The sequence below is a fragment of the Pristis pectinata genome, chromosome 37 (genome assembly GCF_009764475.1).
Source record: "Pristis pectinata isolate sPriPec2 chromosome 37, sPriPec2.1.pri, whole genome shotgun sequence".
In the NCBI taxonomy this organism is placed as follows: Eukaryota; Metazoa; Chordata; class Chondrichthyes; order Rhinopristiformes; family Pristidae; genus Pristis; species Pristis pectinata.
Window position 1 is genome coordinate 446,533 of NC_067440.1, and position 72,089 is coordinate 518,621.

Sequence of the window (72,089 nt, forward strand, 5' to 3'; positions counted from 1 at the left end):
TCCAAGTAGTAACTGGTGAAAAATAACTTTATCTTATGTATTTCATCTTGCTGAGTAGTTCGGTAACATATATTAGATTCTACAATTTAACCCTCAACAGGTAAATGGAAATGTATCACAAATTAACAAATTGGCCAAAGCAGCGTTTTGAATGGAGAAGGCACCAATTCTTTCTTTTGCCAGTTTGTACACTTAAACTATGCAGTAACTTGCGCAAATCACCTTTATGTTATGTTTTGCAGGCTGCTGGGCAGTTTGGTAACATTTATTTAATGGTAGAAATTAACGCTGAACAGTTAAACTCAAATGTATCATAGAACTTCCAAATTATCTGAATCTGCGTTTTGAAAGGAGAATGCATCAATTCCTTCATTTGCCACTTTCTAAACTTAGACAATGTAGGACTTTGTGGAAAACAACCTTACCTTATGTTATTCATCTTGCTGAGTAATTTGCTAACATTTATTTGATTGTACAACTTAACTCTGAACAGTTCAATGCAAATGTATCACAAATATCCCAAATTGGCTGAAAGCGTTTTGAAATAGAGATTGCATCAGTTCTTTCATTTGGCAGCATCTGCACTTAATCTATGCAGTAACTGGCGGAGAACAACTTTATGTTATGTATTTCATCTTGCTGAGTAGTTTGGTAAGATGTATTTGATTCTACAAGTTAACCCTGATCAGGTAAATGCAAATGAATTATCAATATTCCAGATTGGCGAAAACAGCGTTTTCAAAGCAGAAAACATCAATTCTCTCTTTGGCCAGAATCGAAACATACACTATGTAGTAACTTGCGTTAAACACCTTGATGTTATGTATTTCATGATGCTATTTTGGTAACATTTATTTGACTGTGTTCTTAACGCAAACGTATCACAGAACATCCAAATTCTCTGAAACAGCGTTTTGAATGGTGAACGCATCAAATTAATCATTTGCCACAGTCTGCACTTAACATCTGTAGTAACTTGTGGAAAACATCTTCATGTTGTGTAATTCATGATCTTGAGTAGTTTGGTATCATTTACTTGATTGTACAACGTAAAGCTGAACAGCTGAACGCAAATATATCCCAATACTGTCAAATTCTCTGAAACAGCGTTTTGCATGAAGAAAGCATCAATTGTCTCATTTTCTACTTTCTGCACATAACCTATGTAGTAAGTTGCGGAAAACTAATTTATCTTACGTATTCCATCTTGCTGAGTAATTCGGTAAAATTTATTTCATTGCACAACGTAAACCTGAACAGTTGAACGCAAACGTATAACAAAAATACCAAATACTCTAGTACAGCTTTTTGAATGGTGAAAAAGCATCAATTATTTCCTTTGTTACTTTCTGCACATAACCTACGTAGGAAGTTGCGGAAAACAACTTTATGTTATGTATTTCATGAAGCTGGGTAGTTTGGTAACATGTAATTGATTCTACAACTTAACCATCAACAGTTAAACGCAAATGTATCAGATCTATTCCAAATTGTCTGTAACAGCGGTTTGAATGGAGAAAGCATCAACTATTTCGTTTGCCAGTTTCTGCAGTTGAACTATGTAGTATGTAGTGGAAGACAACTTTACCTTACGTATTTCAACTTGCTAAGTTGTTTGATAATATTTATTTGATTGTTCAACTTAACCCTGAACGTCAATGTATCCCAAATAGAGCAACTTGGCTGAAACAGCGTTTGCTTATGGAATGCATCAGTTCTTTCATTTGCCACTTTCTAAACTTAATCTAAGTAGTAACTGGTGAAAAACTACTTTATCTTATGTATTTCATCGTCAGTAGTTGGGTAACATTTATTGGATTCTACAGGTCAATGTAAATGTATCAGAACTTATCAAATTGGCTAAAGCAGCATTTTGAATAAAGAAAGCATCAATTCCTTCAATTACCAATTTCCACCATTAACCTTGCAGTAAATTGTGGAAAACCTTATGTTCTGTTACGTATTGCATGTATATGCCATGCTTTAATTATGTTATGTATTTCATGAAGCTGAGTAGTTTGGTACCATTTACTTTATAGTACAAGGTAAACCTGAACAGTTAAACGCAAATGTATCACAAGACTTCAAAAATCTCTGAAACAGCGTTTTGAATGGAGAAAGCATCAATTCTTTCATTTGTAACTTTCTACACTTAACCTACGTAGTAAGTTCAGGAAAACAACTTTATGTTATGTATTTCATGATGCTGAGTAGATTGGCTACTCTTATTTGATTCTACAACTTAACCATGAACAGTTAAAGAAAATGAATCACAAATCTCCCAAGTTAAACTGAAACAACGCTTTGAAAGGAGAATGCATCAATGCCATCATTTGCCTGTTTCTATACGTAATCATAGTAGTAACTGCCGGAAAAGAACTTTATGTTATGTATTTCATGATGCTGAGTAGTTTGCGAACATTTATTTCATTGGACAACTTAACCGTGAACAGTTCCACGCAAATTGTATCAGAAAGGCTCCAAAATGGCTGAAAGCGTTTTGAAAGGAGAAAGCATCAATTATATCCTTTGCCAGTTACTGCAGTTGAACTATGTAGTATGTAGTGCCAGACAACCTTACCTTATGTATTTCAACTTGCTGAGTAGTTTGCGAACATTTATATGATTGTACAACGTAAACCTGAACAGTTCAACTCAAATGTACCACAAATAGTTTATATTGGCAGAAACAGCCTTTTGCATTAGGGAATGCATCAGTTCTTTCATTTGCCAGTTTCTACACTTATTCCAAGTAGTAACTGGTGAAAAATAACTTTATCTTATGTATTTCATCTTGCTGAGTAGTTCGGTAACATATATTAGATTCTACAATTTAACCCTCAACAGGTAAATGGAAATGTATCACAAATTAACAAATTGGCCAAAGCAGCGTTTTGAATGGAGAAGGCACCAATTCTTTCTTTTGCCAGTTTGTACACTTAAACTATGCAGTAACTTGCGCAAATCACCTTTATGTTATGTTTTGCAGGCTGCTGGGCAGTTTGGTAACATTTATTTAATGGTAGAAATTAACGCTGAACAGTTAAACTCAAATGTATCATAGAACTTCCAAATTATCTGAATCTGCGTTTTGAAAGGAGAATGCATCAATTCCTTCATTTGCCACTTTCTAAACTTAGACAATGTAGGACTTTGTGGAAAACAACCTTACCTTATGTTATTCATCTTGCTGAGTAATTTGCTAACATTGATTTGATTGTACAACTTAACTCTGAACAGTTCAATGCAAATGTATCACAAATATCCCAAATTGGCTGAAAGCGTTTTGAAATAGAGATTGCATCAGTTCTTTCATTTGGCAGCATCTGCACTTAATCTATGCAGTAACTGGCGGAGAACAACTTTATGTTATGTATTTCATCTTGCTGAGTAGTTTGGTAAGATGTATTTGATTCTACAAGTTAACCCTGATCAGGTAAATGCAAATGAATTATCAATATTCCAGATTGGCGAAAACAGCGTTTTCAAAGCAGAAAACATCAATTCTCTCTTTGGCCAGAATCGAAACATACACTATGTAGTAACTTGCGTTAAACACCTTGATGTTATGTATTTCATGATGCTATTTTGGTAACATTTATTTGACTGTGTTCTTAACGCAAACGTATCACAGAACATCCAAATTCTCTGAAACAGCGTTTTGAATGGTGAACGCATCAAATTAATCATTTGCCACAGTCTGCACTTAACATCTGTAGTAACTTGTGGAAAACATCTTCATGTTGTGTAATTCATGATCTTGAGTAGTTTGGTATCATTTACTTGATTGTACAACGTAAAGCTGAACAGCTGAACGCAAATATATCCCAATACTGTCAAATTCTCTGAAACAGCGTTTTGCATGAAGAAAGCATCAATTGTCTCATTTTCTACTTTCTGCACATAACCTATGTAGTAAGTTGCGGAAAACTAATTTATCTTACGTATTCCATCTTGCTGAGTAATTCGGTAAAATTTATTTCATTGCACAACGTAAACCTGAACAGTTGAACGCAAACGTATAACAAAAATACCAAATACTCTAGTACAGCTTTTTGAATGGTGAAAAAGCATCAATTATTTCCTTTGTTACTTTCTGCACATAACCTACGTAGGAAGTTGCGGAAAACAACTTTATGTTATGTATTTCATGAAGCTGGGTAGTTTGGTAACATGTAATTGATTCTACAACTTAACCATCAACAGTTAAACGCAAATGTATCAGATCCATTCCAAATTGTCTGTAACAGCGGTTTGAATGGAGAAAGCATCAACTATTTCGTTTGCCAGTTTCTGCAGTTGAACTATGTAGTATGTAGTGGAAGACAACTTTACCTTACGTATTTCAACTTGCTAAGTTGTTTGATAATATTTATTTGATTGTTCAACTTAACCCTGAACAGTTCAACGTCAATGTATCACAAATAGAGCAACTTGGCTGAAACAGCGTTTGCTTATGGAATGCATCAGTTCTTTCATTTGCCAGTTTCTAAACTTAATCTAAGTAGTAACTGGTGAAAAACTACTTTATCTTATGTATTTCATCGTCAGTAGTTGGGTAACATTTATTGGATTCTACAGGTCAATGTAAATGTATCAGAACTTATCAAATTGGCTAAAGCAGCCTTTTGAATAAAGAAAGCATCAATTCCTTCAATTACCAATTTCCACCATTAACCTTGCAGTAAATTGTGGAAAACCTTATGTTCCGTTACGTATTGCATGTATATGCCATGCTTTAATTATGTTATGTATTTCATGAAGCTGAGTAGTTTGGTACCATTTACTTTATAGTACAAGGTAAACCTGAACAGTTAAACGCAAATGTATCACAAGACTTCAAAAATCTCTGAAACAGCGTTTTGAATGGAGAAAGCATCAATTCTTTCATTTGTAACTTTCTACACTTAACCTACGTAGTAAGTTCAGGAAAACAACTTTATGTTATGTATTTCATGATGCTGAGTAGATTGGCTACTTTTATTTGATTCTACAACTTAACCATGAACAGTTAAAGAAAATGAATCACAAATCTCCCAAGTTAAACTGAAACAACGCTTTGAAAGGAGAATGCATCAATGCCATCATTTGCCTGTTTCTATACGTAATCATAGTAGTAACTGCCGGAAAAGAACTTTATGTTATGTATTTCATGATGCTGAGTAGTTTGCGAACATTTATTTCATTGGACAACTTAACCGTGAACAGTTCCACGCAAATTGTATCAGAAAGGCTCCAAAATGGCTGAAAGCGTTTTGAAAGGAGAAAGCATCAATTACATCCTTTGCCAGTTACTGCAGTTGAACTATGTAGTATGTAGTGCCAGACAACCTTACCTTATGTATTTCAACTTGCTGAGTAGTTTGCGAACATTTATATGATTGTACAACGTAAACCTGAACAGTTCAACTCAAATGTACCACAAATAGTTTATATTGGCAGAAACAGCGTTTTGCATTAGGGAATGCATCAGTTCTTTCATTTGCCAGTTTCTACACTTATTCCAAGTAGTAACTGGTGAAAAATAACTTTATCTTATGTATTTCATCTTGCTGAGTAGTTCGGTAACATATATTAGATTCTACAATTTAACCCTCAACAGGTAAATGGAAATGTATCACAAATTAACAAATTGGCCAAAGCAGCGTTTTGAATGGAGAAGGCACCAATTCTTTCTTTTGCCAGTTTGTACACTTAAACTATGCAGTAACTTGCGCAAATCACCTTTATGTTATGTTTTGCAGGCTGCTGGGCAGTTTGGTAACATTTATTTAATGGTAGAAATTAACGCTGAACAGTTAAACTCAAATGTATCATAGAACTTCCAAATTATCTGAATCTGCGTTTTGAAAGGAGAATGCATCAATTCCTTCATTTGCCACTTTCTAAACTTAGACAATGTAGGACTTTGTGGAAAACAACCTTACCTTATGTTATTCATCTTGCTGAGTAATTTGCTAACATTGATTTGATTGTACAACTTAACTCTGAACAGTTCAATGCAAATGTATCACAAATATCCCAAATTGGCTGAAAGCGTTTTGAAATAGAGATTGCATCAGTTCTTTCATTTGGCAGCATCTGCACTTAATCTATGCAGTAACTGGCGGAGAACAACTTTATGTTATGTATTTCATCTTGCTGAGTAGTTTGGTAAGATGTATTTGATTCTACAAGTTAACCCTGATCAGGTAAATGCAAATGAATTATCAATATTCCAGATTGGCGAAAACAGCGTTTTCAAAGCAGAAAACATCAATTCTCTCTTTGGCCAGAATCGAAACATACACTATGTAGTAACTTGCGTTAAACACCTTGATGTTATGTATTTCATGATGCTATTTTGGTAACATTTATTTGACTGTGTTCTTAACGCAAACGTATCACAGAACATCCAAATTCTCTGAAACAGCGTTTTGAATGGTGAACGCATCAAATTAATCATTTGCCACAGTCTGCACTTAACATCTGTAGTAACTTGTGGAAAACATCTTCATGTTGTGTAATTCATGATCTTGAGTAGTTTGGTATCATTTACTTGATTGTACAACGTAAAGCTGAACAGCTGAACGCAAATATATCCCAATACTGTCAAATTCTCTGAAACAGCGTTTTGCATGAAGAAAGCATCAATTGTCTCATTTTCTACTTTCTGCACATAACCTATGTAGTAAGTTGCGGAAAACTAATTTATCTTACGTATTCCATCTTGCTGAGTAATTCGGTAAAATTTATTTCATTGCACAACGTAAACCTGAACAGTTGAACGCAAACGTATAACAAAAATACCAAATACTCTAGTACAGCTTTTTGAATGGTGAAAAAGCATCAATTATTTCCTTTGTTACTTTCTGCACATAACCTACGTAGGAAGTTGCGGAAAACAACTTTATGTTATGTATTTCATGAAGCTGGGTAGTTTGGTAACATGTAATTGATTCTACAACTTAACCATCAACAGTTAAACGCAAATGTATCAGATCTATTCCAAATTGTCTGTAACAGCGGTTTGAATGGAGAAAGCATCAACTATTTCGTTTGCCAGTTTCTGCAGTTGAACTATGTAGTATGTAGTGGAAGGCAACTTTACCTTACGTATTTCAACTTGCTAAGTTGTTTGATAATATTTATTTGATTGTTCAACTTAACCCTGAACCGTTCAACGTCAATGTATCACAAATAGAGCAACATGGCTGAAACAGCGTTTGCTTATGGAATGCATCAGTTCTTTCATATGCCAGTTTCTAAGCTTAATCTAAGTAGTAACTGGTGAAAAACTACTTTATCTTATGTATTTCATCGTCAGTAGTTGGGTAACATTTATTGGATTCTACAGGTCAATGTAAATGTATCAGAACTTATCAAATTGGCTAAAGCAGCATTTTGAATAAAGAAAGCATCAATTCCTTCAATTACCAATTTCCACCATTAACCTTGCAGTAAATTGTGGAAAACCTTATGTTCTGTTACGTATTGCATGTATATGCCATGCTTTAATTATGTTATGTATTTCATGAATGCTGAGTAGTTTGGTACCATTTACTTTATAGTACAAGGTAAACCTGAACAGTTAAACGCAAATGTATCACAAGACTTCAAAAATCTCTGAAACAGCGTTTTGAATGGAGAAAGCATCAATTCTTTCATTTGTAACTTTCTACACTTAACCTACGTAGTAAGTTCAGGAAAACAACTTTATGTTATGTATTTCATGATGCTGAGTAGATTGGCTACTTTTATTTGATTCTACAACTTAACCATGAACAGTTAAAGAAAACGAATCACAAATCTCCCAAGTTAAACTGAAACAACGCTTTGAAAGGAGAATGCATCAATGCCATCATTTGCCTGTTTCTATACGTAATCATAGTAGTAACTGCCGGAAAAGAACTTTATGTTATGTATTTCATGATGCTGAGTAGTTTGCGAACATTTATTTCATTGGACAACTTAACCGTGAACAGTTCCACGCAAATTGTATCAGAAAGGCTCCAAAATGGCTGAAAGCGTTTTGAAAGGAGAAAGCATCAATTACATCCTTTGCCAGTTACTGCAGTTGAACTATGTAGTATGTAGTGCCAGACAACCTTACCTTATGTATTTCAACTTGCTGAGTAGTTTGCGAACATTTATATGATTGTACAACGTAAACCTGAACAGTTCAACTCAAATGTACCACAAATAGTTTATATTGGCAGAAACAGCCGTTTTGCATTAGGGAATGCATCAGTTCTTTCATTTGCCAGTTTCTACACTTATTCCAAGTAGTAACTGGTGAAAAATAACTTTATCTTATGTATTTCATCTTGCTGAGTAGTTCGGTAACATATATTAGATTCTACAATTTAACCCTCAACAGGTAAATGGAAATGTATCACAAATTAACAAATTGGCCAAAGCAGCGTTTTGAATGGAGAAGGCACCAATTCTTTCTTTTGCCAGTTTGTACACTTAAACTATGCAGTAACTTGCGCAAATCACCTTTATGTTATGTTTTGCAGGCTGCTGGGCAGTTTGGTAACATTTATTTAATGGTAGAAATTAACGCTGAACAGTTAAACTCAAATGTATCATAGAACTTCCAAATTATCTGAATCTGCGTTTTGAAAGGAGAATGCATCAATTCCTTCATTTGCCACTTTCTAAACTTAGACAATGTAGGACTTTGTGGAAAACAACCTTACCTTATGTTATTCATCTTGCTGAGTAATTTGCTAACATTGATTTGATTGTACAACTTAACTCTGAACAGTTCAATGCAAATGTATCACAAATATCCCAAATTGGCTGAAAGCGTTTTGAAATAGAGATTGCATCAGTTCTTTCATTTGGCAGCATCTGCACTTAATCTATGCAGTAACTGGCGGAGAACAACTTTATGTTATGTATTTCATCTTGCTGAGTAGTTTGGTAAGATGTATTTGATTCTACAAGTTAACCCTGATCAGGTAAATGCAAATGAATTATCAATATTCCAGATTGGCGAAAACAGCGTTTTCAAAGCAGAAAACATCAATTCTCTCTTTGGCCAGAATCGAAACATACACTATGTAGTAACTTGCGTTAAACACCTTGATGTTATGTATTTCATGATGCTATTTTGGTAACATTTATTTGACTGTGTTCTTAACGCAAACGTATCACAGAACATCCAAATTCTCTGAAACAGCGTTTTGAATGGTGAACGCATCAAATTAATCATTTGCCACAGTCTGCACTTAACATCTGTAGTAACTTGTGGAAAACATCTTCATGTTGTGTAATTCATGATCTTGAGTAGTTTGGTATCATTTACTTGATTGTACAACGTAAAGCTGAACAGCTGAACGCAAATATATCCCAATACTGTCAAATTCTCTGAAACAGCGTTTTGTATGAAGAAAGCATCAATTGTCTCATTTTCTACTTTCTGCACATAACCTATGTAGTAAGTTGCGGAAAACTAATTTATCTTACGTATTCCATCTTGCTGAGTAATTCGGTAAAATTTATTTCATTGCACAACGTAAACCTGAACAGTTGAACGCAAACGTATAACAAAAATACCAAATACTCTAGTACAGCTTTTTGAATGGTGAAAAAGCATCAATTATTTCCTTTGTTACTTTCTGCACATAACCTACGTAGGAAGTTGCGGAAAACAACTTTATGTTATGTATTTCATGAAGCTGGGTAGTTTGGTAACATGTAATTGATTCTACAACTTAACCATCAACAGTTAAACGCAAATGTATCAGATCCATTCCAAATTGTCTGTAACAGCGTTTTGAATGGAGAAAGCATCAATTCTTTCTTTGTAACTTTCTACACTTAACCTACGGAGTAAGTTCAGGAAAACAACTTTATGTTATGTATTACATGATGCTGAGCAGATTGGCTACTTTTCTTTGATTCTACAACTTAACCATGAACAGTTAAAGAAAATGAATCACAAATCTCCCAAGTTAAACTGAAACAACGCTTTGAAAGGAGAATGCATCAATGCCATCATTTGCCTGTTTCTATACGTAATCATAGTAGTAACTGCCGGAAAAGAACTTTATGTTATGTATTTCATGATGCTGAGTAGTTTGCGAACATTTATTTCATTGGACAACTTAACCGTGAACAGTTCCACGCAAATTGTATCAGAAAGGCTCCAAAATGGCTGAAAGCTTTTTGAAAGGAGAAAGCATCAATTATATCCTTTGCCAGTTACTGCAGTTGAACTATGTAGTATGTAGTGCCAGACAACCTTACCTTATGTATTTCAACTTGCTGAGTAGTTTGCGAACATTTATATGATTGTACAACGTAAACCTGAACAGTTCAACTCAAATGTACCACAAATAGTTTATATTGGCAGAAACAGCCTTTTGCATTAGGGAATGCATCAGTTCTTTCATTTGCCAGTTTCTACACTTATTCCAAGTAGTAACTGGTGAAAAATAACTTTATCTTATGTATTTCGGTAACATATATTAGATTCTACAATTTAACCCTCAACAGGTAAATGGAAATGTATCACAAATTAACAAATTGGCCAAAGCAGCGTTTTGAATGGAGAAGGCACCAATTCTTTCTTTTGCCAGTTTGTACACTTAAACTATGCAGTAACTTGCGCAAATCACCTTTATGTTATGTTTTGCAGGCTGCTGGGCAGTTTGGTAACATTTATTTAATGGTAGAAATTAACGCTGAACAGTTAAACTCAAATGTATCATAGAACTTCCAAATTATCTGAATCTGCGTTTTGAAAGGAGAATGCATCAATTCCTTCATTTGCCACTTTCTAAACTTAGACAATGTAGGACTTTGTGGAAAACAACCTTACCTTATGTTATTCATCTTGCTGAGTAATTTGCTAACATTGATTTGATTGTACAACTTAACTCTGAACAGTTCAATGCAAATGTATCACAAATATCCCAAATTGGCTGAAAGCGTTTTGAAATAGAGATTGCATCAGTTCTTTCATTTGGCAGCATCTGCACTTAATCTATGCAGTAACTGGCGGAGAACAACTTTATGTTATGTATTTCATCTTGCTGAGTAGTTTGGTAAGATGTATTTGATTCTACAAGTTAACCCTGATCAGGTAAATGCAAATGAATTATCAATATTCCAGATTGGCGAAAACAGCGTTTTCAAAGCAGAAAACATCAATTCTCTCTTTGGCCAGAATCGAAACATACACTATGTAGTAACTTGCGTTAAACACCTTGATGTTATGTATTTCATGATGCTATTTTGGTAACATTTATTTGACTGTGTTCTTAACGCAAACGTATCACAGAACATCCAAATTCTCTGAAACAGCGTTTTGAATGGTGAACGCATCAAATTAATCATTTGCCACAGTCTGCACTTAACATCTGTAGTAACTTGTGGAAAACATCTTCATGTTGTGTAATTCATGATCTTGAGTAGTTTGGTATCATTTACTTGATTGTACAACGTAAAGCTGAACAGCTGAACGCAAATATATCCCAATACTGTCAAATTCTCTGAAACAGCGTTTTGCATGAAGAAAGCATCAATTGTCTCATTTTCTACTTTCTGCACATAACCTATGTAGTAAGTTGCGGAAAACTAATTTATCTTACGTATTCCATCTTGCTGAGTAATTCGGTAAAATTTATTTCATTGCACAACGTAAACCTGAACAGTTGAACGCAAACGTATAACAAAAATACCAAATACTCTAGTACAGCTTTTTGAATGGTGAAAAAGCATCAATTATTTCCTTTGTTACTTTCTGCACATAACCTACGTAGGAAGTTGCGGAAAACAACTTTATGTTATGTATTTCATGAAGCTGGGTAGTTTGGTAACATGTAATTGATTCTACAACTTAACCATCAACAGTTAAACGCAAATGTATCAGATCTATTCCAAATTGTCTGTAACAGCGGTTTGAATGGAGAAAGCATCAACTATTTCGTTTGCCAGTTTCTGCAGTTGAACTATGTAGTATGTAGTGGAAGACAACTTTACCTTACGTATTTCAACTTGCTAAGTTGTTTGATAATATTTATTTGATTGTTCAACTTAACCCTGAACAGTTCAACGTCAATGTATCACAAATAGAGCAACTTGGCTGAAACAGCGTTTGCTTATGGAATGCATCAGTTCTTTCATTTGCCAGTTTCTAAACTTAATCTAAGTAGTAACTGGTGAAAAACTACTTTATCTTATGTATTTCATCGTCAGTAGTTGGGTAACATTTATTGGATTCTACAGGTCAATGTAAATGTATCAGAACTTATCAAATTGGCTAAAGCAGCATTTTGAATAAAGAAAGCATCAATTCCTTCAATTACCAATTTCCACCATTAACCTTGCAGTAAATTGTGGAAAACCTTATGTTCTGTTACGTATTGCATGTATATGCCATGCTTTAATTATGTTATGTATTTCATGATGCTGAGTAGTTTGGTACCATTTACTTTATAGTACAAGGTAAACCTGAACAGTTAAACGCAAATGTATCACAAGACTTCAAAAATCTCTGAAACAGCGTTTTGAATGGACAAAGCATTAATTCTTTCATTTGTAACTTTCTACACTTAACCTACGTAGTAAGTTCAGGAAAACAACTTTATGTTATGTATTTCATGATGCTGAGTAGATTGGCTACTCTTATTTGATTCTACAACTTAACCATGAACAGTTAAAGAAAACGAATCACAAATCTCCCAAGTTAAACTGAAACAACGCTTTGAAAGGAGAATGCATCAATGCCATCATTTGCCTGTTTCTATACGTAATCATAGTAGTAACTGCCGGAAAAGAACTTTATGTTATGTATTTCATGATGCTGAGTAGTTTGCGAACATTTATTTCATTGGACAACTTAACCGTGAACAGTTCCACGCAAATTGTATCAGAAAGGCTCCAAAATGGCTGAAAGCGTTTTGAAAGGAGAAAGCATCAATTACATCCTTTGCCAGTTACTGCAGTTGAACTATGTAGTATGTAGTGCCAGACAACCTTACCTTATGTATTTCAACTTGCTGAGTAGTTTGCGAACATTTATATGATTGTACAACGTAAACCTGAACAGTTCAACTCAAATGTACCACAAATAGTTTATATTGGCAGAAACAGCGTTTTGCATTAGGGAATGCATCAGTTCTTTCATTTGCCAGTTTCTACACTTATTCCAAGTAGTAACTGGTGAAAAATAACTTTATCTTATGTATTTCATCTTGCTGAGTAGTTCGGTAACATATATTAGATTCTACAATTTAACCCTCAACAGGTAAATGGAAATGTATCACAAATTAACAAATGGACCAAAGCAGCGTTTTGAATGGAGAAGGCACCAATTCTTTCTTTTGCCAGTTTGTACACTTAAACTATGCAGTAACTTGCGCAAATCACCTTTATGTTATGTTTTGCAGGCTGCTGGGCAGTTTGGTAACATTTATTTAATGGTAGAAATTAACGCTGAACAGTTAAACTCAAATGTATCATAGAACTTCCAAATTATCTGAATCTGCGTTTTGAAAGGAGAATGCATCAATTCCTTCATTTGCCACTTTCTAAACTTAGACAATGTAGGACTTTGTGGAAAACAACCTTACCTTATGTTATTCATCTTGCTGAGTAATTTGCTAACATTGATTTGATTGTACAACTTAACTCTGAACAGTTCAATGCAAATGTATCACAAATATCCCAAATTGGCTGAAAGCGTTTTGAAATAGAGATTGCATCAGTTCTTTCATTTGGCAGCATCTGCACTTAATCTATGCAGTAACTGGCGGAGAACAACTTTATGTTATGTATTTCATCTTGCTGAGTAGTTTGGTAAGATGTATTTGATTCTACAAGTTAACCCTGATCAGGTAAATGCAAATGAATTATCAATATTCCAGATTGGCGAAAACAGCGTTTTCAAAGCAGAAAACATCAATTCTCTCTTTGGCCAGAATCGAAACATACACTATGTAGTAACTTGCGTTAAACACCTTGATGTTATGTATTTCATGATGCTATTTTGGTAACATTTATTTGACTGTGTTCTTAACGCAAACGTATCACAGAACATCCAAATTCTCTGAAACAGCGTTTTGAATGGTGAACGCATCAAATTAATCATTTGCCACAGTCTGCACTTAACATCTGTAGTAACTTGTGGAAAACATCTTCATGTTGTGTAATTCATGATCTTGAGTAGTTTGGTATCATTTACTTGATTGTACAACGTAAAGCTGAACAGCTGAACGCAAATATATCCCAATACTGTCAAATTCTCTGAAACAGCGTTTTGCATGAAGAAAGCATCAATTGTCTCATTTTCTACTTTCTGCACATAACCTATGTAGTAAGTTGCGGAAAACTAATTTATCTTACGTATTCCATCTTGCTGAGTAATTCGGTAAAATTTATTTCATTGCACAACGTAAACCTGAACAGTTGAACGCAAACGTATAACAAAAATACCAAATACTCTAGTACAGCTTTTTGAATGGTGAAAAAGCATCAATTATTTCCTTTGTTACTTTCTGCACATAACCTACGTAGGAAGTTGCGGAAAACAACTTTATGTTATGTATTTCATGAAGCTGGGTAGTTTGGTAACATGTAATTGATTCTACAACTTAACCATCAACAGTTAAACGCAAATGTATCAGATCTATTCCAAATTGTCTGTAACAGCGGTTTGAATGGAGAAAGCATCAACTATTTCGTTTGCCAGTTTCTGCAGTTGAACTATGTAGTATGTAGTGGAAGACAACTTTACCTTACGTATTTCAACTTGCTAAGTTGTTTGATAATATTTATTTGATTGTTCAACTTAACCCTGAACAGTTCAACGTCAATGTATCACAAATAGAGCAACTTGGCTGAAACAGCGTTTGCTTATGGAATGCATCAGTTCTTTCATTTGCCAGTTTCTACACTTATTCCAAGTAGTAACTGGTGAAAAACTACTTTATCTTATGTATTTCATCGTCAGTAGTTGGGTAACATTTATTGGATACTACAGGTCAATGGAAATGTATCACAAATTAATAAATTGGCCAAAACAGCGTTTTGAATGGAGAAGGCACCAATTCTTTCTTTTGCCAGTTTGTACACTTAAACTATGCAGTAACTTGCGCAAATCACCTTTATGTTATGTTTTGCAGGCTGCTGGGCAGTTTGGTAACATTTATTTAATGGTAGAAATTAACGCTGAACAGTTAAACTCAAATGTATCATAGAACTTCCAAATTATCTGAATCTGCGTTTTGAAAGGAGAATGCATCAATTCCTTCATTTGCCACTTTCTAAACTTAGACAATGTAGGACTTTGTGGAAAACAACCTTACCTTATGTTATTCATCTTGCTGAGTAATTTGCTAACATTGATTTGATTGTACAACTTAACTCTGAACAGTTCAATGCAAATGTATCACAAATATCCCAAATTGGCTGAAAGCGTTTTGAAATAGAGATTGCATCAGTTCTTTCATTTGGCAGCATCTGCACTTAATCTATGCAGTAACTGGCGGAGAACAACTTTATGTTATGTATTTCATCTTGCTGAGTAGTTTGGTAAGATGTATTTGATTCTACAAGTTAACCCTGATCAGGTAAATGCAAATGAATTATCAATATTCCAGATTGGCGAAAACAGCGTTTTCAAAGCAGAAAACATCAATTCTCTCTTTGGCCAGAATCGAAACATACACTATGTAGTAACTTGCGTTAAACACCTTGATGTTATGTATTTCATGATGCTATTTTGGTAACATTTATTTGACTGTGTTCTTAACGCAAACGTATCACAGAACATCCAAATTCTCTGAAACAGCGTTTTGAATGGTGAACGCATCAAATTAATCATTTGCCACAGTCTGCACTTAACATCTGTAGTAACTTGTGGAAAACATCTTCATGTTGTGTAATTCATGATCTTGAGTAGTTTGGTATCATTTACTTGATTGTACAACGTAAAGCTGAACAGCTGAACGCAAATATATCCCAATACTGTCAAATTCTCTGAAACAGCGTTTTGCATGAAGAAAGCATCAATTGTCTCATTTTCTACTTTCTGCACATAACCTATGTAGTAAGTTGCGGAAAACTAATTTATCTTACGTATTCCATCTTGCTGAGTAATTCGGTAAAATTTATTTCATTGCACAACGTAAACCTGAACAGTTGAACGCAAACGTATAACAAAAATACCAAATACTCTAGTACAGCTTTTTGAATGGTGAAAAAGCATCAATTATTTCCTTTGTTACTTTCTGCACATAACCTACGTAGGAAGTTGCGGAAAACAACTTTATGTTATGTATTTCATGAAGCTGGGTAGATTGGTAACATGTAATTGATTCTACAACTTAACCATCAACAGTTAAACGCAAATGTATCAGATCTATTCCAAATTGTCTGTAACAGCGGTTTGAATGGAGAAAGCATCAACTATTTCGTTTGCCAGTTTCTGCAGTTGAACTATGTAGTATGTAGTGGAAGACAACTTTACCTTACGTATTTCAACTTGCTAAGTTGTTTGATAATATTTATTTGATTGTTCAACTTAACCCTGAACAGTTCAACGTCAATGTATCACAAATAGAGCAACTTGGCTGAAACAGCGTTTGCTTATGGAATGCATCAGTTCTTTCATTTGCCAGTTTCTAAACTTAATCTAAGTAGTAACTGGTGAAAAACTACTTTATCTTATGTATTTCATCGTCAGTAGTTGGGTAACATTTATTGGATTCTACAGGTCAATGTAAATGTATCAGAACTTATCAAATTGGCTAAAGCAGCATTTTGAATAAAGAAAGCATCAATTCCTTCAATTACCAATTTCCACCATTAACCTTGCAGTAAATTGTGGAAAACCTTATGTTATGTTACGTATTGCATGTATATGCCATGCTTTAATTATGTTATGTATTTCATGATGCTGAGTAGTTTGGTAACATTTACTTTATAGTACAAGGTAAACCTGAACAGTTAAACGCAAATGTATCACAAGACTTCAAAAATCTCTGAAACAGCGTTTTGAATGGAGAAAGCATCAATTCTTTCATTTGTAACTTTCTACACTTAACCTACGTAGTAAGTTCAGGAAAACAACTTTATGTTATGTATTTCATGATGCTGAGTAGATTGGCTACTTTTATTTGATTCTACAACTTAACCATGAACAGTTAAAGAAAATGAATCACAAATCTCCCAAGTTAAACTGAAACAGCGCTTTGAAAGGAGAATGCATCAATGCCATCATTTGCCTGGTTCTATACGTAATCATAGTAGTAACTGCCGGGTAAGAACTTTATGTTATGTATTTCATGATGCTGAGTAGTTTGCGAACATTTATTTCATTGGACAACTTAACCGTGAACAGTTCCTCGCAAATTGTATCAGAAAGGCTCCAAAATGGCTGAAAGCGTTTTGAAAGGAGAAAGCCAGTTACTGCAGTATCCTTTGCCAGTTACTGCAGTTGAACTACGTAGTATGTAGTGCCAGAGAACCTTACCTTATGTATTTCAACTTGCTGAGTAGTTTGCGAACATTTATATGGTTGTACAACGTAAACCTAAACAGTGCAACTCAAATGTACCACAAATAGTTTATATTGGCTGAAACAGCGTTTTGAATTAGGGAATGCATCAGTTCTTTCATTTGCCAGTTTCTACACTTATTCCAAGTGTCACAAACCAGCAACAAAAGAAACACACTGAGCATGATTCAGTGTTAAAAACTATTTTATTAATCACTACGTATGATAATACGTAAAATAAAAGTAAAAATGTTAGTATGTTAGAATTCAAAAATGTTAAACCTCGAACGTTAACCCCAAAACTAAACTCTTCGTGTGTGTGTGTGACAAAGTCCAAAACTCCCAGTTCCTGAATGGTTCTTAAAGTTCAGTTCCGCAAGCCATAAGGTGAAACATGAGCAAGGGCTTCTTCAACAACCACCGTTGTCTGAAGATAAGATGTAGATGTAGAAAAACATAGAGAGAGTACATACGAAATCCAAATGTTCCACGATGGAACCCAAACGACACTTCAGTGTTTACTCGGTAGTGACTTCCTCACCCCGAAAAGCATCCGAACCGTGGTCGTCCACACACAAATACCTGTTTCCTTCTACAGATCAGCAACAAAGTGAACTCCACCGGATTACTTCCAACTTCCATACATGGATTTCAGTGGTAAACACAGTTATTGTTTCTCATCCATCGATAGAGAAAAACAAGCAGGCTGGTGTCTCTCTCCCTTCTCTCTCTCTCTCCTTCTTCTTCTTCTGACTTCTTCAACAACGTCATTACGTCCTTTATCTTCTATTGACGTAAGCACGCCCCACACACACAAACACACACACTCTCTAAAAGGGACTTTCACTGAGTCCGTAACACCTCGCACCTAAAAAAAAATTTTCAACAGAAAAATTTTAACCGCGCATAGTTAGTAATGTTAATAATGATCATGCTACACAACTACAGACTATCAGATTAGTACAGATACATGTTTCCCATTTAACATAGGGCAAGACAATCAGCAATCACATTATCTTTGCCTTTAATGTGAGTTATCATGAGATCAAACTCTTGCAAAATTAAACTCCAGTTTAACAGCCTTCTGTTCTTGTTTTTGACTCGGCTCAGAAGCACCAGTGGGTTATGATCTGTATACACAGTCAATGGTTTCTGAGCGGTGCCAACATATACATTGAAATGTTGCAAGGCTAAAACAAGCGACAGTAATTCTTTCTCTATGGTGGAATAATTCTTTTGATGCTCATTAAATTTCTTTGAAAAGTAAGCTACAGGATGGTCAATATCATCAAGGTCACCCTTCTGCAACAACACAGCTCCTGCAGCTTCATCACTGGCATCTACTGCTAATGAAAATGGCTTTTCAAAGTCAGGTGTTCTGAGCACAGGATGGTAGCATAAAATGGCTTTCAGCTTCTTAAATGCTTCTTGACAAGAATCTGTCCAAACAAACTTTACTCCCTTCTTCTGAAGATTAGTTAGGGGAAGAGCAATATCAGCAAAATTTTTACAAAATTTTCGATAATATCCAACCATTCCCAAAAATCTTCTAACAGTCCTCGTACCTGTGGGAATAGGGAACTCAGATATTGCTTGAACCTTTGCCTGAACAGGAGCTTGCTTGCCTTGACCTACAACATAACCAAGATACGTCACAGTGGCATGGCCAAATTCACTTTTAGCCAAGTTAACTGTAAGGTTAGCCTTGGAAAGTCTTTCAAACAACCTTTCTAACGCAGAGATGTGATCTTCCCAAGTATCATTCCCAGTCACTAAGTCGTCAATGTAGGCATCTGTATGTTTTAACCCATGAATCACTGAATTAATCATTCTTTGAAATGTTGCCGGAGCATTTTTCATTCCAAATGGTAAAACATTGTATTCATACAATCCAGAAGGGGTTACAAAGGCTGAAATTTCCCTTCCTCTATCTGTTAATGGAACACACCAGTACCCTTTTAATAGGTCAATCTTTGTAAGAAATTTTGCCTTTCCCACTCTGTCTATGCAATCATCCACCCTAGGAATAGGTTAAGCATCTGACTTTGTTACAGCATTCACTTTCCTGTAATCTGTGCAAAATCTAACAGTTCCATCAGGTTTAGGTACAATAACACAGGGCGAACTCCAATTTGAAGTAGAATGTCTAATAATATCATTTTCCAACATGTATTTTATTTCCTGATCAACAAGTTTACTTTTTTCCACATTCATTCGATATGGGTGTTGTTTGATTGGTTTTGCATCCCCAACATCAACATCATGGGTAATTATCGATGTTCTGTTTGGAACATCTGGGAACAGATTTTTAAATTCTAAAATTAATTCTCTCATCTGTTGTTTTTGTGAAACTTGTAAATGGTCCAACTTCGTTTCAAGGTTCTCCAGGACATTTTGGCTTTTTAGTTTCGATGGAACAATATTTGGTCTAAATTGGCCTTCCTCAACATCAACCTTTAACATCATCCACCAAGGCCACAACTGAATCCCTCTCATAATAAGGTTTTAGCATGTTTACATGACAGAGTTGTGTTTTCTTGCGTCTATCTGGTGTTTTGATTATATATGTTAGATCAGTCACTTGAGATTCAATAACATAGGGTCCAGAAAAACGAGCTTGCAAGGGATTATATTGGCTAGGGAAAAATACCAACACCTTTTGCCCCACTGCGAATGTCCTAGGCCGAGCACGTCTATCAAAATATGTCTTCATTCTTATCTGGCTTGTTTTCAGATTCTCTCTCGCTAGCTGGCAGACTCTCTCCAACCGAGTTTTAAATTTTTGGACATAGTCCAACAGACTCAAGTGAACTTCCTCATTAACCCATTGCTCTCTTAACAACTCCAAAGGTCCTCTCACCCTATGTCCAAACACAAGCTCAAACGGACTAAATCCTATTGACTCCTGGATCGATTCTCTAATGGCAAACAAAAGTAAATGGATACCTTCGTCCCAATCCTTGGTGTTTTCAAAGCAATAAGTCTTCAGCATATTTTTGAGAGTAGAATGAAATCTCTCCAGAGCTCCTTGAGATTCTGGGTGATATGCAGATGATACAATCTGCTTTGCTCCCAGCTCATAGACTATTTGTTGAAAAATTTTTGACATAAAATTACTACCTTGATCAGATTGGATTTCTTTTGGCAAACCAAACAAGGTACAAAAAAATTTACAAGAGCCTTTGACACCGTCTTGGCCTTAATATTTCTAAGGGGCATTGCCTCTGGAAATCTAGAAGTGGCACACATGATGGTTAACAAATACTGATTTCCAGTCTTAGACTTTGGTAATGGACCAACACAGTCCACAATCACCTTCGAAAAGGGTTCACCAAAAGCAGGAATTGGTTTCAAAGGAGCCACAGGGGGTTTTTGATTTGGTTTACCTACCATCTGACATGTGTGGCAGGTTCGACAAAACATCACCACATCTTTTCTCAAACCAGGCCAATAGAATTGTTTCAAGATCTTCCCTACAGTTTTATTCACACCAAAATGACCACCCAAAGGCATACTATGGGCCAGGTTTAAAATCTCATCCCTATAAACTTTTGGAACAACAACCTGATGAATAACTTCCCATTCCTCAGTAACAGGAACATGAGGAGGTCTCCATTTCCTCATTAACACTCCATTTTTGACATAGTATCCAGTTGGCACTTTTTCAATCTCCTCACATGAGAGTGCTTTTTCTTTCAATTCTGTCAACTCAGGGTCCTTTGTCTGTTCCACCATAAAATCCTTCCTCGACAAAGACAAATCTTTAAATTCAGGCTCACTGTAAGGATGTTGATCCTCCAGTGAAGACAGAAAAGTCTCAGATAAGGCATCAAAATTTTCTTCCTGTTTCGGACTGTTACAAGGAACTACATCAGACTGCACCGGACTGTCTGTCTTGGCTAATTCTTTAGCTCTAGCTCGAGTCATCGCACATGATGGGTAAACATCTGGATCATCCTCAGACTCATCAATCCTTGGTTTGGTTGTTAACCGTACCACAGGATCACTTTCTCCATTTGCAAGGTCATTTCCCAGTAACAAAGAAACTCCTTCCACTGGCAAACTAGGTCTTATCCCTGTCTCGACTGGTCCTTCTACGAACTTTGACTTTAAAATCACCCTGTGAAAAGGGACAGACATGGTCTCACCTATAACGCCTCGTACTAGATTTACTTCACCAGTGTCACTTTCTTCACCAAAATTTAAAACACTGTCCAGCAAGAGAGATTGACTAGCCCCAGTATCTCTAAGAATTTTCACTGGCACCTGGGGTGACTCATCATTCAGTGAAACAAAACCCTCTGATACATACGAACGGAATTCTTTTCTCACCTCCTCCAACTTTTCTGCTTTTCCCTCTTGCAAGGACTGATCTTTAACAGCATCTCCTAAACCTTTTTGATTTTTAATTGCCTGAAAGCAAGCATTGGGCCCAGCTTCCTTCTTTTTCTTCAAAAGGGCACAATTAGATATCACGTGGCCAGGTTTCCTACAGTAATAACAAGTACGCTCAACAGGTTTCTCCAGCCCTGGCTTCTTTTCATCTTTTCCTTTTTGATTACCTCCCAATTTAATCTCTGGTTTACCTGGATTGTCTTTGTAACTCTTTTGAAAGGTTTTAGGTTGTCCCCATTTGGATTTATGGGTTAAAGCATAAACATCTGCCAACCTAACAGTTTCTTGTAAAGTTTCCACTGCCTTTACATTTAAATATGTTGTTAATTCAGCTGGAACACATCTTTTAAAGTCTTCCACGAGTATCAATTCTGTCAATTTATCATAATTCCCATCTACATTTTTAGCCAGGCACCATCGTTCAAAACATATTCTCTTTCCATTGGCAAATTCCATATAAGTCTGATCTCCATATTTCCTCAAGTCTCTGAATTTTTGTCTATAAGCCTCAGGAACCAATTCATAGGCCTTTCTCATAGACTGCTTTACTTCTGTAAGGTTTAGCCTTGTAGCAATCTTTATCAAATCATCCTTTTTCGCCACCTCCAATCCCTTTTGGGTTGGTGACTCCAAAAATGCCTTAATATCCATTGCTGCTGGTTTCCACACACACAAGCCAATTAAAAAGAATTTATCAGACCTCCCTCAAAAATCTTTGGATTGAATCCCGAACAAATCTCGTCAATCTGGGGTACAATCCCAGACGACACTCGTTAACCTTGGGAACGATCCCGGACGAGCCCCCAATTTTGTCACAAACCAGCAACAAAAGAAACACACTGAGCATGATTCAGTGTTAAAAACTATTTTATTAATCACTACTTATGATAATACGTAAAATAAAAGTAAAAATGTTAGTATGTTAGAATTCAAAAATGTTAAACCTCGAACGTTAACCCCAAAACTAAACTCTTCGTGTGTGTGTGTGACAAAGTCCAAAACTCCCAGTTCCTGAATGGTTCTTAAAGTTCAGTTCCGCAAGCCATAAGGTGAAACAGGAGCAAGGGCTTCTTCAACAACCACCGTTGTCTGAAGATAAGATGTAGATGTAGAAAAACATAGAGAGAGTACATACGAAATCCAAATGTTCCACGATGGAACCCAAACGACACTTCAGTGTTTACTCGGTAGTGACTTCCTCACCCCGAAAAGCATCCGAACCGTGGTCGTCCACACACAAATACCTGTTTCCTTCTACACGTCAGCAACAAAGTGAACTCCACCGGATTACCTCCAACTTCCATACATGGATTTCAGTGGTAAACACAGTTATTGTTTCTCATCCATCGATAGAGAAAAACAAGCAGGCTGGTGTCTCTCTCCCTTCTCTCTCTCTCTCCTTCTTCTTCTTCTGACTTCTTCAACAACGTCATTACGTCCTTTATCTTCTATTGACGTAAGCACGCCCCACACACACAAACACACACACTCTCTAAAAGGGACTTTCACTGAGTCCGTAACACAAGTAGTAACAGGTGAAAAATAACTTTATCTTATGTATTTCATCTTGCTGAGTAGTTCGGTAACATATATTAGATTCTACAATTTAACCCTCAACAGGTAAATGCAAATTTATCACAAATTAACAAATTGGCGAAGCAGCGTTTTGAATGGAGAAGGCACCAATTCTTTCATTTACCAGTCTGTACACTTAAACTATGCAGTAACTTGCGCAAAGCACCTTTATGTTATGTTTTGCAGGCTGCTGGGCAGTTTGGTAACATTTATTTAATGGTAGAAATTAACGCTGAACAGTTAAACTCAAATGCATCATAGAACTTCCAAATTATCTGAATCTGCGTTTTGAAAGCAGAATGCATCAATTCCTTCATTTGCCACTTTCTAAACTTAGACAATGTAGGAATTTGTGGAAAACAACCTTATCTTATGTTATTCATCTTGCTGAGTATTTTGCTAACATTTATTTTATTGTACAACTTAACTCTGAACAGTTCAATGCAAATGTATCACAAATATCCCAAACTGGCTGAAAGCGTTTTGAAATAGAGATTGCATCAGTTCTTTCATTTGGCAGCATCTGCACTTAATCTATGCAGTAACTGGCGGAGAACAACTTTATGTTATGTATTTCATCTTGCTGAGTAGTTTGGTAAGATGTATTTGATTCTACAAGTTAACCCTGATCAGGTAAATGCAAATGAATTATCAATATTCCAGATTGGCGAAAACAGCGTTTTCAAAGCAGAAAACATCAATTCTCGCTTTGGCCAGAATCGAAACATACACTATGTAGTAACTTGCGTTAAACACCTTGATGTTATGTATTTCATGATGCTATTTTGGTAACATTTATTTGACTGTGTTCTTAACGCAAACGTATCACAGAACATCCAAATTCTCTGAAACAGCGTTTTGAATGGTGAACGCATCAAATTAATCATTTGCCACAGTCTGCACTTAACATCTGTAGTAACTTGTGGAAAACATCTTCATGTTGTGTAATTCATGATCTTGAGTAGTTTGGTATCATTTACTTGATTGTACAACGTAAAGCTGAACAGCTGAACGCAAATATATCCCAATACTGTCAAATTCTCTGAAACAGCGTTTTGCATGAAGAAAGCATCAATTGTCTCATTTTCTACGTTCTGCACATAACCTATGTAGTAAGTTGCGGAAAACTAATTTATCTTACGTATTCCATCTTGCTGAGTAATTCGGTAAAATTTATTTCATTGCACAACGTAAACCTGAACAGTTGAACGCAAACGTATAACAAAAATACCAAATACTCTAGTACAGCTTTTTGAATGGTGAAAAAGCATCAATATTTCCTTTGTTACTTTCTGCACATAACCTACGTAGGAAGTTGCGGAAAACAACTTTATGTTATGTATTTCATGAAGCTGGGTAGTTTGGTAACATGTAATTGATTCTACAACTTAACCATCAACAGTTAAACGCAAATGTATCAGATCTATTCCAAATTGTCTGTAACAGCGGTTTGAATGGAGAAAGCATCAACTATTTCGTTTGCCAGTTTCTGCAGTTGAACTATGTAGTATGTAGTGGAAGACAACTTTACCTTACGTATTTCAACTTGCTAAGTTGTTTGATAATATTTATTTGATTGTTCAACTTAACCCTGAACAGTTCAATGTAAATGTATCACAACTTATCAAATTGGCTAAAGCAGCATTTTGAATAAAGAAAGCATCAATTCCTTCAATTACCAATTTCCACCTTTAAACTTGTAGTAAATTGTGGAAAACATTATGTTATGTTACGTATTGCATGTATATGTCATGCTTTAATTCTGTTATGTATTTCATGATGCTGAGTAGTTTGTTAACATTTACTTTATTGTACAAGGTAAACCTGAACAGTCAAACGCAAATGTATCACAAAACTTCAAAAATCTCTGAAACAGCGTTTTGAATGAAGAAAGCGTCAATTCTTTCATTTGTAACTTTCTACACTTAACCTACGTAGTAACTGCCGGGAAAGAACTTTATGTTATGTATTTCATGATGCTGAGTAGTTTGCGAACATTTATTTCATTGGACAACTTAGCCGTGAACAGTTCCACGCAAATTGTATCAGAAAGGCTCCAAAATGGCTGAAAGCGTTTTGAAAGGAGAAAGCATCAATGATATCCTTTGCCAGTTACTGCAGTTGAACTATGTAGTATGTAGTGCCAGACAACCTTACCTTATGTATTTCAACTTGCTGAGTAGTTTGCGAACATTTATATGATTGTACAACGTAAACCTGAACAGGTCAACTCAAATGTACCACAAATAGTTTATATTGGCAGAAACAGCGTTTTGCATTAGAGAATGCATCAGTTCTTTCATTTGCCAGTTTCTACACTTATTCCAAGTAGTAACTGGTGAAAAATAACTTTATCTTATGTATTTCATCTTGCTGAGTAGTTCGGTAACATATATTAGATTCTACAATTTAACCCTCAACAGGTAAATGCAAATTTATCACAAATTAACAAATTGGCGAAGCAGCGTTTTGAATGGAGAAGGCACCAATTCTTTCATTTACCAGTTTGTACACTTAAACTATGCAGTAACCTGCGCAAATCACCTTTATGTTATGTTTTGCAGGCTGCTGGGCAGTTTGGTAACATTTATTTAATGGTAGAAATTAACGCTGAACAGTTAAACTCAAATGTATCATAGAACTTCCAAATTATCTGAATCTGCGTTTTGAAAGGAGAATGCATCAATTCCTTCATTTGCCACTTTCTAAAGTAGGAATTTGTGGAAAACAACCTTATCTTATGTTATTCATCTTGCTGAGTAATTTGCTAAATTTATTTGATTTTACAACTGAACTCTGAACAGTTCAATGCAAATGTATCACAAATATTCCAAATTGACTGAAAGATCGTTTTGAAATAGAGATTTCATCAGTTGTTTCATTTGCCAGTATCTGCTCTTATTCTATGCAGTAACTGGTGGCGAACAACTTTATGTTATGTAATTCATCTTGCTGAGTAGTTTGGTAAGATGTATTTGATTCTAGAAGTTAACCCTGATCAGGTAAATGCAAATGAATTACCAATGTTCCAGATAGCGAAAACAGCATTTTCAAAGCAGAAAACATCAATTCTCTCTTTGGCCAGAATCGAAACATACACTATGTAGTTCCTTGCGTTAAACACCTTTATGTTATGTATTTCATGATGCTAGGTATTTTGGCAACATTTATTTGACTGTGTTCCGAACGCAAACGTGTCAGAGAACTTCCAAAGTCTCTGAAACAGCGTTTTGAATGGTGAAAGCATCCAATTTTTCATTTGCCACAGTCTGCACTTAACATCTATAGTAACTTGTGGAAAACATCTTCATGTTGTGTATTTCATGATCTTGAGAAGTTTGGTAACATTTACTTGATTGTACAACGTGAACCTGAAGAGCTGAACGCAAATATATCCCAATTTTTCCAATTACTCTGAAAAGGCGTTTTGCATGAAATGTCTCATTTTCTACTTTCCGCACTTAACCTATGTAGTAAGTTGTGGAAAACTAATTTATCTTATGTATTCCATATTGCTGAGTAATTCAGTATAATTTATGTCATTGCACAACGTAAACCGGAAGAGTTAAACGCAAACGTATAACAAAAATACCAAATACTCTAATACAGCTTTTTGAATGGAGAAAGCATCAATTCTTTCCTTTGTTTCTTTCTGCACTTAACCTACGTAGGAAGCTGCGGAAAACAACTTTATGTTATGTATTTCATGATGCTGTGTAGTTTGGTAACAAATAACTGATTCCACTACTTAACCATCAACAGTTAAACGCAAATGTATCAGATATATTCCAAATTGTCTGTAACAGCGTTTTGAATGGAAAAAGCATCAATTATTTCGTTTGCCAGTTTCTGCAGTTGAACTATGTAGTATTTAAAGAAGACATCTTTTCCTTATGTATTTCAACTTGCTAAGTTGTTTGATGACATTTATTTGATTGTTCAACTTAACCCTGAGCAGTTGAACGCAAATGTATCACAAATATTCCAAATTTGCTGAAACAGCGTTATGAAATAGAGATTGCATCAGTTCTTTCATTTGCCTGTATCTGCACTTTTTCTATGCAGTAACTGGTGGATAACAACTTTATGTTACGTATTGCAGTTTGCTGAGTAGTTTGGTAAGATGTATTTGATTCTACATGTTAACCCTGAACAGGTAAATGCAAATGAATTGCCAATATTCCAGATTGGCTAAAACAGCGTTTTCAATGCATAAAACATCAATTCTGTCTTTGGCCAGAATCGACACATACACTATGTAGTAACTTGCGTTAAACACCTTTATGTTATGTATTTCATGATGCTGATTATTTTGGTAACATTTATATGACTGTATTCTTAACGCAAACGTATCACAGAACTTCCAAATTCTCTGAAACTGCGTTTGGAATGTTGTAAGCATCAAATCTTTCGTTTGCCACAGTCTGCACTTAACATCTGTAGTAACTTGTGGAAAACATCTTCATGTTGTGTATTTCATGATCTTGAGTAGTTTGGTAACATTTACTTGATTGTACAACGTAAACCTGAAGAGCTGAACGCAAACATATCCCAATACTTCGAAATTCTCTGAAACAACGTTTTGCATGAAGAAAGCATCAATTGTCTCATTTTCTACTTTCTGCACTTATACCTATGTAGTAAGGTATGGAAAACTAATTTATCTTATGTATTCCATCTTGCTGAGTTATTCGGTAAAATTTATTTCATTGCACAACGTTAACCTGAACAGTTAAACGCAAACTTATTAACAAAAATACCAAATACTCTAATACAGCTTTTTGAATGGAGAAAGCATCAATTCTTTCCTTTGTTACTTTCTGCACTTAACCGACGTAGGAAGTAGCGGAAAACAACTTTATGTCATGTATTTCATGAAGCTGGGCAGTTTGGTAACATTTAATTGATTCTACAACTTAACCATCAACAGTTAAAGGCAAATGTATCAGATATATTCCAAATTGTCTGTAACAGCGTTTTGAATGTAGAATGCATCAATTCCTTCATTTGCCACTTTCTAACCTTAACCAATGTAGAAAGTTGTTGAAAACAACCTTATCTTATGTTATGCTACTTGCTGAGTAATTTGCTAACATTTATTGGATTGTAGAATTTAACGCTGAACAGTTCAAGGCAAATGTATCACTAATATTGGAAATTGGCTGAAACAGCGTTTTGAAATAGAGATTGCATCAGTTGTTTCATTTGCTAGTATCTGAACTTAATCTATGCAGTAACTGGTGGATAACAACTTTATGTTATGTATTTCATCTTGCTGAGTAGTCTGGTAAGATTTATTTGATTCTACAAGTTAACCCTGTACAGGTAAATGCAAGAGAACGAACCTCGGACATCATGCAGCATTCCACGACTAGGGAACGAGCTGAGAAACAGTTCAACTGCTCACTAACAAGCCTGCAAAACAAACAGTGCATTTCGTGTACGTGAGCCGATGTTTGCCTGCGCCATTTGATGCACGTTGTCACATCACATCTTTAAAAAACGACCCTTTCACCACCTTTGTTTTGTTAAGAAAGAGAAATATACAGACGCAGCACTTTTTTCAAACTAGTGCAAGGTTCATTCTTGCAGGTGAGGAATGAATCCGACGCTCTCACCCTGCACCAGACATTGACAATTCGAGAATCAATCTTTCTTCTGTCTATCGGTGGGGCCAAGCCTATTGTTCCCTGAAAATGGCAACGCATTGTCGATAGGACATTGAAGAAGGCAGAGAGAATGTTTCGTCTCATTGGTCTGGGAAGAGAAAGTAAGGTTTTGGACTTGATATGGCAATTTTACAACACACCAGTCAGACCTCATTTGCAGTGTTGTGTGCAGTTCTGGTCACTGTAACAGGTATGCACCTGCACTGCCGACAGTCCCAAACAGATTCACCAGTGTGTTGCAATGATCGGAAGTCTTTAGTTATGGGGAGATATTTGATGGTTGGCTTGTTTTTCATGGGGGCGGGGGGTGCTGAGTGGTGATGTGGCAGTTGAATATAAAATTATAGAAGTCATTGGTTGGGGTTGATTGTCAAAAGCATTTCCGATGGTAGGGGCATTAAAACAAGAGCGTCTGGTTTGAAGGTGAGAGGTATGAGTGGTAAAGATGATGTACGAATATTCATACAGTCCACTTCAATAGCCAAGGCATAAAGGAATGCATTGTTAATGCGGGAAAATGGGATTAGTGTGCAAAAAGTGAGGAATGGACACGGTGGACCGAAGTGCCGCTTGTGCTGTAGGGAATCTTTGACATGGCTCTATGACGCACTGGAAACTATGGTCATGCATGCTGATGGATGCAAAGAATATACAGCGAAATATGTCACTTCTGATATGGCTGCACCCTGCTCAATGCGGTTCAATGCAGTCATTGATTTTGTTGTCAATAATGTAATAACCTGGAGAAATAAAACGCGTGACTCAGCATCTTCCAGCTGATCCATTTATAGTATCTATATAATTCTATTGTTCGGGGTCACTCATGCTGAATAATGAACAGACACTGCGTAGTACGATCTGAATCCCCGTTTACAAACGGGCCACTGTCACTCTGGTCCTGCCACGATCAGATGCAACGTGAGTGTTGGAAAGCTGACACGGGGACAATTGAACGCAAAGAATAAAAACATCATCTTCAGTCACAAACCTTGTACTGAAGCCATCAGTTCTCCTCTCAACAGAGCACAAAAATGTTAAACACAAAAATGTTTCAGGTTTAACCACATGATAACGGACAAGGAATAGAATTATGGAGAAGGTAACCCTGACGGAGAAGCTTGCGTAGGCTATTACGCATCTGAGGGCGTTTGTGTCACATGACACAGCAGTTGCTATAATCGAGAGCAACACAAGAAAAACTAGAGAAACTCGTCGGTCAGCTAACATCTTTGGAGGGAAATGGACAGTCAACGTTGCGGGTCGAGATCCTTCATCTGCACCATTTATCAGGTGCTGCCTGACTTTTTGAATACCTCGAGCTTTTTGTCTCTTGCTCCAGATTCCAGCATCTGCACTCTCTTGTGCCTCCGTCTTGATGGTGAATGGTTGTTGACATAAAATCTTAAACCGGGCTAAATGCTCCCAACATTGACTAGTTGAGGTCAGATATCCAGCATCTGCTCTATTTTATCTTTGGGAGTTGTAGTGCAGGCCGTTTCGTGGCCACACGTTCGAATGGGACAGTGTCGATTTCTGTCCCTTTGTTTTCGTGCATGAAGTTAGGGCCATTCTCTTGTTAAATTGGAAATGCTATTCCCAAACAATCTGAGGAAAACAGTTCCAGAGAGTGAACTGATGAAGGGGTGGTAGCGGTGGGCAGGATTCCCATACGTTGGATATCATTCGAAATACATTTATTTCAGAAACTATGACATTTAAATAAAGCACACACTGAGATATGAATTGTAGTGTGAGGTGTAAATCCGTCTTGATAAACGTCCGTGTATAGTCCAACTGGGGGAAGGAAAATCTTGGAACTTCTTTTGTAATATTAGCCTGGCCATTTGACTTTTACTGAGAGAACTTCTTCTCCACAGTGATCACAACTCCTTAGGTTTTATGGTAGTTATTAATGAGGATAACTATGGACCTTGCCAGAAATAACTAAATTCGAAGAGGGAAAATTAAAGCATGATTAGCGATGAGGAGTTTATTGGCAGCAGCGGTTATCGGTCAAGTGCACATCTGAAATGTGGGAGTTATTTAAAGATCAACTGATCGGACTTTGAGACCGCCATGGACCTGTAAGAAGGAAGGACAAGGATGGCAAGTTAAGGGGTCGTGAGATGACGAGAGAGGTATTAATGTTAGTAATGGTATTGGTTTATTATTGTCACTTGTACCGAGGTACAGTGAAAACATGTTCTTGCATACCGATCGTACAAATCAATTCATTACACAGTGCAGTTACATTGGGTTAGTACAGAGAACATTGAGGTATTACAGAGTACATTGATGTAGTACAGGTAAAAACAATAACAGTACAGAATAAAATGTCACAGCTACAGAAGAAGTGCAGTGCAATAAGGTGCAAGGTCACAAAAATGTAGCCCGTGAGGTCAGAGTCCATCTCATCGTATAAAGGAACCATTCAATTGTCTTATCACAGTCGGGTAGAAGCTGTCCTTGAGCCTGATGTTACGTGCCCTCAGGCTCCTGTATCTTCGATCCGATGAAAGAGGAGAAAAGAGCGAATGAAACGGATGGCTGGGGTCTTCGATCATGCTGGCTGCTTCACCAAGGCAGCGAAAGGTAAAGATAGAGCTCAAAGAGGGGAGGCTGGTGTCTGTGACGTGCTGGGCTGTGTCTACAACTCTCTTCAGTTTCTTGCGGTCCTGAACAAAGCAGTTGCCGAACCAAGCCGTGATACATCCATATAGGATACTTTCTATCATGCATCGATAGAAGTTGCTGAGAGTCAAAGGGGACAAACCGAATTTCTTTAGCCCACTGAGGATGTATTGGTATTGGTATTGGTTTATTATTGTCACTTATACCAAGCTACAGTGAAAAAACTTCTCATGCATACTGATCGTACAGGTCAATTTCTTACACAGTGCAGTTAAATTGATTTAGTACAGAGTGCATTAATGTAGAACAGGTAAAAACAACTGAAGAAAGTAAAGTGTCACAGTTGCAGGGAAAGTGCTGTGCAATACGGTACAAGGTCACAACAAGGCAGATCGTGAGGTCACAGTCCATTTCATTGTATTAGGAGACACTTCAATAGTCTCATCACAGTGGGGTAGAAGCTGTCCTTAAGTCTGGTGGTACGTGTCCTCAGGCTCCTGATCTTCTACCCGATGGAAGAGGAGAGAAGAGAGAATGCCCCGGGAATGGGGCCTTTGATTATGCTGGCTGCTTCACCAAGACAACGAGAGGTAAAGACAGAGTCCAAGGAGGGGAGGCTGGATTCCGCGATACGCTGGGCTGTGTCCACAACTCTCTGCAGTTTCTTGCGCTCCTGGGCAGAGCAGTTGCTGTACCAAGCCGTGATACATCCAGATAGGATGCTTTCTATCATCGGTAAAAGTTGGTGAGAGTCAAAGGGGACAAACCAAATTTCTTTAGCCTCCTCAGGACGACGAGGCTCTAGTGAGCTTTCTTGGCCGTGTCATCAACGTGATTTGACCAGGACAGGCTGTTGGTGATATTAACTCCCAATTACCTGAATCTCTAAACCCTCTCGACCTCAGCACCATTGATGTAGACAGGTGCATGTACACAGCCTTCTTTCCTGAAGTCAGTGACAAGCTCACCGTTTTGTTGACATTGAGGGAAGAGTTTTTGTCATGACACCATTTCACTTAGCTCTCTATCTCCTTCCTGTCCTCAGACTCATCGCTGTTTGAGATACAGCTTACAATGGTGGTATCGTCTGCAAACTTGTAGATGGAGTTAGAGAAGAATCTGGCCACACAGTCATGAGAAAAGGGAATAGAAGCTACAATCAGACAGGACACTCAGACCCTCAGGGAAGAACTTAATCAGGGGATTAGCAAGGCCAAAATGGGCCATGAAATGTCATTGGCGATTAGGATGAAAGAAAATCCCAATGCATTTATACTTACATTAAAAACAAGAGAACGTAGCGAGAGGGTTGGGCAACTCAAGAATGGAATTTATGCTTTGAGTCAGAGGATGTGGGCGAGGAACTAACCAAGTACGTTACGTTTGTATTCACGAAAGGAAAGGACATGAGGGATAGTGAGAGCAGGGATATGTGCCAGGGACTTTAGAGATCAAGAAAGTTGTGGCGCCTCGTCTTTGGAAGTGCATCAAGGTGGATAAGTCCCCAGAGCCTGATGGGATATGTTCCAGATTATTGAAAGATGAAAGAGAGTAGATTGATGGGGCCAAGGCGAGCATGTTTGCATCTGCATTAGCAATAAGCGAGGTCCGGCAGGACTGGAGAATTGCCAATGTTTTTCCTTAATTTAGTAAGGTACATATGAATAGTTCAGAAAAGTATAGGCCAGTGAGCCTCACGTCAAGGATTGCAGATCTTTTGGACAGAGGGATAGGTCTTTTGTTCATTTGATAAAGAAAATATGGCCTGATTAGAGGCAGTTAACAAAGATTTGTGCGGGGCAGGTCAAGTCTGACGAACGTGATTGAAATTTTGAGGAGGTGCCGAAGGTAACTGATGGGGATAGGGCAGTGGATGTTGTCCACATGGACTTTAACAAGCATTTGACAAAATCACTCATAATTGGCTGATCCAGATAAAAAGGCATTGTGTCCTTGGAGAATGGATAGTTTGGATTCCGAATTTGCCTGCCTGTAGAAGACAGGTAGTTTTGGTGAAAGGATGTTTTTTTTCTGCCTGAAGGTCCGTATTCTGCATGGATTAGTGCTCGGACCTCTCTTGTTTGTGGTATATTTAGATAAAAATACAGATTGGTAGGTTGGTAAGTTTGCCAATTTCACGAAGGACTGTTGACAGTTTGCGTTGTTAAAGGATGCAGTTGTAGATAGATCAGGTATAGATATGGGTGGGGAAATGGCAGATGAAGTTTAGACTGAGTAAATGCGAGGTGTTGCACCTTGAGAGGTCAAATGTAAGCGGAAAGTAAACAGATTATTTGCGGGACTCTGAGTGGCATTGATGTATAGAGCGGCTTTTTGGTCCGAGTACATAACTCCTTGAAAGCCGCCATGCAATTGGATCGGGTGGGAAGGAAGGAATATGGCACCCTTGCCTTTATTGGTCGGGGCATTATGTGTAAGAGGAACGAAGTCATGTCGTACCTGTATGAAACATTGATTCGGCCGCAGTTAAAACATTATGGGCAATTCTGGTCGCCTCATTACATGAATGATGTGGAGGTTCAGGAAAGGTGTAGATGATACCAGGATGATGCCTGGATAACAGGGCGTATGCGATAAGGAGAGGTTGAGCAAATTTGGTTTGTTCTCTCTGGAGTTGCGGAGCCTGAGCGGAGACCTGATAGAAGTTGGTAAAATAATGAGAGTCATGTATGTTCTGACAGTCAAAGCCTCTTTCCCCGGGGAGAACTGTCAAGCATCGGAGCGCTTTCATTGAGGCCGCAAAAGCGGGGGCGTTTAAGGGAGATGTGCGGAGCATCTTCTTTGCACAGAGAAAGGCAAGTGCCTGGAGCTGCCTGCTAGGGATTCTGGTATTGGTACTTGTATTGGTTTATCATTGTCAGTTGTAACGAGGTAAAGTGAAAACATGTCTTGCATAGCGATCGTACAGGTCAATTCATTACACAGTGCAGTTACATTGAATTAGTACAGAGTGCACTGATGTAGTACTGGTAAAAAAATAACAGTACAGAGCAAAGTGACATAGGTACAGAAAAAGTGCAGTGCAATAAGGTGCAAAGTCACAACAAGGTAGATGGTGAGGTCATAGTCCAACTCATTGTAAAAGGGAACCTTTCTATCGTCTCATCACAGTGGGGTAGAAGCTGTCCTTAAGTCTGGTGGTACGGGCAGTCAGGCACCTGTATATTTCTCCCCGATGGAAGAGGAGAGAAGAGAGAATGACCCGGGTGGGTGGGGTCTTTGATTATGCTGGCTGCTTCACCAAGACAACGAGAGGTAAAGACAAGAGTCCAAGGAGGGGAGGCTGGCGTCCGTGATGCGCTGGGCTGTGTCCACAACTCTCTGCAGTTTCTTGCAGTCTTGGGCAGCGCAGTTGCTGTACCAAGCCGTAAAACAGCCAGACAGGATGATTTCTATGGTGCATCGGTAAAAGTTGGTGAGAGTTAAAGGGGACAAACCAAATTTCTTTCGCCTCCTGATGAAGTAGAGGCGCTGGTGAGCTATCCTGGTAGTGGCATCTACGTGATTTGTCCAGGACAGGCTGTTGGTAATGTTCACTTCCCAGGAACTTGAAGCTCTGAACCCTCTCGCGCTCAGCACCATTGATGTAGAGAGGTGTATGTACACCACTCCCTTTCCTGAAGTCAATGACCTGCTCTTTCATTTTGTTGATATTGAGGGAAATGTTGTTCTCATGACACCATTCCACTAAGCTCTCTATCTCTTTCCCGTACTCCGAATCGTCACTGTTGAGATACGGCGTACAACTGTGGTATTATCTGCAAACTTGCAGATGGATTGACATCAGAATCTTGCCACACACTCGTTAGTGTATAGGGAGTAGAGTAGAGTGCTAAGGATGCAGACTTGTGTGGCATCAGTGTTGAGAATAATTGCTGCCTGCCTGTTGGTTAGAAAGTCAAAGATCCAGTTAGAGAGGGAGGTGTTGAGTCCTGTGTCTCGGAGTTTGGTGGCAAACTTGCTTGGGATTATTGTATTCAATGCAGAGCTGTAGTCAATGAAAAAATAGTCTGACGTAGGTGTGTTTACTGTCCAGATGCTGCAGAGCTGAATGTAGGGCTAGGGAGATGGCATCCGCTGTTGGCCTGTTTCGGCGATTGGCGAATTGAAGTGGGTCCAAGTTGTCTGGGAGGCTGGAGTTGATGCGTGCCATGACCAGCCTCTCAAAGCACTTCATGACGGTGGATGTCAGAGCCACCCGTCGGTAGGTATTAAGACATGTTACCTTGCTTTGCTTCGGTACTGGGATGATAGTGGTCTTCTCAAAATAGGTGGGAACCTGAGATTGAAGCAGGGAGACGTTAAGTATGTCTGCAAATACTTCTCAGCTCGTCGTATCGATTCGGTCAGTGAAAATTGCGAAGTGAACACGTTGTTTTTTTTAGTTTTTAATATAAATGTTATGTACTCTAATGTTTTAATTGTTTGAACGTTTGAATTAGACGTTCAAGAATTCACATACTTATATTTATAACTATTTAGTATGTAATGCATAATGAATGTGTTTTAATAATGGTACCCTGTTCAAGAAATATTTAAGCACGCTTACAAAGCACACATTCGCTAGATTCAGCCCCTGTATTAACTCCTTTAAAAGGCTGTCAGGATGTCGCGGCGCTGTGGCCTGTATGGTTTACCACCTGAGGTGGAGTCACTGTGGAATCCTCTCTGGGCCGTGATACCCAGCTCTGGTTTCGAGCAGTCGTAAGATAATCGGGGCCATCAATCAGTGGAAGTTTACTGGGGGCATGTGGGGAACGCAGGGGACAAGTCTGGGTTACATTCGATTGGCCCGAAACGATTCCCAACTTCTCAGGTCTCTCAACATGAATTAGGTTCTTCCTCTCCAGTGTCCAAACAGTAAATCTCTTCCCAAACCGAAGGCACCAGAATAGTACTGCTCCACTCAAGTTGTTATGCTTTATGTATGAACTGAAACCATTAATGAAAATGTTGTAAATTGGGAAGGTGTATCAGATGCATCAGGTACGAGAGAGTGAAAACTAAACGAAACACCCTCTTGAACTGCATTCCACTTACGTCCCAAACTTACCATTATTCTAATGTACCAATATTATGATTATTTCTAGTTGTTACCTTGGTCAGCGCCATTTGACGTTGGGCTAAATACATGACCTGATTTATGGGTCTTCCCTGAAGAGCAGATTAACAGAATCAGATCAACGAGAGAAGATCTGCTTTACAAAGTATAGCACTGTGTGTCATTTATTTTTCTTCTATGTTTCTTTAAAAGAACAGTTTTATATGCAGCCGGTTCCCCACCACAAACTCTGTCCTTTTCCGCTCGGGGTTCATCTCTTACCGCAAAAAATTGTTTGTGACCCATTGCATTAATATTCCCGTTCATTGGATACGTCTATTCTCGTTTTCCATTGGATTTGGAATTGATTTATTTTTGTCACTTGCACGGAAGTACAGTGAAACACTTGTATTGCATACCGGTCGGACGGATCAATCCATTACACAATGCATGGTGGAAGTACAAATGAAACAATAAAGTATGCAGAGTAAAGTGTAACAGCTACAGAGAAAGGACAGTACAGGAAGAAAATAAGATGCAAGGTCATAACTGGGTAGATCCTGAGATCACGACTTCATCTTATCGTACGACGGAACCGTTCAATATACTATCGGGATAGAAACTGCCCTTGAGCCTGGTGGTACGTGATTTCAGGTGTTTGCATCTTCTGCCTCTTGTATATACTTGCTGCTTCGGTAAAGTAGCCAGCATAATCAAATACCGCACCCAACCGAGACATTGTCTTTTATCCACCGCCTTTCAAGTCTTCTGATCATAATCTGATCATAGTCCCGACTTCTGTAAGGTGAAACTCACAAGCACAAGAACAGAGACTCCCCTCTTTTCTAGATTGTGAGGTCACGAGTCGATCTTATCGGACCAGGGATCTGTTAAATGATCTTACAAAGTTTCAACTTGCAGGAGTCGGGACTTCAAGCGAGATTTGGAGTGGGAGATCTGAAAAGAGGGGAGTCTCTGTGCTTGTGCTTGTGAGTTTCACCTTGCAGAAGTCGGGACTTTGAGTGAGATTATGATCAGAAGACTTGAAAAGAGGAGAGTTTCTGCACTTGTGCTTGGGAGATTGACCTTGCAGGAGACTAAAAGTGGCACATCTGCATGTTGTTAATCGTTGATTGGCTCATTGGCTATTTAGCAGCAGACAGTCAGAAAAAGGTAAGGTCAAGCGGAGTGGCCATAGTTGGAGTGAGGAGCTAAGGCTTTGGCTCAAGAGGCTTCGCCGAGAAGAAGAGGACACTGAGGAATTGGCGACTTGCGGCGAGAGAGGAGAATTGAAAAACAGATAGTCTCCTTGCTTGCTTGTGAGTTTCACTTGCAGGAATTTGAGAGCAACGTCAGTTAATTTTTTAGTTAACAGCTGATTGGCTGATTTGGTAATTATCCGCAGCTAATCGGGTCAAGATGAGAGGCCATTTTGAGTCGGTCTGCTCTCTGGTCAAAGTGCTGTTGGTTGTCCAAGTGTGGGCTTTGGTGAATACCGAGGTTCAGTGCGGAGGATGAGCAACACCGAGGGGTGAGGGTAGGTCCTTATTCATTTTTTCTGTCTCTTTGTTTTCCTTCAAAGCGTTATTATCATGGCAGGTGAGCTCAGTATCATGTGTTGCTCCTCCTGCGCAATGTGGCAACTCAGGGAGACTGCTAGTGTCTCTGATAACTTCGTGTGCAGCACAGGTGTCCAGCTGTAGCTCCTGACAGACCGCATGACGGCAATAGAGATGGGCATCAATTCACTTTGCAGCATCCGCGATGCTGAGGACACTGTAAACAGCAAGCTGAGTGAGCTGGTCACACCTCACAAAGGCAGAGCAGCAGCACGAAGGTAGTGCAGGAGTCCTTTGCGGCCATCTCCCTCCATAACATATGCACCACTTTGGATACTGTTGGGGGAGATGGCTCATCAGGGGAACGCAACTGTGACCAGGAATATGTCATCGTGTGCGGCTGTGGCTGCAAAGGAAGGCAGGAAAAATTGTGGCAGACTGATAGTGGTAGGGGATTCCATGGTAAGGGGAATAAACAGGAGCTTCTGTGGGCGCAAACGCGACTCCCGGTTGGCGTGTATCCAGCCAGGTTCAAGGGTCAAAAATGTCTCGGGGAGGCAACAGGGTAACCTGGAAGAGGAGAGTGAACAGCCAGGTATCTTCGTGCATGTAGGTACCAAGGACGGAGGGAAAAAAAGCGGGATGAGGTCCCACAAGCTGAATTTAGGGAGCTGGGAGATAGATTAAAAAGTAATAATGTCAGGATTACTTCCTGTGCCATGTGCTACTTAGCAGCAGTCAGGATGAATGGCTTGAACAATGGTGAAGGATATTGGGTTTTAGACTCCTGGGGGAGGTGGAGCCCGTTATGGGGAGGTGGAACCAGTACTAAGTGGACGGTATACACCTGAGCAGGACTGCGATCAAAGCCCTTGGGGGATAGTTTGTTCGTGGTGTTGGGGAGGGTTTAAACTTATATGGCAGGGAAATACGAATCCATGCAGGAAAAAGGAGAAACAAAACAGAGACAAGAACTAAAGTTAGAAAACACAAAAGTAAGAGTGGGCTGTGCAGAAAAGTATCTGAAGCACTTCATCTGAATGCCCGTAGTTTTCGAAACAAGGTCAGTGAGCTTGTGGTACAAATCAGTACAAAGGGGTATAATTCAGAGGCCATCACAGAATTGTGGTTGAAAAATGGACATGAGTGGGAATTAAGTATCCAAGGGTATCAGATAATACGGGAGGATAGGCAGGCAGTTAAGGGAGGTGGGTCAGCGCTCTTCATTAAGAATCAGAGCAGGACGATAGTGAGAGACGGTAAAAGATCGAAGGAGCAGAGTGCTGAGTCAATCTGGGCAGAGATTAGAAATAGTAAAGGGAAAAAAATCACTGGACGTAGTTGAATAATGTCATATCTGGCACAGACAATAAACAATGAAATATTTGATGCATTTAAGAAATGAAATGGCAGTTTCCACGGGGGACTTTAACTTCCACAAAGATTGGGCGAATCAAGTTGGTCCAGACAGTCTTGACGATGATTTCACAGAATGACACCCTGATAGCTTTTTTCAACAGCATGATCGTGAACCTACAAGGGAAAAATGTTATCTTTGATCTGGTCCTGTGCAATGAGATCGTTAAAATTAAGAATCTTGTCGTTAGGGATCCTATTGGTAAGAGCGATCAGAGTACAATTAGATTTCTCATACAAATGGAGGGTGCAATCTTTCGATCTGAAGCCAATGTGCCATAACTAGACAAGGGAGACTACAACGGGATGAGGGAGGAGTTGGTTCGCGGAGACTGGGAACTCGGGCTATATGGTGGGACTGTTGTGGAACAAGGGAAGACTTTCGAAGAGGTTTTTCATGGTGCTCAACAAAATTATATTTCAGTTAAAGGCAAGGAGAGTAAGGGTGGGAAGAGCATACCTTAATTAACTAAGGAAATAAAAGAAGGCATCAATCTAAAAGCTCATGCATACAGAGCAGCCAAGAGTAGTGAGAAACTTTAAAAATCAACAAAGAACCACTCAGCAAGCAATGCGGAAAGGGAAGATAGATTATGAATAGTAACCAGCACAAAATACAAAAACAGTAAAGGTTTTCAGAATTATATAAGGGAAAAGAAGCAAAAGTGAACGCAAGTCCCTTGCAAGTTGAGAAGGAGAAATGATAATGTGGAAATGGCTGAGACCTTGAACAAATATTTTGTGTCGGTCTTCACGGTGGAGGACACGTCTGACATCGCGAATAGAGATGTTATGGATCTGTTACGGACTCAGTGAAAGTCCCTTTAAGATAGAGAGTGTGTGTGTATGTGTGTGTGGGGCGTGCTTACGTCAATAGAAGATAAAGGACGTAATGACGTTGTTGAAGAAGTCAGAAGAAGAAGAAGGAGAGAGAGAGAAGGGAGAGAGACACCAGCCTGCTTGTTTTCTCTATCGATGGATGAGAAACAATAACTGTGTTTGCCACTGAAATCCATGTATGGAAGTTGGAAGTAATCCGGTGGAGTTCACTTTGTTGCTGACCTGTAGAAGGAAACAGGTATTTGTGTGTGGACGACCACGGTTCGGATGCTTTTCGGGGTGAGGAAGTCACTACCGAGTAAACACTGAAGTGTCGTTTGGGTTCCATCGTGGAACATTTGGATTTCGTATGTACTCTCTCTATGTTTTTCTACATCTACATCTTATCTTCAGACAACGGTGGTTGTTGAAGAAGCCCTTGCTCATGTTTCACCTTATGGCTTGCGGAACTGAACTTTAAGAACCATTCAGGAACTGGGAGTTTTGGACTTTGTCACACACACACACACGAAGAGATTAGTTTTGGGGTTAACGTTCGAGGTTTAACATTTTTGAATTCTAACATACTAACATTTTTACTTTTATTTTACGTATTATCATAAGTAGTGATTAATAAAATAGTTTTTAACACTAAATCATGCTCAGTGTGTTTCTTTTGTTGCTGGTTCGTGACAAAATTGGGGGGTCGTCCGGGATAGTTCCCAAGGTTAACGAGTGTCGTCTGGGATTGTTCCCCAGATTGACAAGATTTGTTCGGGATTCAATCCAAAGATTTTTGAGGGAGGTCTGATAAATTCTTTTTAATTGGCTTGTGTGTGTGGAAATCAGCAGCAATGGACATTAAGGCATGTTTGGAGTCACCAACCCAAAAGGGATTGGAGGTGGCGAAAAAGGATGATTTGATAAAGATTGCTACAAGGCTAAACCTTACAGAAGTAAAGCAGTCTATGAGAAAGGCAGATATTCAGAGACTGATAGCTGGCCATTATGTGGAAAAGAAGGTGTTTGAGAAGGAAGTGTTAAAACAGTTTTCTGGCAGTGAAATAGCAATTTCTGAGGCACAGGTGCAGCTGGCAAAGATAGAAGCTAAACGAGAGCAAACCCAGTTAAAGATAGAAGCTGAACGAGAACAAACCCAGTTAAAGATAGAGGCTGAACGAGAACAAAAGAAATTAGAAGCTGAACGAGAGCGAGAGAAATTAGAGGCCGAACAAAAGCTAACTCAGATGAAGATAGAGGCTGATCTAGCAATGAAGCAGATGCAATTGAAGAGGATGGAGCTGGATAGTGAGGAAAAGGAGAAACAGAGGCAGCATGAGTTACAAATGAAGCGTAGGAGTTTGGAATCTGATTCTGAAGATGGTTTTTCAGCCAGCAGGGAGGTTCGATTAGTCCCTCCTTTTGAAGAAGATCAGGTTGATCAGTATTTCCAACATTTTGAAAAGGTTGCTGTGAGTTCAAACTGGCCAAGGAAAGGATGGGCTCTTATGGTACAGAGTGTGATTAAAGGTAAAGCTCAAAAAGCTTATTCTGCTTTGTCTGCTGAGGATGCAGCTGATTATACCAAGGTAAAACAAGCTATATTGAAGGCCTATGAATTGGTCCCTGAGGCTTATAGACAAAAATTCAGAGACTTGAGGAAATCTGCAGATCAGACTTATATGGAATTTGCCAATGGAAAGAGAATATGTTTTGAACGATGGTGCCTGGCTAAAAATGTAGATGGGGATTATGATAAATTGACAGAATTGATACTAGTGGAAGACTTTAAAAGATGTGTTCCAGCTGAATTAACAACATATTTAAATGAAAAGGCAGTGGAAACTTTACAAGAAACTGCTAGGTTGGCAGTTGATTATGCTTTAACCCATAAATCCAAATGGGGACAACCTAAAACCTTTCAAAAGAGTTACAAAAACAATCCAGGTAAACCAGAGATTTAATTGGGAGGTAATCAAAAAGGAAAAGATGAAAAGAAGCCAGGGCTGGAGAAACCTGTTGAGCGTACTTGTTATTACTGTAGGAAACCTGGCCACGTGATATCTAATTGTGCCCATTTGAAGAAAAAGAAGGAAACTGGGCCCAATGCTTGCTTTCAGGCAATTAAAAATCAAAAAGGTTTAGGAGATGCTGTTAAAGACCAGTCCTTGCAAGAGGAAAAAGCGGAAAAGTTGGAGGAGGTGAGAAAAGAATTCCGTTCGTATGTATCAGAGGGTTTTGTTTCACTGAATGATGAGTCACCCCAGGTGCCAGTGAAAATTCTTAGAGATACTGGGGCTAGTCAATCTCTCTTGCTGGACAGTGTTTTAAATTTTGGTGACGAAAGTGACACTGGTGAAGTAAATCTAGTACGAGGTGTTACAGGTGAGACCATGTCTGTCCCTTTTCACAGGGTGATTTTAAAGTCAAAGTTCGTAGAAGGACCAGTCGAGATAGGGATAAGACCTAGTTTGCCAGTGGAAAGAGTTTCTTTGTTATTGGGAAATGACCTTGCAGATGGAGAAAGTGATCCTGTGGTACGGTTAACAACCAAACCAAGGATTGATGAGTCTGAGGATGATCCAGATGTTTACCCATCATGTGTGGTGACTCGAGCTAGAGCTAGAGAATTAGCCAAGACAGACAGTCCGGTGCAGTCTGATGTGGTTCCTTGTGACAGTCCTAAACAGGAAGAAAATTTTGATGCCTTATCTGAGACTTTTCTGTCTTCACTGGAGGATCAACATCCTTATAGTGAGCCTGAATTTAAAGATTTGTCTTTGTCAAGGAAGGATTTAATGGTGGAACAGACAAAGGACCCTGAGTTGACAGAATTGAAAGAAAAAGCTCTCTCATGTGAGGAGATTGAAAAGGTGCCAACTGGATACTATGTCAAAAAAAGGAGTGTTAATGAGGAAATGGAGACCTCCTCATGTTCCTGTTAATGAGGAATGGGAAGTTATTCATCAGGTTGTTGTTCCAAAAGTTTATAGGGATGAGATTTTAAACCTGGCCCATAGTATGCCTTTGGGTGGTCATTTTGGTGTGAATAAAACTGTAGGGAAGATCTTGAAACAATTCTATTGGCCTGGTTTGAGAAAAGATGTGGTGATAATTTGTCGAACCTGCCACACATGTCAGATGGTAGGTAAACCAAATCAAAAACCCCCTGTGGCTCCTTTGAAACCAATTCCTGCTTTTGGTGAACCCTTTTCGAAGGTGATTGTGGACTGTGTTGGTCCATTACCAAAGTCTAAGACTGGAAATCAGTATTTGTTAACCATCATGTGTGCCACTTCTAGATTTCCAGAGGCAATACCCCTTAGAAATATTAAGGCCAAGACGGTGTCAAAGGCTCTTGTAAATTTTTTTGTACCTTGTTTGGTTTGCCAAAAGAAATCCAATCTGATCAAGGTAGTAATTTTATGTCAAAAATTTTTCAACAAATAGTCTATGAGCTGGGAGCAAAGCAGATTGTATCATCTGCATATCACCCAGAATCTCAAGGAGCTCTGGAGAGATTTCATTCTACTCTCAAAAATATGCTGAAGACTTATTGCTTTGAAAACACCAAGGATTGGGACGAAGGTATCCATTTACTTTTGTTTGCCATTAGAGAATCGATCCAGGAGTCAATAGGATTTAGTCCGTTTGAGCTTGTGTTTGGACATAGGGTGAGAGGACCTTTGGAGTTGTTAAGAGAGCAATGGGTTAATGAGGAAGTTCACTTGAGTCTGTTGGACTATGTCCAAAAATTTAAAACTCGGTTGGAGAGAGTCTGCCAGCTAGCGAGAGAGAATCTGAAAACAAGCCAGATAAGAATGAAGACATATTTTGATAGACGTGCTCGGCCTAGGACATTCGCAGTGGGGCAAAAGGTGTTGGTATTTTTCCCTAGCCAATATAATCCCTTGCAAGCTCGTTTTTCTGGACCCTATGTTATTGAATCTCAAGTGACTGATCTAACATATATAATCAAAACAACAGATAGACGCAAGAAAACACAACTCTGTCATGTAAACATGCTAAAACCTTATTATGAGAGGGATTCAGTTGTGGCCTTGGTGGATGATGTTAAAGGTTGATGTTGAGGAAGGCCAATTTAGACCAAATATTGTTCCATCGAAACTAAAAAACCAAAATATCCTGAAGAACCTTGAACCGAAGTTGGACCATTTAAAAGTTTCACAAAAACAACAGATGAGAGAATTAATTTTAAAATTTAAAAATCTGTTCCCAGATGTTCCAAACAGAACATCGATAATTACCCATGATGTTGATGTTGGGGATGCAAAACCAATCAAACAACACCCATATCGAATGAATGTGGAAAAAAGTAAACTTGTTGATCAGGAAATAAAATACATGTTGGAAAATGATATTATTAGACATTCTACTTCAAATTGGAGTTCGCCCTGTGTTATTGTACCTAAACCTGATGGAACTGTTAGATTATGCACAGATTACAGGAAAGTGAATGCTGTAACAAAGTCAGATGCTTAACCTATTCCTAGGGTGGATGATTGCATAGACAGAGTGGGAAAGGCAAAATTTCTTACAAAGATTGACCTATTAAAAGGGTACTGGTGTGTTCCATTAACAGATAGAGGAAGGGAAATTTCAGCCTTTGTAACCCCTTCTGGATTGTATGAATACAATGTTTTACCATTTGGAATGAAACATGCTCCGGCAACATTTCAAAGAATGATTAATTCAGTGATTCATGGGTTAAAACATACAGATGCCTACATTGACGACTTAGTGACTGGGAATGATACTTGGGAAGATCACATCTCTGCGTTAGAAAGGTTGTTTGAAAGACTTTCTGAGGCTAACCTTACAGTTAACTTGGCTAAAAGTGAATTTGGCCGTGCCACTGTGACGTATCTTGGGTATGTTGTAGATCAAGGCAAGCAAGCTCCTGTTCAGGCAAAAGTTCAAGCGATATCTGAGTTCCCTATTCCCACAGGTACGAGGACTGTTAGAAGATTTTTGGGAATGGTTGGAAATTATCGAAAATTTTGTAAAAAATTTGCTGATATTGCTCTTTCCCTAACTAATCTTCTGAAGAAGGGAGTAAAGTTTGTTTGGACAGATTCTTGTCAAGAAGCATTTAAGAAGCTGAAAGCCATTTTATGCTACCATCCTGTGCTCAGAACACCTGACTTTGAAAAGCCATTTTCATTAGCAGTAGATGCCAGTGATGAAGCTGCAGGAGCTGTGTTGTTGCAGAAGGGTGACCTTGATGATATTGACCATCCTGTAGCTTACTTTTCAAAGAAATTTAATGAGCATCAATAGAATTATTCCACCATAGAGAAAGAATTACTGTCGCTTGTTTTAGCCTTGCAACATTTCAGTGTATATGTTTGCACCGCTCAGAAACCATTGACTGTGTATACAGATCATAACCCACTGGTGCTTCTGAGCCGAGTCAAAAACAAGAACAGAAGGCTGTTAAACTGGAGTTTAATTTTGCAAGAGTTTGATCTCATGATAACTCACATTAAAGGCAAAGATAATGTGATTGCTGATTGTCTTACCCGATGTTAAATGGGAAACGTATCTGTACTAATCTGATAGTCTGTAGTTGTGTAGCATGATAATTATTAACATTACTAACTATGCGCGTTTAAAATTTTCTTGGAACATTTTTTTTTTAGGTGGGAGGTGTTACGGACTCAGTGAAAGTCCCTTTAAGATAGAGAGTGTGTGTGTATGTGTGTGTGGGGCGTGCTTACGTCAATAGAAGATAAAGGACGTAATGACGTTGTTGAACAAGTCAGAAGAAGAAGAAGGAGAGAGAGAGAAGGGAGAGAGACACCAGCCTGCTTGTTTTCTCTATCGATGGATGAGAAACAATAACTGTGTTTGCCACTGAAATCCATGTATGGAAGTTGGAAGTAATCCGGTGGAGTTCACTTTGTTGCTGACCTGTAGAAGGAAACAGGTATTTGTGTGTGGACGACCACGGTTCGGATGCTTTTCGGGGTGAGGAAGTCACTACCGAGTAAACACTGGAGTGTCGTTTGGGTTCCATCGTGGAACATTTGGATTTAGTATGTACTCTCTCTATGTTTTTCTACATCTACATCTTATCTTCAGACAACGGTGGTTGTTGAAGAAGCCCTTGCTCATGTTTCACCTTATGGCTTGCGGAACTGAACTTTAAGAACCATTCAGGAACTGGGAGTTTTGGACTTTGTCACACACACACACACGAAGAGTTTAGTTTTGGGGTTAACGTTCGAGGTTTAACATTTTTGAATTCTAACATACTAACATTTTTACTTTTATTTTACGTATTATCATAAGTAGTGATTAATAAAATAGTTTTTAACACTAAATCATGCTCAGTGTGTTTCTTTTGTTGCTGGTTTGTGGGGGGACCTCGATACAATCGCTGTCACGAAAGGGGTAATGATGAGGAAACTGGTGGGCCCAAAGGTGTACACGTTCCCTGGTCCTGGTGGGATGTAGCCAGGGTACTGAAGGAAATTGCGGAAGTTATAGTGGAGGCGTTCGTGATAATTTACCAAAATTCTCTTGACTCTGGACAGGTCACGGTGGATTGGAAGACAGCAAATATCACACCACTGATTAAAAAAGGATGTCGGCAAAAGGCAATAACTATAGGCCAGTTAGCTTAACGTTTGTAGTCGGGAAAATGCTTGATGTTATATTTAAGGAAGAAATAGCGAGACATCTGGATAGAAGTGGTTTCATCAGGCAGCTACAGTATGGATTCAGGAAGGGCAGGTCCTTTTTGACAAACTCACTGGAGTTCTTTGAGGTTAAAATGAGCGCAGTGAATAGAGGGGGACAGGTGGGTGTTGTGTACTTAGATTTCCAGAAGGCCTTCTATAAGGTGCTGCATGAAAGGCGTATCCATAAGATTAGGATGCATGGAGTTGGGGGTAATGTATTAGCATGGATAGAGGATTGGTTAGCCAACAGAAGGCAGTGAGTTGTGATAAATGTGTGTTTCTCCGGTTGGAACTTAGTGGTGAACGGGGTGCCGCACTGGTCGGTGCTGCGTCCCCAACTGTTCACGATATAAATCAACGATTTGGAGTAGGGCACCGATGGTAACGTACCTAAGTTTGCTTCTGATACTATATTGAATGGAAAAGCAAATAGTGCAGGGGAAGCGGAGAGTCTTCAGATCGAAATAGAGAGGTTAACTGAGTTGGCAAGGGTCTGGCAGAAATCGTATGGTGTTGGTAAATTTGAAGTCATCCAAATTGGAAGGAAAAATAAGAGATCAGTTTATTATTAAAATAGTGAAAGGTTGCATCAGGTTTATGTGCAGAGGAACTTTGGAGTGCGTGTGCATGAATCACAACATGTTGGTTTGCAAGTGCAACAGTTTATCAAGGCAAATGGAATGTTGGCCTTCATTGCTAGAGGGATTGAATTTAAGAGCAGAAGGGTTATGCTGCAACTTTCCGGGGTACCAGTGAGACCAAACCTGGTGTACTGCTGCAGTTCTGGTCTCCTTACTTGTGGAAAGATATTGGTTGGGAGGCGGTGCAGAGGAGGTTCACCAGGTTGCTTCGGGAGAGGAGGGGGTTAGCCCATTAGGAAATGTTAAGTCGCCTCGAACTGTAATCGCCGGAATTCAGAAGAATGAGACGGGATCTTTCTGAAACATATAACGTTATGAAGGGGATATATAAGAGAGGCAGGGAGGTTGTTTCCACCGGTCGGTGACACTAGAACTTGGGGACATAGCCTCAAGATCCAGGGGAATAGATACAACATGGAGATGAGGAGAAACTGCTTTTCCCAAAGAGCAGTGAATCTATGGAATTCTCATTGAATATGTAGAAGTAGTTGGGGCTACCTCAGCAAATATATTTAAGACACAGATAGATGTTTGCGCAGTAAGGGAATTAAAGGTTCTGGGGAAAAGGAAGGAAGGTGGGTCTGAGTCCACGGTCAGATCAGCCATGATCATATTGAATGGCGTAGCAGGCTTGACGGCCTAGATGTCCTACTCCTGCTCCTATTTATTATGTTATTATAATAGCGTGATAGAATCTGTCCTTGAGCCGGGTGGTGTGTGCTTTCAGACTTGTTTTATCTTTATCCGATAGGAAAAAGGACAAGGGAGCATGACGGGGCTTTGTGGGGACTCTGTGTTAGCTGCTTTCCCGAGGCAGCAAGAAGTATAGACAGTCCATGGAGGGAGGCTGTATTCCGTGATGTGCCGAGCTGTGCCCACATCTTCCAGTACCGGGCAGATCAGTTGCCATATCAAGCAGTGATGGACCCAGATCGGATGCTTTCTGTGGTGCATCGAGATAAGTTGGTGACTGTCAAAAGGGAAATGCCAAATTTCTTTGGCGTACTGAGGAAGAAGAGACGCGTACTGAGGAAGAAGAGACGCTGCTGACCTTTCTTGGCCATGGGGTCTGCGTGGTTGGATTGAGACAGGCTATTGGTGATGTTCACTCCTTGAAATTTAAAGCTCCTAACTCTCTCGACGTCAGCACTCTTGATGTAGACAGGAGCATGTGCACCCGTCCCTTACGGAAGTCAATGATCAGCTGTTTTGTTTTGCTGACATTGAAAGAAAGGTTGTTGTCATAACATCATGTCACGAAGCCCTCTCTCTCCTTCCTGTACTCCGACTCATCATTATTTGAAATACCACCTGCCACGGTGATATCATCAGCAAACGACTAGATAGTTAGAGAAGAATCTGGCCACGCAGTCATAGTGTATTGGGAGTAGACTCGATGGCCGAGGACGCAGTCTTGTGGGCAACAACGTTAACAATAATCGTTCCGGAGATGTTGTAGCCTATCCTTACTGATTGAGGTCTATTGGCCAGGAAGTCAAGGATACTGTTGCAAAGTGAGGTATTAATCCCAGATCTCGGAGTTTGGTAATGGGTTAACTTGGTATTACTGTACTGAAGACGGAGCTGTAGTCAATAAAGAATAGTCTCAGGTAGGTGCCTTTCTTGTTCAGTTGCTCCAGAGATGAGTACAAGTGTCAATATAATCCGCCATCGTCATCCCAGTTTGGTCATCGCAGGGGTGCTGATGCCCTGGCGGCGAATCCAGATCATGGTACAATCTGGACGATCGTGCAAATCAAATCACACTGATCAGAATCGGCCTTTTTGGAAGTGACTCATTTTATTGCATCATTTATTTCAATGAACATAACGGCTAATGTGATTCTGTCCCGTGGAAATGTGATCTCTCCAAATGAATCACTCGCTGCCTAATGGCCATGACGGCAGCAGATCTGTTGGTCGTTGCCTTTGTTGTTATATTGGATAACATTAATTATATCTATTTGTTTCCTTATTTCTTGCTCACTCTTCCTTCACGTTCTGTGGCAATTTACCTGGGAATTTCAGTAATGGACTCTTCCGTTTGGTTGTCGGTCGCTTTCACTTTCGATCACTACACCGTTATTACCAATCGGTTTAATTCTGCTGTTCAATGCTTTCAAGGTCAGATATATTACAGCACCGAATATAATCATCCGAGAACTCCGGCACAACAGTGAGAATCAGAAGGATCCAGAAGGTTGAGAACCGGAGAAAGTCAATAACTTGGTTCTTTTCTCTATCAGCCAATTTCATCTTGGTGTGGGTGTCCAATGTTGTACATTCTATGAACTGGCCAGCGGAAAACTGTACCTACACAGACATATTATAGCACAACGACATATGTCCTACAACAGCTTGGGTTTATGTTGCAGTTCCTCAGTTCCTGCACCAACACGTGTATCTATGGATTTACACAGAGGAGATTTAGGGAGGAGCTGAACAATGGAGTGAAATATCTGTTTACATTAAATGCGAAGCTCTGGAAATAAAATGCAAACAGGATTATCCTTTCGTTGAAAGTTAAAATACATATTAGAACATATTAATTTTGTATTACGGCTTCGTCGACTGCTGGTTCCAGCTCTCACCCCGTAATTTATTGGATTTAATATAGAAACGGATTCAGCAGATTAGCAGCAGCAATGTAATCTGTGCACACCACATGATTATTAACGCAAATAACATCAGATTAAAGTCTACTGTGACCGATGAAGAAATGTAACTGTGAACTAAGAATGTGAACCCAATTATGTAGAAGTTCCAATCTTTGTAGAAATGGTTGACCGTAAGGAAACACTCCGACCTACACACAATGATGTTTAAGGAAACCAAAAAGAAGGGCAAAACAAAACCCCGCCCTGTACCAAAACATATGCTGTGTTTCAGTGTCTGATATACATGTCTGAACATCAGGGATGTCTCCATCACGTAACACGCAGTGCTCACCAGGAGCATTATGACGTCAATTTTTTTTTCGATCCGTTCAGTTTCTCAATCACATCGCAAGGAGAAAGGGAAAGTCGGCCGAAACTTTGGTTTGAAGTATCCACATGACCTATCCCCGATGCTATGATTCATTCATTAACTACTTCCTGCCGTTGTTCACGCTTGTATATCGTTTTTCCTTAATACTTTACATACCGTGTGTTTCAATTTACTTCCATTAAACCAGATTTTAACCATGCTGTAGATAAAGAAATTTCTGTTGAATTTGCTTTTATGTTTATTAGATTTACAACATTTACAAGCAGAACATGTTGCTATTAATTTTCTGGGGGCGAGGAAGAAAAACAGTGAACGTTTGAGTTATTTGAACTAATCGTGATTTATCAAGAAGCTCGGTGAAGTTATGGTCTGGCGTGCTACCAAGGCACCCCCGAGTAGGCTCGATTGGAGGTAATACTAAATATTTCCGAAACGAACAACCCATGTAAATTGTCTAAATTTGCACTAAAGACGTGGTTAGTCGGGAGCCAGGACCGAAATTAGCACCCAGTCATCGTCATCCTTTTGATCCTGGAACTGGTTTCCAGCGATCGATGAAGCAACAACATGGAAATATTCATCATCCTGTCAAATCGCTGCTTTGGCTCCGGGCCGGTTATTGGACGGACGCGTCACCACAAACAGAACGATGTCTCTGTACAGAACACTCGGACATTACTGAGGCGGAAGAGAGGGTCTTGCTCTGTATGGACACAATTTCACTCTTCCTACTTCCACGTCGCAATGCGTTCGGTCTGGAAACGGATCCTTGGCGCATCTAAGCCCTGTCTTGGATCCGCCCTTCTCTTCCACTCTCCGGTAATTCTGATCTCAAATACTTACACTCTCTGGCTTGTTTTTCATTGACATGTATTAATCCAAATGCAACAATTCTGTTCAGGGATTCGGTTTTTTCGGTTCTCCATCACTCACTGACTTTCTTCTCAAAGTGTCCAACCACTGTCCCTCTGCGTGTAGACAGGAGAGAAGAACTGTTTGGCGTGTGGGAATCCTTCTGCAAGACTTGAATGTCTGATGCAAGGCGGCATTTGAAGATTCAAATATGTTGGCATTTTCCCTTTCAGCAATCCAAATTTTACTCTATTTTAAAAAAGATCACAAAAAATGACTGCAGCTTATGGGAACATTAACCTAAAATCAGCGCGTTAACATAAACTGCATTGGATTAAAAGTGAAAAAAAAAACACCTGGACAAACGTGAGCGGAGCATGGAACCAACGGGCATTTCAACCGAAATAACATTGGTAACGAAGCCACTTGACTTACTTTTTTCCAGAAAGTTGCGACAAACAATTCACTTGTTGGTACTTACATGGACTTGAACATCGCAAATGCATTCAGGTTTGTTCCGCACAACAAGCAGCCAAACCTGCGCCTGAAATCCGATGGAACAGGTCGCAGTCTGTAAGGAATTGTTATTGGGGAATCGCGAGGAGGGGTAATGGAATACAGGAACAGGCTACAGTCCAGGCGCCCACTGTACCAGCTTCACCACGCAGTCCCCGAGCTCAAGGTGAGAGACAATCACGGTTGATGCGGAATTTACAGCCCAGAAAGGGGTGGTCAGAACCAAAGGCGGTGCTTCACAACAGACTCCCCCCAACCTGTCGGATTATTCGTCCGTGGCTTTCTTCATCTCCACAGCCTGCAACCCCCACTCCTGAACTACATCAAAACCCCACCGGCATCTATTGATTCTGTAGGTCCAATCCATGTTTTCACCTTTACTTCGGAAAATCAGTAACTCCAGAATTCCCAACTGGATTTATTCCTGACAAACTTCCTGACTTAGTTTGACGTCGCTCACATGCAGAAGATTTCCTGTACATCTGCAACGTCACAACACGTCATCACTTTACCACGGGCCCCAGCCCAGACCCGAACCAGCAACGAGAGAACCTGTCTGTCTTTGTGAGGTAAGTCTCCCAGCTTACTTAATGCGGCTGCGGGAACACGAGACGATGATTCGGCTCTCGGGTTGGTTTACCCGAGATACATTAATACTGTATTCATTGTCAGGATGTGTCGGGAGCGATTGCTCGTCTTGCAGAGGGACCCGAGAACGTGGTGGTTAACACCGGATCTTCAGTCCTTTAAGATCACTGCCCAGGGATTTAATTATGGACCGGGAACTGCGGAGGATGGAATCTGAACGATATTAAAATCAACGTGTCGCAATAATCCAAACGAAAACAGTGAACATTCACAAACTCAAAGAAGGAAGTTTCAATTAAAACGTTTATTCACATTTCAACCTCAACGATATGAAAACACATTCCTCGTAATTGATCAAAAGGGAGAATGTCACAGAGTGCTGACCTTTCGGTTTGATCCTCTGGTCCTCTGCTTATAAAAGCGAGCGGGCGAACTTGAGGCAGATTGTGATCCAGTGCACGACGAATGGGCAGAAGCTGCTGCTTCCAGGGACCGTGGGGACAGGGACCCTCATATCAGCAGCGCAAGGAAGTCTTGTCGTGCGTACAGGTTGGGTGGGAGTACTGAACACCCGAAGGCGGTGCAACATAATCCGCCAGGACTGTCCCAGACGAATGTGCTGTATTCCACAGGACACAGTTCTGGAATCAGGTGTAACTCCAATTCTGCTGAGTGCTCCTCCCCCAGACTCAGGGCAGGACACAGTGAGTGAACCACCCTCCTCAAGTGTAATTGCATTTCCGGTGAAACATTCACACCCAGCCGCAATGAAGAAACTCCACTGGTCCCAGGAATCAGCGAGAGCTGCTTCCGGAATCCGGGACCAGCTGTGGGCTGCTCTTCATGCAAGAGCGAGCTTCACATTCTAATCGTGAACTTGGATTCAGTCTCCGAAGGATATGAATGTCCTGGACTTGCTTCTGACCCTGGCCCTTTTTTACTCCTCCATCTACCATCACCTCTTGCCTCCTGACACCCAAGGAGCATTTTACAGCGGCCAATTTACGCACCGACCTGCGTGTCTTTGGCCTGTGGGACGAAAGCGGAAAATACCACGGGGTCAAGGTCTAATACCACCTTCCAACACTGGATCTCTGTCATCCAAACAGTTTTCAAGTGAGCGGCTCAGACATTCAACTCCAGACTTCAAAAACTCTCTTGGTGACCTTTTCCCCATTGGTCATTTCATCCTTCTGCCAATTACATTACATTCACAATGAAGATTTTAAATACTGGGAATACACAACAGACCGGATAGAACCTGTGAAAAGAGAAACAGATACAACATTTCAGCTTGAAGACCCTTGTGCAAGCCAGGTCGTTTCCGATACCCAGTGGGATGACCAGTTATTCAGCATTATTGAATCCAACATGAGGTCTCGAGATCCGGAATATTCCAAGTTGGAACAAAACTGTTATCTGGCAGTTGCAACTCACAGTGGACATTGTGCAGGTGATGATCCGACACAGATATTCCTCACAAGTCAGCCTTATACTTAACGTATCCCTGTTCTATTCCCCAGGCTGGATCTTTGTGTCGACCATCTGGTCACGGTGCATTGTGACGAGTTCTTTATGGATATAATGTTCCACAGATTCAGCAATTCTCCCCATGTCACAGCCAGACCTATATTCATTTGAAGTATTACCGGAGAAAACGGCCAATTCTGCAAAGGCACCACCTAATCCAGTGTAAGTTGTGAATGTCGGAATGAGCTGTCTGAAGGCAGCCCTGCTCGACATCGGGAACCCATCACACAGCGGAAAGGTCCATCTTTTCCTCTCAGCGTTTTGCTGATTTGACTCCACAAACAGAAATATAAAGATTGGTCGAAAACTGGGGCCGGTCAGTGTTAAAATGACAACCGTCCTGTGGAACAGAGAGCGTGACTGAGACTTTGAACGAAGACATAACATCGGTCAATGCAGACGAGAGGATAGTGTAAATCGGGATGGAGGGGGAGTGAGCGGCGATATTCTGGAGGGTTCGAATAGACAGAGAGCGGGCGGTGAATAGCCTGACATCACATAGTGTGAATAAATCATCTGGACATTTTGGGCTGTGTCATCTTTGCTGTAGAAATATGGAATAGAGAGAGAGTGAGAGCTGAAAAATGCACTGAACTCTTCACCGATTTTCTGGGTAACCGGGAGGGATGGGAATTCTATTCATGGTCCACTTTCATCAATGGTGATGTAGTATCTCTTGCACTCATCGTGAACCTCGATTTTTTTTCAATTGTGTATGAATTTCTGATTATAGACAAAACCCCAACAATGCAGAGGCGGTGAGTCACATTGTTTAAAATTTTCGATGCACTCAGTTCAAATGGAAAAGCAAGACAGACTGCAGATGCTAGAAATGTGAAGAAACACACAAGATTCTGGGAGATCTCAGCGGGTCAGGCAGCATTTGTGCAGGGAAATGGACTATCGACGTTTCCGGTCGAGATGAAGAGTCTCGTCCCAAGGCGTCGTATGTTCAGTTCCTTCCATAGATGCTGCCTGACTCGCCGAGTTCCTCCAGCATCTTGAGTATTGCTTCAGTTGAAATGTACTCCGTTGCAGTTCCGGTTCAGTCCACTTGATGTCACCATTCTCCAACAGATTGCATTTACATAACGCCCAGTAATTATTCAGCCGAGAGTCGACACATGCAACAGCTGATGAGCTACAGATAGTATGTTCAATAACTCACATCACATATGAGTATATGAAACCCTACCTTTCCAGTAATACTCAGTTCACCGCAAAATTAAGCCCCACTCCCAGACAATATCCATGGGACCATAGAACCATGGAACAATACAGCATAATACAGGCCCTTCAACCCACAACATTGTGCCGACCTTTAAACCTCGCCGAAGACTATTTTACCCCTTCCCCCCACATATCCCCTATTTTAAATTTTACATATGCTTATCTAACAATCTCATGAATTTGACAAATGTACCTGCCTCCGCCACCACCCCAGGCAGTGCATTCCATCCCCAATCACTCGCTGGGTAAAAATCCTCCCTCTGATATCTCCTTTGAACTTCCACCCATGACTTTAAAGCCATGCGCTCTTGTGTTGAACATTGTTGCCCTGGGAAAGAGGCGTTGGCTGTCTATCTATTCCTCTTAATATTTTGTATACCTTTGTAATGTCTCCCCTCATCCTCCTTCACTCCAAAGAATAAACACCTCAGTATCTCCTCATAATCCATACTCTCCAAACCAGGCAGCTTCCTGGTAATTCTCCTCTGCACCCTCTCCAACGCTTCTGCACACTTCCTACCATGACGTGACCAGAACTGGACACAGTACTCCAAGTGTGGTATATCCAGAGATTTGTAGAGCTCCATCATTACCTCGCGGCTCCTAAACTCCATCCCACGATTTATGAAAGGTAACATCCCAAGCTTTCGTAACTACCCTATCCACCTGTGAGGCAACTTTCAATGATCTGAGGATATGAACCCCCAGATCACTCTGCTCCTCCACACTACCCAGAATCCTGCCATTAACTTTGTACTACGCCTTGGAGTTTGTCCTTCCAAAGTGTACCATCTCAGACTTCTCCGGATTGAACTCCATCTACCACTTCTCAGCCCAGCTCTGCATCCTATCGATATCCCAATACAATCTTCGACGGTACTCCGCACTATCCACCACACCACCGACAATTGTGTTTTCTCCAAGCACAATAAGAAGCTAAATGTCTGATAATGCCCCAGAGCATTCACCGTGCTTCTGTCGCAGGTCCAGTTTAGGTTCTGGTCAATGGTAACAACCGGAGTTTTGATGTTCGGGGATTCAATGATTGTAAAGAGAGGGTTGGACCCTCTCTTGTTGGGGATGGTCATTGCCTGGATGTTACGTTGCAAGTAGATTACTTATGAATGGTCAGCATACTCCCGGATGTCTAGGTTCACGCATGCGTGTGTTTTCATTTCGGGAGATTTGGAAGATCACTAAATCGTCAGAGAACATCCCCACTTGTGATTGAAGAAAAGTCGTTGCTGAAGAAACCGAATGCCGTTGGACCTTGGAGTCAAATCCTGCAGTGATGTCCTGGGGCTGGGATGATTCACCGCTGACAACTGCAACAGTTTTGCATTGAGCGGGAGATGAATCCAACCCTTACAGTGTCTTCCTTTGAGTTCCCGATAACTTCCGTTTCATCAACACTTGTTGTTGTCACACTCTTTCAAAGGCTACATTTATTTCAACTATAGTCACCTTCTGAGTTATACCAGCGTAAATCACGTTGAAAACAATGGTGCCATTGTTGGTGATTTTCCGAAATTATTTAGCCTCTCGAACAGTTCCTGCAGAGCAGAGCTTGACAAATGTGACAACAATATTTCGAAAATGAAAGAAGGGAAGAGACAGAGTTACACAAACAGTTGGTCTAACATCAGGAGTGTGGGGAAACAAACTGGAATCCAGTATTAAAAAGCACACAATAAAAGGAAATGCGGAAAACGGTATTGGGATTGGATCTCATCATACTGAATTCATGGAAGGCACCCTGAACATATCAACTGGAGTCTGCTGGGGAACAAGTATAATAGATAATGGTCAGCTATTGTTCGTATTTGCACTTTAGGAAGACATCTGATAATTTCTCATGCTTCCCTGAAGTAAAGGAGATCAGACTGTGGCTACCGTGTACTGCCATATCCCGGGAGCTCGCCACTGCCAGTAGCTTGAAACCTATTGCCACGGACTGGCAGATTGGCGCTCAGAAGCAGAGCTGGAGTGGGCCGCGCCTGAGCCCTACTGCCGGCTTTGAATCAGGACCAGGAGCGATGACCCATCCAATTTAAATATTCCCAACCTGGGATCTTTCCCTGTAAGCGTCTCCGCTGGAGTTCCAGAATTTTGATCAAGTGACGGTAAAGGAACGACGACTTATTTCCAAGTTGGAATGCCGTGTGCCTTGGAGGGCAACTTCCAGAGAGTTGTTCTCCCATGATTTTGCTGCCCTTGTTCTTCTAGCTGATAGAGATCATGAGCGTAGAAGGTGCTTTGTAAAGTAGTCTTGGCAAGTTGCTGCAGTGCATCCTTTAAATGGAACAAACTGCCGCTACTGTGTGTCGTTGGTGGAGTGAGTGAATGGTCGTGGAAGGGTGCCTATCAAGCCGGATTCTGTGTTTTGTGTGGGTGTCGATCTCCTGAAGTGTTTTTGAAACTACACTCATCCAGGCCAATGGAGAGTGGTAGCCACCCCAACCCTGGTAAGAGCCTTGGAGATGGTCTGATTTGGCGGTGTTCGGAGGTGAGTTGTTTGTCGCGCAATTCCTAGCCTTTGACCTGGTCTTGTGGATACTGCAGCTCAATTTCTGGTCAATCGTAACCTCAGAATATTGATCGTTGGGCATTTAGTGATGGTAATGTCATTGGATGTCAGAGAATCGAGAGCTGGATTTTCCCTTGTCGGATTTCGTCATTGATTGATATGTGTGGAACGGCAGTTACTTGCTACCTATCAGCCCAGGCCTGGATATTGTCTAGGTCCTGCTGCATTTGGAAGTGGGCTGCTGCCTTATCTGAGGCGTCGCGATGGTGCTAAACATTGTGCAATCATCTGCAAACATCATAAATTCTGACCTTATGACTGAAAAAAAGAGCAGCTGTGAAGCAGCTGAAGATGGGTAGGCATCGATTAGTTCCCTGGGGGAACTCCTGCAGAAATGTCCTGTGGTGGAGATGCCTTACCTTCAACCACCTTCTTTGTGATATTTACGATTCCAGCCAGCGAAGGGCTTTCCTCGATTCCCCTTTTGTGATGCCACACATGGACAAATGCTACTTTGACGTCAAGGGCAGTTACTCTCACTTCACATCCCACCAGACGGTAACTGCCCAGGTTTAATGTACTGGGAGTAACAGACTTGGTCACTGAGTGTAACACCGGATGGCGCTGAGACACAGACTCGCTGAGGCGATATTTGGGACAAGAGACTGAGCACTAAGTCCTATCTTCTCGGGAGACTCTCCCGTCCTGGGCTTACTGCAGACCGGCTGTTCCACATGCTGAATGTTGAACGAAATGATCATTTCAATAGCAAACCTTTTGCCCATCGTATTTTTTTTTAATTTAAAACGCAATCTGCAATCTGGTTTTATCTGCAAATCAAAATAAATTCTCTCTATGACGGAATTGAACTCCGGTCTCCTGTATGACAGGCGGAGATACTAACGATGAGGGAACCAACGTTAGGATGTAATCTCTTGTTAAGTTGTTAAGTAATAGGAGGGCTTCTAGGATCACAACAATTCTCCTTTCTCACTGTGTGACTGGAAGGGTCTCAGGCTTCTATCGCAATTCAGTCACTTGTTCTGTTCAAGCACTGGCTGGAGCTGAGGTTCCCATTGGTTCCATTGGTGCGTGTTGTTGGAAAGGGCATTTACAAAAAGAGGCTTTTCCCCAGCAGCTTACGTGAGAGACAGTAAGTTGTTTGTAGCTCATCAACTATTTCAGGGGTCGACTCTCACTTCAGCGTGATACCAGGTGAATTATTACTGGGTGCTGTGCATCTCCCATGTGTTGGAGGGTGGTGACATCAATGGGAAAGAACAGAAACTGCAACGGAGCCAGAAAGGAGACTTCAGACAGCAGCTTGGGGACTGATTCCTCGGAGGGTTTTGCCCATTTCCTTTCACCATCACACTATCGCTGGAGACGGCAGCGCAGAATAATCGTCCGTGGTACCATGCAGCGATGGTGGTATGGTGGTGAGAATAGCTATCTTCCAAGCAGCTGACGTCTGTGCGTTCCCCATTGCACCTTGCGCAACGTTAATGTCCTTGCAGCAAATCTGAAATTAACGAAACTCTTACAGAACACGTCAGTGCAGATTTCCAGGGGCCGAGGGACCTGCTCAGGCAAGGAAGCTCACGACTTTCTCAGTCCCATCAGTTGGATGTTCTCCGTGGAGTGTCAGAGATTTCATTTCATTCACTGTTATTCACTGTGAGCTGGCCAGTGGATCGGGGATGGAATTCTTGTCCCTCATCTTTTCCAGGTTAAACAATGAACTGATCTGTGCAATTCCCAGCTCTCTCTGTTTTCCAGATTCCCATAACAGACCAGGACACATCCCAACATGTCTAGATGATTTCATCACACTCAGTGTATTCAGCACCCGCTCTCTGTCTATTTTTACTCTCTGACATCTGTCTCCTCACTCCCCGTCCATTCGATATGAAACGTAACCCGTTACTGGACGTTACCCCCTCAATTCTTTACCCCTTATATAGATTCATACAGCACAGACAGAGGCCATTCAGCTCACCATGTCCATACTGACCACAAAGTAACCATTTATACTCATCCCACTGACCGACACTTAGTCTGCAGCCTTCCGTGCCTTGGCGACTCAAGTCCTCGTCTGGTTTGTTCTTAAATATCCCGAGATCATTCGCCTCCACCACCCAACACCCTCTGCGTTCTTCCTCAGATAGCTTTTTTCTTAACTCAACTCTTTATGTGAAAAAATGCCCCTCTTCCTCAACCTTTCCACATCCCTCATAATTTGATATCTCTCTATCAGCTCCCTATTGGCGTCCACCGCTGCAAGAAAAAAACAAGCCTAGTCTTCCCCTGAAATGACACGCTCCATCAAGCAGACCATCATGGTGAATATCTCCTGCACACTTTCCTCTGCATTCTAAGCTCCAGTCACGCCCGCTCTCGCAGAAATATTCCAATTTGTATCCCTCACCTTGCCGACCATTCCCTGACACATCTCCATAGTTTTGTTTTATGGGAAAGATCATTGGATCTCACCTCTATCGTGAAATCCATAATTATTGACAACAAAACAAACAGGAGAGGATGGTTTCGATCCATCGATCTCTGGATTGTGTGCTAAGCACACTCTGGCTGCGTCACTCTGCAAGTGAGCAACCGAGTATTTTACATTGCTCTGATGTGAATATTACTCGCTCCTTTCCTTGGTTTCTCGTTTCCACACAACATATGATTTGCTTTCTTGGCTTCTTTTTTTCTGTCTTATTCCCCTTCTTTCTCCTGCGCTTTTCTTCTTCTCCGTGTCTACCTTTCTTTGAATCTTACGTTTGGTCTCATGGGCTGATTATCACTGTGGTCATTGCTCACCACGTGTCCTTGCTCCCGGTTCCTACTCCCCACACCTGGGTTATTATTACTGTTGTCACTGTTCACCCTGTGATCCTGCTCCCTGTTCCCAGTTCCTGACAATGAACAAAATAAATGAGAAAAGAGCAGCATTGCTGAGAGTTGGCGGAAGAAATATTGGAAGAGGTTTATCCATTTGAACTGTCACTTTTCCAGCTCTCAGGGATTCAGGACAACAACGGTTGTGCATATTATAGTCCGAATCCTTTCGATGCTTTCGTAGGACTTACAGAGAACTTCCGCACATTGGTCAGTATTCATGGACACCAGCGTGGAGATGCCGGGGATTGAATCCGGGACCTGATACGTGCAAAGCACGCGCTGTCCCACTGAGATACATCTCGGACTCCAGTTAGGAAATTTAGAAGTATACTCCCACCCGCCTTTCTACCGATCAGGACAAAATATCGGCATTTAAAGACAGCAAATGGTTGGAGTAGGCTACTCAGGCCTCCGAGTCTGGTCCACCATTCCACTCTGATTATCCAAATTCAACCCTCTGTTCCCGCTCCCTCCCCAGACCTCTTGATGACTTTTCTGTCTGTCTTCTCTCGTCAGAACAAAGAATGTCGGGGTAATTGAGTGTGTTTGTCGTGGAGGGGAAATTGGGGAGACGACGCGATAGAGAAAAAAATTGCAGGGGGCTCTGTCGATACAGTATTTTATTTAACGTTGAACGATTGAAAGTTGTTGGTGCTCTGAGGGACCCGAATGTCCTTCTGCACAATACACTGAAACTTAAGATGCAAGGTCGGCGAGTAAGTAGAGGAGGGCAAGTGGTATGTTGGCCTTTATTGAAAGAAGGTATAATACAGGACAATTTCGGAAGGCACCCTGAATACAGAAACATAGAAATCGGTGAATAGAGAGTCAGTCTACTCTGCCGATCGACACCTGTCTGCCATTAAATAAGTTCACGGTGAATCTGATTGGATATTGGACTCCACGTTCCCTCCTCCCCGGTGACCTTTTGCTGAACAACCATTTCTCCATCTCTTCCGGAACATATGCATAGACTCTGCTTCAAACAGCCCTTTGAGGAAGAGTTCCAGAGAATCACGGCCTCCACTGTACTAGCCCGGCCATCTACCCGAGGAAGGATACGCTTTTAATCGACGGAACGCAGCAAATGTTCACCGCGTCTGTTCTGTGAGGACAGGTTAAGTAGCGTGTGCCGACACTCCCTGGAGCTCAGTGAATGAGAGGTTATCTCATTGGTCCTCACACACACTGGGCCCACAGTTTCGGGTCCGGAGACAATGTTTGAGTTTTACATCTGAATATCCATGAAAATAAAAAAAGTAAAGAAAACACTTTGTTTTTAAGTTTTTTTTAATGATTTTTTGCTCGTAGATGAAATCCACACAGCGCAGATGCGGTGATTCTCATCTTTTGCATTTCCAGATGTATTCCGTTTTAATGTGTTCTGTTGCAGTTCCTCTGTCGTCCACTTGAATTTCCACCACATACTGCAGTTACTCAACCGAGAGTCCATAGCTGCTGAGCTATAAATAGAGTGTTATGTAACTCACTTATGTTGTGAGGAAATCAAAACTGCACTTTTAAATGATACTTCGTTGACCCTAAATTTAAGCCCCATTTTCGGCAAGACGCTGAGAACAATGAGGCTAAATTTGTAATAATACCCCAGAACTCTCCGATCTCACAGCAGTCCGGGTGTTTCTGTTGCTGTTCCAGTTTAGTTTCTGATCAATGGTAACACCTGGGGTTTGATGCTCATGATTTAACAATCGTAAAACAACAACACATCCATGTCTGATTTTTGGTTGATTCTTGTTGGAGATGGTCATTGCCCAGAAATTTTGTTGCGAGCTTATTATTTTTGAATTTTAAAATTACTTTAACCCCTTAATTCTCTTACCCTTACACGGAGTCATACAACACAGATAGAGGCCATCTTGTCCACCATGTCCATACCGATTATTAAAGACCCATGTAGTTTAACGCCACTTAATGGCACTCAGTCTATAGTCTTCAATGCTTTGGCGATTCAACTGCTCGTTTAGATTCTTCTCATGAAATTTATGAGATTACTCGGGTCCACACCGACCACCCTCGTGATTCTTTCTCGGATACCTCCCAGCTGTAACCACCTCTGCAAGTGGGAACAGTTTCCTCCTGGCTACTCTTTCCACATCCCTCATAATTTGATATCTCTGTCAGGTCGCCATCATCCTCCACCGCTCCAAGAAATACAGGCCCAGTCACTCTCTGAGGTGACACGCTCCATCACGGGCAGCAACTTGCTGGGTATCACCAGCACACTTTTATCTGCATTCAGAGCACCAGTCACGCCATTCTTATTCTTATCCCTCACCGTCATCACCATTCCCTGACACATCGTTACAGCTTGGTTTACATGGGAAAGATCATTAGATCCTCCTTCCGCCGTGAAATACATGATTTTTGACAGAAATTCAAAGAACAGTGGGTGGTTTGGATCCATCGTCCTCTGGGCTGTGTGCCCAGCACGGTCCCGTGTGGACAATCTGCCATTGGGTACCAAGAAAGGGGACGTTACTCTGCTGTGAAAGTTGCTCAGTCCTTTCGTTTTTATTTTGTTGTTTGATTTTCTTCCTGACAACATGTCGTTTCCTTTGCTGACTTCCCTTTCTGCTTGACTTACATCCCTTCTTTCTCTTCCAGTTTTCTCTTTCTCCTTGTCTTCGTTTCTTTATTTCTTACTTACCGTTTCATCCGGTTATTATCACTGTGCTCACCCCTCACGCCGTGTCCCAGCTCCCCATTCCCATTCCCACACCTGGGTTATTATCACTGTGTTCATTGTTCGATCCGCGTCCCTGCTCCCGGTTCCCAGTTCTAGAAATGAACGAAATAAACAATAAAACAGCAAAATTGCTGAGAGTTGGCGAAGGGAATATTGGAAGTGATTTATCCCTTTCAGCTGCCACTTTCCCAGCTCTCAGGGACTCAGGACGACAACGGTTTTGCATTTCACAAGCGTAATCCGTCCGACATTCTCCTGGGCACCAGTGTGGAGATGCCAGGGATTGAACCCGACCCTGATCTGTGCATAGCACGCGCTCTCACACTGAGCTGCATCCTCGACTCCAGTGAGCAAATTTAGAGGTAAACTCCTACCTGCCTTATTACCGCTGAGGACAAATCATCGACATTCAAAGACATGAAATGTTGAATCAGGCCATTCGGCGCGTCGACTCTGATCCAGCATTCAATACGATCATCATTGGTCATCCAGATTTAATCCCCAGTTCCCGCTCCCTCCGTAGGCATTTTGATGACGATTCTGTCCATCTGGCTTCTTTATAAGAAGGAACTAATTAACACAAAAGGGTCATTAACTGAGGGGAGACCACGCGAAAATTGTGAGGTGCTCTGTAGAAATAGGGTTATATTTAATGGTGAACCGTTGAAAGGTGTTGTATTCCGACAAACCCGGATGTCCTTGTGCACAAACCAGTGAAAGTGGAGATGCAGGTTCGGAGAGCAAGGAAGAAGCAAATAGTATGTCAGTCTTTATGGAAAGAAGGAAGAAATTACACAGGGCCCCACCAGACAGAACCTGGAATATAGGAACACATAAATCAGTAAAGAGAGTGTCAGCCACTCTGCTCCTCGACACCTCTTTGCCATTCAATAAGTTTATGGCGACTCTGATTGGATACTGATCTCCACATTCCCTCCTCCGGTGACGTTTCGCTGATTTATGTCTCCATCTCTGTCTGAACATATCCACAGACTCCGCTTCCTCCGGCCTTTGAGGAAGGGTGTTCCAGATTCACGCCTTCCTGCGTATAAGTATAAGGCCCTACCTGAGGACGGATACGCTTGTGATCGAGGGAGTGTAGCAAATTTACACCGGCTCTGTCCTGTGAGGAGAGGTTAGGTAGCGTGGGCCGACACTCTCTGGAGTTCAGTGAATGAGAGGTGATCCCATTGCTCCTCACACACTCTGGCCCCAATGGTTCCGGTCCAGAGACAATGATCTGGTTTGATGTCTGAAAATATGTGAAAATAAAAAGGGTAAAAATGGAACCTCGTGTGTGGAAATAGAACATAAAACTGAAAATGATGGAAATACTGAGCAGATCAGGCCCCATCTATGGGCAGTGAAACGGAGTTAAGATTTTAGGTCAAAATCCCTCCCTGCATCACACTATCTTCTTCCTTCCCCTTTTCAGCTCCGCCGAGCGGTCTTTGACAATCTCTTCCCGCTGGTACTCAGTATATCCAGCATTTTCTGTCTTGATCTTTTTGGTTTCAAAGCTTATCAAGGAGGTCATTCGGCTTATTGTGTCCATGTCGGCGACAGATAATCAGTTGCCTTTCAGCAGTAACCAAAAGCAGCGCACCCGAGTGCATTTCCAAGGTCGAAGAGCGGACATGGTAAATTAATTGATCTGTGAAATCCCCCTTGTGTGTCCATGAGTGGTAGAATGCGGGAAGGAGCTGATGGTTAAGTTATGAGCGTAAAGTGGCATCGATGCAAATAGGTGATTGATGTGTGGACGCAATGTGCCGAAGGTTCTGTAGCTGTGCCTTGTGACTCTTTGACCATGATCCCATCACACAGGAGCTCAGATGGTAGTGATCAAGGAGATGTGATTTATGAGGATTTTGCCAGAACTGGAATATTTCATCTCTGTGAACAATTGGATTTGTGTTTTTTTTTCTCTCAGAGGAAGCTGCATGGAGATTTAATGGTGTTTATCCACATTTATACAACAACTGAATTCTGCCAATGGACGTTAATTCAAGGATTGCAATTGACCATTGCAATTACGGCTGAACACATGTCAGATGTCAAAGAGTAAGGAGAAAGAGGGTGGCAGGATCAGGATAGAGGGAAATCAACTGGTTAAATGCAAAATATGTACGGAGAGGAAGAGAGGGAAGATAAGAGGGCAGTGATGGGGAGAGAGAGAGAGGGTAGGGGAGGAGGGAGAGAGACAGAGTGAGATGGAGGAAGAGGTATGTAGGAAGTGCGGAAAAAATCAGGGTGAAGAAAAGGAACAGGTCATGACGCGAGCAGGAGGGGAGAGAGAGCAAGATGAAAAAAAAGAACATACTGGAAGCACTCAACAGATCCGGCAACAACTGTAGCAAGACAACCAGAGTAAAAGATTCAGGTCGCAGACTGTTTGTCAGAACTGGTAAGCAGAGGTAACAAGCTGGCATCAATCTTCCGGTCGAGTGGGGAAGGGATATGTGGGCCAAATGGGGGATCTCTTGGATGGTGAGAAGGGGTGTGCGGTTGGGATCAGCTGTTACTTGTTGTTTCAGAGCTCTGGTCATAACACGATTTCCACTTTGAGTGGGAGATGCAGGGAACAGGTAGGTAGGTTTCATTACACCGTTTTACACCATTTATTTCTATCAAAGGAAAGATAAACGTTCTACACGGGGGCATGCGTCAGACAACGGGATCCAACAGTCACAGGGGCAGGCAGACATGTGAGGCACGGTCACAGTTTTAAAATGGGAGAGATTATCAGATGGACAAGCTATCTGCATATTATGTCTGCAGCTCAGGAAGACATTCCTGTGCAGGCGAACACACCAGAAATGACGTGATAGAGATTGTTGAATAATTTTAACCAGAAGCAGGAAGTGCTGGAAGAAGTCATCCAGTCAATAATGACATGTGGGGAGAAGAACAGCTCACAGACATCTTCATAACTGGGTCTAGAGTGTAAGGACGGCTCTTTTCAAATCAGAATAGGGGGTGGATGGGCCTAAGCCAAAAACAATATGGAGATTGTTGAATGCAGATCAGATGATGAAGAACAGGAGCACTGGCCGTTAGTCAGGCGTTTTATCCAAACTGGCGAAGAAGTGAAATGAGCATGATCACGAGAAACAACGAGAGGGCAGATCACCCGAAGTTAGAAAACTCACGGTTAATTGCAGAAGGTTGCAAGGCACCTTCGCAGAAGATGAGATGTTCTTCCATTAGTTTATGCTGGGCCTCGCAATGGCAGTGGGGTTGGCCGCAGATAGAAAAGCAATAGGAATGGCAGTGCATTTAGAATTAAACTGTCATGCAACAGAAAGCTTAGGATCAACCGTGTGGACTGAGCGAAGTGTTCCGCAGTATCACTAATGTTGTGGAGACCACATTGTGAACACCGAATGTAGTACACTGGAAAAAAATGCGAGTCTTTTACATTAGAATGAAATGAAAAACGTCAACACCTTGCACGAACTTCCACTAAAGCTTAGTCTTACATTAAACCGATGCCCTTCGTATTACATGCACCAAGTATGGAGAAATATTTACTTCTACCAAACTAATATATGCTGCTCAAAATTTTGTGAACTTCCATACGACACTATATGCCTCCTCCGCTTCATGGAAACAACCCCAGCCTCCCTCCTGAGATGTAAAATATTCCATCCCAGGCAACCTTCTGGTGAATCTACGCTGCGTCGACTCCAGTGAAAACTCAGCCTGATTTTTTTATGGGGACCAGAAAAGTACACGGTACTCCAGTCTAACCATCATTTTATGTTATTGTATCGTGACACTCTCCACCAGTGAAAGCAAGTACAGGGAATGTATTGAACACCTTGGTACTTACAGGCTTATTTGGTCTTTCATTACATTCCCCTTCTCTTCATCAGCACTCTTGAGAACTCCGTCATTCACATTAAATGTTCTCGCCTTATTCGTTCTGGAAAAGTAATCAGTACGTACATCAATATTGAACGCTACCTGCCCTTGCTCTGCCCATCTTACAATATGATCATGTTCATCATGTAACCTCTGACGAATTCGTTTATTTTTGCCAAATGTACCGAGATACAGTGCAAGCCTTTGTTCGCATGCCATCCAGAAAGATAATTCCAAACACATGTATATCGAGGTGGTAAAAAAAAGGAAAACAACCAGAGAATGCAGAACGTCGTTTTACGGTTGCAGAGGAAGTGTAATTCAGGTCATCAGATATCGCAACTGAGCCCCCCCCCCCCCCGAGCTCACTGTCAACAACGGTACAATTCTGTTATTTTACAAACCTACGAAATGTGCAGCAATTCGTTGGGGAAAATGTAATTAGCGCAGATGCTCTGTCAGTTTAAACACATGTACCAATTCGAGGATCCTGTATGTGGTGGTAAAATGAGTTTCTTTCAGACCAGTGTGGTTTTTGATGTGAACTGGTTTATTGTATTCGGGACTGCACGCATCTCAATTGCTGTGAAAGCTTGTATTTGATTGGGCTCTGCGTGGGCCTGGATGCTCCATTCGTTTCAGACTCCTCACGATAATAGAGTCGTACAAACAACAGGTTTATTTTATATTTCTGGCGCAGTGATCTTGAACCCAGGACGTTTTCAGAGCGAAGTGGTACAGCCTTGTGAGATCTACCGAGCATTGGAATTTGATGACAGGATCAGTAGAGCAGAGTAATGGACAACGTCGAGAAGAAACAAATATGAAATCGAGAGGTGCGTCTCAGAGTGTTTCGCAACAATCTGCAATGACTTCTCAGATCGTCATTGCTTCGTTTTTAAGCTTTTGCAATTTCGGCACAAACTGTACATATCTCAACACAATTTGGATTTAACTCCAATAACATAATGCTGTTTTCCCAGCTGGCAAAACAGCCAGCGTCCTTGAAAGATACTGAATTCTCAGTGTGTTGGAGTAGAAACACATCAGTGTATAAATTAATTGCCGTCGAGATGCATTGGCTCAGAATTTTCTTCAGAGTGATCGTGCACAGCTGGAAGACAGACTGATTCTCACACAACATGCTTGCCACATTTGACAGTGTCAGAAATATATATCTGATGATCCTTGCTGTTATCGTTGTTCCTGCTAATAATATAGGTAAACTAACGTTTGAAAATTTATGTGCGCGTTCTTTGGATTCGGTCAGTCACCGACAGCATTACGATGCAGCCGAATCAGTCAGTGCCGTGCGGCTATCGTGAGTAAGGTCCGTGTTCGTTCAGGAGTTTCCTTACGCTTTTGACTGTGGCTTCGGCTGGAAATAAACCAACAGATGCACAGTGGAAACGGAGAAAGACGGTTTGTTTTTGTGGATTCAATGCACCCATTGTTGAATTCTTGCTGCAATGCGGCTGTCCAACAAAACTCCGATAATTTAACGCGGTCGGGACCATTCCACGCTATTTGGTGTTATGCTTTATCAAAAGACAACATGCTTTAAATTCAATATTTAAAAAGGTCACGTAGTATTTTCAGAAATTACCCAGAAACCTTGCAGGGAGCTAATGAAACGACTCCCAGTGAGATTGAAGTGAGCGCGGGGAACATTACATGTGAGGCAAATGTTGAATCATTGGGACTTCGGAAAATACAAATAGGGGGTTGTGTGAATTTTAGTGTTCCGGGGTTTCATTCTACACCCTTTTTCCTGTGAAGTGAAGAGGGTTTAAGAGACACAGTTGATGGCTGTGACATCCGTTAGTTGACAGACGTGACACAGGACAGGAGTTGTTCCGCTCTGGAACAACAAACAACAAACCATTTAGAATAATGCTGCAGTAATTTCAACTAACCTCTGAAAGAGGCCGATGTTTTGAATTGTCTGCACTGAGCTTCTGCTGGAATTTGAACACTTTAAGCACTATGGTGTAAAATACCTGAAACATTCAGCGGGTCAGTCAACATCTGTGGAAAGCGAGAATGAGAACGATTCAGATCCGGGACACTTCATCACAGCTTATGCCGTGTTTGTGAATCAGAGGTCGAGGACTGATGCTGTTAGCCAACGTTGCGTTTCGATTCCCTCACCCATTCGTTAGCCGAGAGTAACTCACGGCATCTCCTGGTGAGATAGTCCTGATTGTGAGCCGGTAAATGGAGTTATGAACACTATTTCTGTTGACTCAAAATGTACGGCCCTGATTAAAAAGAGGAAAAGACATACAATGTCATCAACAATTAAATCAAATAGTGTATATGATCATTCCGAGATGTTAATAGCGCTGTTCATCGTGTTCTTTCCTTTGATTTCTTGGTGCTGTGTATGATCTAATTGAAGGGCAGTGTTCCAGTAACGTTCATTTAATCCAGCAGTGTCCGGACTTGGTGGTATCGAACAGATTGTCAAGACCGTTAGAAGTCATTCTATTAATACCCAACATAATTTCTAGGTACTTATTTCTAAAAAGATGCTGCACAGTGGAATAAATGTTTCCTTTCCTCATTGACTGCTCAATTTCAAGGGAGAGTGGGGAAACAGAATCAGGTAAGTTTGAAGGAGGAGCGGGCAAAAGAAACGGGACCCCGGTGGGTGCGCGGAGAGCGCCGGAACCCGGGATTCGTGGAGGAGACGTAGACCAGAGGAACCGGAGATCCAGCAACAGGACAGGGAGCAGGGGGCTAGCAGGGCTCCGGTGGATAGGGAAGGTGACCGAACACGTCTGGCAAGGAAGCGACAAAACCGTTGAGAAAGGTGCCGATCCATCGGGTTTTACGAATATTCAGATAGCGGATGTTGGGACTTTTACATTGATTTCTGCGCAGCGCCGTCTGCGATCAGCTGACACTCCCTGATGCTCTTCCAGTGCCGTTCAATTTATCCCCAATACGCACGTATGAGGCGTCTGCGGCTGGCGTTTTAGATCTTTTGAACCTCTGGAGCTGAGTTGTCCGCAAACCAAAATGTGATTGTTGCAAATTTTCCCGCTCAGCTCTCTGCGCTGAGACCCAAGGAGCGATTTGTTAGTAATCTTTATCTTTCTTTGCTCTTTTCTCCCAGTGTATTCAGTGGTCATTCTGATCCTCTCCCCCGAGAGTGCGGCCTCTCGACCTGCAACACTCCCTACCTGGTGGCCATGGCAACGGCGGATCTACGGACGATCATATTTTTTGTCGTACTGTGGCGGATCAGTTATCTTTTACTCTCCTGGGACTTCTCTGCACCTTAACCCTGTGTGTATTGTTGTCTCTGCCCTGGTCCTGGTTGCCACCGACTGATCGGTTTGTCGCCATCTGTTGCTAGAAGCTGAAAACAAAGTATTTTACTAGGAAAACTGCAGTTGTGGTTCTGTCATTGACTGGTGTTCCGTTCTGTTTGAAAAATGTCCATGTTTACTCTGGATATCAATCCGTAAATGTCATCGACAATATCCCCTGGGAGTGTGTTCAGAAACCGAGCTAATTCATGGATCGTGGGTGGGCGGGATATAAGTGGCTGGTTACCGTTATAACGCCTTTTCTACCATTCATGTTAATGCTGTTCAAGACACATTTTAGTGGCCAGTCCCCTCCGTCAGGGGCTGAGGGGTCATAACACGGCGGAGAGCCAATGTGACCCGGATTTGGAGAGCAGGCGGAGGTCTCTGATCTTGCTCTTCACCACATCCGGCAGATTCATCCTCCTGTGCTCAGTTCCAGTTGCTGATTTCCTTTATTACACCATTACTTGAGCGGATCCCAGGAATTACAATGATACTGAATCTATATTTTCACATACCGGAGAGATTTTAAGTTGCTGCATGAACACGTTTATTATTGGGGTGACGCTGTCCAAGTTTAGACAGCAATTTATCCACGCAGCGAAATATCCGTGCACCTCTCTATCCACTTAATTAAAAAAAAGCATATCTGAGTTCCACCCGGCGACGAGTTGCCGTATTTTCCATCCAGACACCAGGACAGACTGGTGATCGGAGATCTCAGCAGTGACGACAACAAAACAGATTCAGAGCCAGAGAGAGCGACAAAGAATGGGAACAGACCCTTCGGCACACGAAAGCCGCGCCGACCACCAAACGCCCATTTTAATACCAAACCTATCCTGATATTTTATTTCAATTTTCCCCACATTCACGTCGGCACTCCATTCGCCGCCGTTTCCATAACGACAAGTCACTGTGCATCGGTCAATGTATCTAGCAACCTATTGATTTGGGGGATGGAGAGGAATCAGAGCACCCAGCGGAAACCCCCGCCTTTACAGGGAGAAGGTGCCGACTTCACACAGACCGCACTGGATGTCGGGATCGGTCCTGGGTCATGGGTGGGCAGTGCGGCCCATCCAATACGGG